Source organism: Lygodium microphyllum, chromosome 16, assembly GCF_053477565.2.
Source record: "Lygodium microphyllum isolate KBCC chromosome 16, Lygodium_microphyllum_v1.1.10, whole genome shotgun sequence".
NCBI lineage: Eukaryota > Viridiplantae > Streptophyta > Polypodiopsida > Schizaeales > Lygodiaceae > Lygodium > Lygodium microphyllum.
The window spans coordinates 7475081-7547169 of record NC_141150.1 but is presented as its reverse complement, the minus strand read 5'-3'; the positions used below and the strand labels follow the sequence as shown (position 1 = coordinate 7547169).

The 72089-nt window shown below is 40.5% G+C and overlaps 1 protein-coding gene across 1 annotated transcript; it reads left to right on the top strand.

Moving 5' to 3' along the window:
• The first annotated feature begins 20070 nt into the window (after positions 1 to 20070).
• Positions 20071 to 62552, top strand: LOC148022500 (uncharacterized). Its single transcript, XM_087695472.1, has 4 exons — positions 20071 to 20272; positions 60914 to 61014; positions 61837 to 61934; positions 62015 to 62552. Exons 1-4 carry the CDS (start codon positions 20111 to 20113, stop codon positions 62113 to 62115), a joined length of 462 nt encoding a protein of 153 aa, XP_087551598.1. The 5' UTR covers positions 20071 to 20110; the 3' UTR covers positions 62116 to 62552.
• The last annotated feature ends 9537 nt before the right edge of the window (positions 62553 to 72089 follow it).

Genomic DNA, 72089 nt, shown 5'->3' with positions numbered 1-72089 from the left:
CCCTTGGTTCACTTTTTGCAGGTTTCCCCACAGTAGCCATCATGGAGCACCCAAAGCAAATGGATTGCAAGGAAGCTATCTGCCCCTTCGGAGGGAGCATACGGCATAAGCTCCTCCACGAGAGCGCTATGTGCCTACCCTTAAGAGGTATGCACCGAAAAGAGGCCCTAAGCGACACCAGCCCAGACGCAGGCCAAAAACTTTCCAAGTCAGGAAAACGAAGGCTCAAGGGAATGCCCGGGGAGTGGCAACCCCAGCCGTGCAAGCCCTCACCAGATGCTCAGGCACTAGGTGCTTGAAAGAGGAGATGGCAGCTAGAAACAAGAGGGAATTTGATAAATTATTTAAAAGCATTCTTGAAACAACTATGGCTAGAGACTACACCATGTAGGTCCCGACCGATATCTTCCCTACCTGGCCTGATGAGAGCCCCTCACCGCACCTAGTCACCCCGACCATGTGAGCTCACCCCACCTCATACAAATAGAATAGCCCCTATGTTGTATAAGCTACTTAACAAAGGCCATCTTGCCATAACTTTTTGTCCTTAAGTGGTTCAATGGGCAAGCTCCCCCTAACTATACAAACCTCCCTTACTACTAATACATGGCATGTCTGTAACAAGCGCCGACGAGATGCATTGCAGTCAACACCATAGGATTTAGATGAAGTAATATATTTTTGCATTGCATCTATTCATCATAATTGACACATGTGATTTGCATAGATTCTCACGAAGCGGCAAGTGGATGCAGGATGACACAGGTCTTTGTATGAAAGTGTTTAGCGCCCCAGTCACTGCAAGACCACCAACCTCACAAAGATCCATAACGGAAGCCTCACTGCCGAAAGCAAAAATCACCCTTGCCAATCGCCACATCGCATTACCCAAAGCAGAATCAAGGGCCACTCTCTCTTTCTGGGTCAAACTCTACACCTCGCACTCACGACGACTGTTACCTCAATTATACCAACATCGCACGTTACAGATAGGTTTTGCAAAATCTCTAGTGTATCTCCCCATCTCAACAACTATTTCTCTAGCAACAAGACTAGGACACAATCATCACTGTAATATCCATTTCCACAGCCTTCGAGTCTCAACATTTCCCAATCTAATTGAAAGGCTGATAGCCTCAACGTATTTCAATGGTTGTACTGGTGTTATTCTCTATATTTTTCAAAAAAAGAAAAAAACAACACTCACAATCATAGCATGACACATAGGGCTCCTCAAATTAGGTATGCCCAGTGACCTTGGTTGGCTGGCTCTGTCCTTAGTCCCCTAGCCCTCTACACATCCCCCACAATTATTCAGGGCACATCAAGGGCAGGAGATACCTAGGGAGCTTGTCTCGCCTATGGTTAGACCTGTCACCTTGACCCATTTGCACGATTCCTTTTTGCACTCCGCCTTAGTACCATTGCAATCGATCGTTGTAAGTAACGCATGAATAGCCATGGAAAGACATCGTACTTATCACGCATGCCCAGTAGCTGCCAGCTCCCAAAATTCAGATGTCAATTTGTTCAATTATGCTACATTATGCTATCACAATGCAAAGGATGTCTCATACACCTTCGTGTGCAATTCTCCTCAACATTGACAACTTTGCTTCATCCACACATTGTTATGAGGAACCAGACTAGTAGTCTTCTAACTATGTAATATCTAAGTATGCATAATCACTCAGATAATATCTGCACCGCAATATATAAACAGTTTGGGTCCTCAAGTGCAAGACAATACTCAGCTTGCTTAGAGTTTGACCCATCTCCCAAACTAATCAAACTATGTCTTGTGCACGATAAGAAGACTAGCATAACCCCCAGGGAGAGACCACATATAAAGGTTTTCAATTGCACATATTGTGGACTCCAACGCAAGTATTGTCACCTCTTCATCAACACTTAACTCTGAATTCTTATCCTTCATCAATCTGCATGCCCACTAAAGAATCATCGCCTACCCCTGAATCCCCCAAACATCAACACCAATGCCAACCCCTGAGTGCAACTCCCAACACAAACCGGCCCTATCCCCAACTTCAACAACCTTAGCACCAACCAATCAAGCCAACAAGGTGCCACCACCAACCACCTTCATCCGCACCACCACTAAAACTCCTCCAAGGCCAACCACAGCAGTTCCTTCCACCCACGTCTTCGGTGCATGCCAAAGCCTACTATCTACGACGGTGAGTGCCATGGGACTGGCACTCGTCTAGAAGGGGGGTAATGTTAACCCTCAAACGAACAAGGTGAAAAAGCTGAAAAATCTAAAGCAGAAGACAAGGCCAAGGCAAAAAGTGAAACAAAAGAGGAAGGCGCGACAAGAAGAATCTGGAAACACAAGAAGTGCAAAAAAGTCCTAAATCAAGGAAAAAGACATACGAGAAAAAGCGTAAGTCTATACTTTTGTAAAACAAGCGCAAGGCGCACCATGATTTATTTTAAGAGTGCCAGGCTCTCACTCGTCCAATTTGTAAAGGTAGATGGATGGTAGGAAGGAAGCTAGAAAGATAGGAGAACAATGGGAAAAAGGACCTAGGCCATGGCTGACCATGTAAAAAAGGGAATGACCGCCCAGAAGGGATTTAGGGTTTTGTATATAAAGTTGAAAAGTGAATGAGAAGCTCATTCTTATGTGTGGCCAAAAGTAGCTCTCCTCTTCTTCTTCTTCTTCTTCTTCTTGCTTGCGTGAGCTTGTGTTTGAGAGAGGGAGTGTGAGAGTGTGAGGGAGTGAGTGTGTGAGGGTGAGAGACCGAGAAGGAGAAACTCTCCATCTTCTTCTCTTCTCTTGCTCACGAAAATGGAGCTTGGAGCACAAAGCTTGAGGATGGAGCTTGCTTGAAGCTTGCACTTGGATCATGGAGCTACTAGAGTGCTCGGGAGAGGAGGTAACTCGATCAGGCATGGAAGTAAGCTCACTACACCCATAGAGATGCATGGCGCATTGGCTATATGAGAGGTAGCCATTAGTGCTCAGCTTAGAACGCTTGAAGTAATAAGAGGTCCGTGGGTCTCGGCAGTTGATCGCCTCTATACAAGTTTCTTTTTGACATCACTGGAGGATCCACCTCTACAATATTACTATGTTTTCACTTAGCAACTCCATTTTACTATGGAGTATATCTACATGTATACTGCCTTTGTATACCATTTTTCTTCTAAAAATCAAAAAACTCATTGGAGAGATATTCTCCCCTCCATCCAACCTTAGGCATTTAATATGCAACCATGTCTCCTTCTCAATCGAAGCCCTAAAGCTTTTTAAGTGAGTGAATACCTCATTTTTCTCACACATAAAGTAAACCCATACTTTGCAAGTATGATCATTAATGAAGGAAGCATAATATGTGCAACTACTCAAGGGTATAGTCTTTATAGGATTCCACACATCAAAATGTATCAATTTAAGTAACTTTTTGCATGCATGCTTTTCATGTGGAAATGCATGTCTTGCTTGCTTTTCAAATTGACATGCTTCATATACTTAATGCATTCCATCAATCCTAAACTTGGGTAAGCCATCCATAATCTATTTTGACTGCATGTCTTTCAATTGTTGTTGCACATTCACATGACCAATTCTCTTATGCCAAATTTCAATATTAGCCACAATACTTAAACATTATGCAAAAATGGTAGCATCCATTTCAGGCAAACTTACATCAAGAGTAAACAATCTACCAACATGTTTCCCCTTTGTAATCAACTTGCAATCATTTTTGAGATCTTTTACATAATAACTATTAGATGTGAACTAAACCTGTAATCCCTATTCTACCATTTGACCAACAAAAACCAAGTTTTTTGTAATATTTGATACATGCAGCACATCAACCAAGTACTTAGTTTTGCCATCTTGCATATTCAAAGGAACATTTTCAACATGAGTAATGGGGTGATCTGTATCATTCCCTATCTCCACATAGCTTGGAGACTCTAGATTGCATGTCTCTCTAAACCACTTTCCATGAAAAGTCATGTGGTTAGAGATACTTAAATCTACATAGCATACATCATGCTTTGATGAACCACTAGCAGTCATAGTATTTATAAAGTGATGTGTAAGAAACAATTGTTCACTTCTATCATCGTTGTTTCTGCTAATCGATGCATAGTTATATTGTTGCTTTTTCTTATTTCTAATTTTAACTTTCTTTTTGAATAATTATATGGCCTTTTTTACCATAATTCTAGCATTATTTGCTATCACTAAAATTTTGTTGCCTATTAGAATCTACAACTTACCCATCTTAACTCCCCCTTCCTCGAGATTATCCTCCTCTATTTTGCTATGCACCATAACCTTGACCACAACCACCACCGTCGCATGTATCACCACTTCTACCTTGCTAGTAGAGTAAAATACTTATTCATACTTGTTTTTGGTTTGAGAAGAAAAGGAATCCAAGCCAAGGTTCTTCTTCTCAAGTATCAACATAGAAATCAAGTCTGCAAAATCAAGGATATAATCCCTTCTATTGATAGATGATTTGAAGCTCTTGTATTCATCTCCAAGTCCATCTAAGCATGCACACACATCATCATCATCATAAAATACCACACTAATAGATCCAAGAGCTTCTACAATACTCTTGATCTTCAAGGCATAATCATTAATGGATAGGTTTCTCTTTTTCCTTGGTTCATGAGCTATAGCTTTTTGGCCTTTGTATTTACTTTGAACAGCCTTGCCAAATTCTTCCATGCAATAGCGAGGGTTTTAGATTCTTGCAAATAGCTCATCATGCTATGTGACACTAACAAACAACCAATATATGAATTTGCTCTGTGTTTGCTCCCAATCTTTCTTACCCTTTACCTATTCTGTAGTAGCATTTCATGCAGGAACTTCAAGTGTTACTACCATGTCTCCTTCAATGTAATTTCAAACACCTTTGCCCTTCAATAAATTTGTCATCATGAACTTCTATACAATATAATTGTTCTTATCAATCTTCTCACTAACAATCTCGTTGAAGTTGTGAGACATTCTGACAAAATAGAAAACCTTGCAAAAAAATGCAATCTATAAGCAAGCTGATACCATGTACATCACAACTAAACAATTACCTTTTTCATTGATTGCCCACTAATAACTATAATCTACAATCTATATACAAATGCCTTTTGTGTCTAGAACCCAACAAATACATAAAACTTGACAAATTCAAAATCTGTAACTTATGCACTATGGACACAAGCAAAACGGCAATATACCCAAAAATTGCTGTCAGGTCCTCTCGCAGGTCCAGAATGGAGGCAAAATTACCTCAAATGCCAAAAATTAAGTTTCACTAAAATCGAAGACTATAGCCCTGTCAGTCTCACAAGCCTTCTACGACTATAACCTAAGGCAAATCAAGCATAGTGAAAGAACTTCTTACCCATTGCTTACTTGCTTGCCTTCATGCTCCAATGCCTTCATCTTAGTCTTTGATAGAGCTCCCTGTAGTAGTGGGATGGCTCTGATACCATGAAAACTAACAAGAGGGGAGAGAGGTGAAACACCTGAGAGCACACACACAAAAGTAATGGAGACTTGAGAACATAGAGAGATAGGGTTAAAATCTTCTTCTTCTTCCACACAAAAGAACTAAGTCTACGATATGATAAAAGACTAATATGAAAGTACCACAACATATGTATAAGTGATCACTAAGTGTGAACCCACTAGGAAAGAAGAGGTGCCACAATAATTGTGCCATAAGTAATGGACCACATGGGTGTAGTCCAATTGTAGAATCACTAACATATCCTCATGTCAATCACCTAACATGCTAGTGAATAATATTGTGCCACATCACCAAGGCACATTATGGATGCCACCCCATGTAGAGCTTGACATCTCAACAGTAATTGCCAAAAATATGATAACAAATCCCCTATGGAAGTGATGCAACAAACAAGAGCTAGCACTTATGTATAGGAAATTGCCAAGCTTGGTGGACCACGATCACGATCCACAAAGGAGAGTAAGACCAAAGCGAAAAGTTTTAAACTTCTCACAATGAAAAACCATGATCGCGATCCACAAAGGAGAGTAAGACCAAAGCGAAAAGTTTTGAACTTCTCATAATGAAAAACCATTGTGAAAAGTTCTAAAGGTTATCCTATGTTGGCACCTAGGCCAAGATGCTCTCCCATGTAGAGATTCTCTCATTGGCATAATGATAATGTACCTCAATGTGCTCAGTACAAGCATGGAACATTCAGTTCCAAGCAACTGCAAATGCATTTTAATTATCAATGAACATGGTGGTGGAAGGTGCCTATCCAACACCCCAACTTAACCAAAATAATTTTGAGCCAAACATATCAACCATAGATATGAAAGCTGCCCTGAGCTTCACAACTAGAAGTGACCATAGTGAGCTACTTCTTACGCAACCATGATATGCATGAGTTGCCAAGCATGAAGTGAAAATCACATGTAGATACACGAGTGCTGTAGCAAATTGACTAGTTTGGAATCTTAAAAAACATGTAAATCTAGTGGCAATGATCCCCCTATTGGGCGTAAAGCTGCCTCTGCCTAGCTGCCCGTGTATCACTACACTAACAGTACCCGCCACTGCACATTGTAGGTGGCGGGCATACGTCACTGTCACTTATTCTTTATTTTTATAGTGACAGTTTGAATAAAAGGAAGGCTCAGCCACATGTTGCGGTTGTTCGAGTTCCCACTTTGAGTTTCACTCTCTCTCTTACTCTTGCTCTCCATCCGCCACAACTCTCACCGCCAAGCTTCTTCCTCCTGATTTCCACTTCCTTTCAACTAGTATCAAAGCAAAGGCATTGGAGCTTGCCCAGCATTCTCTTCAGCCCAAATTTGAAGAGCTTCAACCCGAGCTTCAATGGCAGCCATGGCACCTTCATTTGTAGGTATGTTTTGATCTCCCACCTCCTCCCTGAGCTTCCAGACTTCCATTGGCACCTTCCAGGACTGCATCGAAGCCCCCTCAACATTGTCAAGTGCTCCAAAGCACTATTGAAGACCCCCTAGCCCCCACGAATAGCCAGCGCAAAATGTGGCACATTTTTAGGGGGCTAGGCTAACCTGCTCCTAGCATTTCTAGCTTCTTCCCCGGCTTCTCGACACTCTTGGCAACCTTCCTGATCATTGTTGGACTCCTCGGCATTAGTTCTTAGCTCGTAGTGATCAACTCAAGTGCTTCTCCCTTCAACCATTGTTGTATACACAGTCCCAAGATTGTCAAAACAGGGCAGCACTTGACATTTGATGTTTGATGCTTCTTGGCATTGCCTGTTTGATGTCTATTGATGTCCCATGATGCCCGGATATTATGGGATGCTATGTCTATGCTTTGGGATTGATTTAGAGCAGATTTGGACACCCATTAAGCTTCATTTAATAGTAAATATGCTACTGTAATACAGTGGGATGAAGCTCATTTACTTGGTGTATGCATTGGTTCTTGGATCCGGGGTGCTTACTGGAGGATTGAATGATCATACCGATGTATTTGGAGATTGTCAAATGCTTCTTTTTGGTTCCGGAATGCTTTTGAGCTTGGAATAGGCTTCGCCTTGGTCATCATTCACTGGCATTTGGCTTCAGTTGGCATGCTTTGGACCCGTTTATGCCTATTGTCACTGCTTGACATTTAGACTTCTTGCATTTATGCTTTGGTTAGATATGGATGTCACTTGGTCTGCCCATGCTTGACAATCACTTGGAGCTTCGCCTTCATATGTATTTGAGCATTTTTAACCTACTGGGCATTACATTTGGTTGTCAGTTACATGCTCTTTGAATGCTTTATGGGTCTGAGATAGCTTGGGATTTATGCTTTGGATGTATCCTACTAGGATTTGGCATGTTTGATGATATGCACTCCATGTATTAGAGCGTTGCTTGCTTATGCTTGGTCTCTTCTCTTACCTCGAGACCCATTACATGCATGACTTCTAGATGCGATGCCTCTTGCCTGACAGGTTATTGGTTTGATAGTTCTTGGTACCTTATTGCCCCTTGACACTCATTGTTGGATGTATCTTGCTACCTGGCAGTTCCAATGACATATGTGTTAGTGATTGCTTCATTTTGGGATAGTTTTACATATTGCTGTCATTTATTACAGTAAGCTGAAATCTGCAAATTTTGAGCACTTCTTTGAGGGTAATGCTTACCATTTGATGTTATCTTGGTCATATTTGGTGGACAAGTGCTTCTCTTGGTGATATCCACTCTTTCAGCTAGTTTTAGCAGTGGTTTTAGTGCATTTTCTGCTAATTACAACAACCTGCAATTTTGCCTTTTTGCTTTAATTTGGGGCAGTTTGGTTGGTCATCTGAAAGACACACATCTCTTTAACATTGCCAAGTTGGATGGTACTAACTATGGGTATTGGAAGTCCTAGGTATGGCAGGTTTTGGTGCAGAAATTGCAGATTAAACCCTTGCGTTTCAAGGGTATTAAACCCGAGAATATGGATGATGATGTTTGGATGAAAGTTGATGAGCTATGCCAGTCTACCATTATCTTGTCACTCTCAGAAGAGATCCATCATAATGTTGTTGAAGATGAAAATCAGAGTGCATGGGATTTATGGGAGAAGATTTAGGAGCTTTATGTGCAGTAGAGTCCTGCATCACAGATGTATTGACTGAAGCAATTAATGGACCTTCGCATGAAGGAGGGGACATCCCTATCATCTCATTTTAGTCAGTTTCATGCTATCATGAAGAATTTGTTGTCAGGGTATTGAGTTCAAAGACAACTCGAACCCGTTGTTTCTGCTTGGCACCTTGCCTAAATCATGGGATATCTTCTGTACTGCCATATGCACGAACAAGCTGATGGGCTGAAAATCAAAGATGTTGAGAGTGCTTATTGACTGAGGAAATCAACATGAGAAACAATGATGCTTCCCATTCTTCACATGCATTGACCGTTAGAGGTGGTAGACATGGCAGGCATGATAACGATCATAAGGGCACAGACTCTCAGAAGTCCAGGTCCAAATCATGTGGTCGTAGTAAGTCCCGTGGATGAAAGTTTGATCTTACCTGTCATTATTATGGGAAAGCGGGACATATTAGGCCACAATACCATAAGATGCATGATGATAAGCGCAAGGAAAAGGGAAAAGAGAAAGTGCAGGAAAAGTCTTCTGAGCGTAGTATTGTACCTGCAAAGTCTAGTGTGAAGATAAAACAGGTTAATGTCATGCATGCCACTGATTCAGATGACGATTACATACTTGTAGCTTCTTCATGCGATGCCTTTCAAGCTTCTAAGATACATTCTATGTATGCGCAGTGCTGGCTTTTGGATTCGTGTGCGTCATTTCATGTGACACCTTGTAGAGATTGGTTTCATACCTATCATACCATCTCTGGTTCTATGCATCTTGGTGATGATAGGTTTCTTGACATTGTGGGCATTGGAGATGTTAGGCTACAGTTTCCTTCTGGAAATTCTTTTGTTTTGCATGATGTACGCCATGTACCTACGTTGACTCGCTGCCTTATGTCAGCTAGACATCTTGATGATGTAGGGTATTTTGTGTCTTTTGGGGAGACTCTGCATGGAAGATTACTCGTGGCAGGCTTGTTCTTTCAAGAGGTGCCAAGTCTGGCAGCCTCTATCCCGTACTTGTATATGGAGCTATCTTGGATCATGTTTTGTTTGTGGGTTCTATCCCCCATGTATCCCTTTGGCATGCTCATTTAGGACACATGTCCCTTAAAGGAATGAAAATGCTCTGTGCTTTGCAGTATCTTCCACCTTTTGACTCTTCGCATTTTGATTCTTGTGATCATTGTTTGTATGGCAGGCAGACTAGAAATACGCATGAGAAGTCTGGTAAGAAACGCATGGGTGAACCCTTGGCTCTTGTGCACTCAAATGTATGTGGACCCATGTCTTGTCACAGTCACTTGTTGGGGCAAAATACTTTGTTACTTTCATAGATGATTACTCACATAAGGTTTGGGCTTATCCCATATCCGATGTCTTAGACACATTTCAACGTTGGCTTGCATTAGCAGAGAACCAGTCTGGAAAAAGGCTAAAATGCCTACGGTCAAATGATGGGGGTGAGTATGTATCATGTGATTTTGAGTAGTTTTGTGATGAGCGGGGTATTAAGCATCAGCTGACCGCCCCTTACACCCCACTCTAGAATGGTATGGCTGAATGCATAAATAGGACCATTCAAGAAAGGGTCTATAGCATGCTTAGCCAAGCTAGCTTACCGCAACACTTTTGGGCTGAGGCAGTTACTACTGCATTGCATCTCATTAACATATCGCCTAACAGTATTTTCAGGTTGCAAAGGAGGTATGGGCAGGCAAGCCTCCCTCTTATGATCATTTGTGTGTCTTTCGATGTGAGGCCTTCTGCCATGTGCCCAAGGACAAACGCAATAAGCTAGATCCTAAAAGTGTCAAATGCATTTTCATTGGCAATGGAGATGCAGGAGAGATGGGTTACCGTCTATGGGATCCGTATAGGCGCGAAAAGTGATCCACAGCCATGATGTCATCTTTCATGAGGACAAAATGCATATGCAGCCTGAGAAAGTGGTTGAGGTACGCAGAGTTATATTTAAGAGGAGCCACCTGGTCCCATTCAGCCGCTTCGGCCAGCTAGACTGTGTGCAACATCACCTGATGCGCATGGCCCAGATGTTAGACATGCTGATATTAGACATGATGTCTGTCAAGCAGCAAAGCCTGGATTGAGGTGTTCTACTAGAGATAGATGACCTCCTGACTGTTTTGCACCCTCTATGGATTATGTACTGGTTACATATGCAGGAGAGCCTCTCACTTATGATGAGGCTATGCACAGGGATGATTGTCACTCTTAGGAGAGGGCTACGCAGTTTGAGCTTGACTCATTGCATAAGAATCAGACTTGTGATTTGGTTTCCTTGCCTCAAGGTAAGAAGGCTTTGCCATGCAAGTGGGTGTACAAGCTGAAAAGTAGCCCTGGACACCCCAAGCCAACATATAAGGCTCGATTGGTTGCTAAGGGTTTTAAGCAAGAGCATGGTGTTGACTTTGATGAAGTCTTTTCTCCTGTGGTCAAGATGACCACCCCACGCACAGCTTGACCTAGACTTGTACCAGATGGATGTCAAGACGACTTCTTTACATGGGGACGTGCATGATGAGATTTACATGGAGTAGCCTAAGGGCTTTGTAGACCCTGGCAGGGAACACCTAGTGTGCAAACTAAAGAAGAGTCTATATGGCTTGAAGCAGGCACCTAGGGAATGGTACCATAAGTTTGATGCATTCATGCAGTCACAGGGCTATAGCCACAGTGCTATGGATCCGTGCTTGTACAGGAAGAAAGCCCGTGACGGTTCTTACTAATTTTGGTACTCTATGTGGATGACATACTTTTAGCAGGGACAGCTCATGAGGAGCTAGATGCTCTTAAGGCTCAGCTCAAGAAGATCTTTGAGATGAAAGATCTAGGACATGCCTCTCATATACTTGGTATGCACATTACGCACGATAGATCTTAGGGACTACTCTATCTATCCACAGAGGGAGTACATTCATAAAGTCCTTGAGTGCTTCCATATGCAGGATGTTAAGCCTATTAGCTGTCCATTACCTTCTCATGTGAAGGTTTCATAGGCTGATTGTCCACAGATAGATGAGCAGGGGACCGAGATGGCCAAGATTCCCTATGCATTAGCTATGGGCAGTCTTATATATGCCATGATAGCCACCCGTCTAGATATTGCTTTTGCAGTTGGGGTTGTGGCACATTATATGGCTACACCTAGCAAGAAACATTGGGATGCCATGAAAGGTATTATGAGGTACTTGAAGGGCACAACAGATATGTGTCTTTGCTATGGCAGCTAAGATACAAGAGTCGTGGGGTACATTGACTCTGATTATGCAGGACACGTAGATAGTAGGAAGTCCACTTCTGGCTATGTGTTCACTTATGCTGGAGGGGCTATCTCTTGGATGTCCAAGGTGTAGAAGTGTACGACCCTTTCTACTACAAAGGCCAAGTATATTGCAGCCACAGAGGCTTGCAAGGAGGCTATCTAGTTAGGCCGTTTGATTACAGACCTTGGTATGACAGATGATATGCCTACACTGCATTCGGATTCTATGAGTGCCATTCAATTGGCCAAGAATCCGGTCTTCCATGCAAAGACAAAACATCTTGAGGTGAGGTATCACTTCATTTGCGAGGTCATTGAGGACAGGTCTATTGACCTTATCAAGATTCCGACTGAGCAGAATCCTGTAGATGACGTCTTTTTCCTCATCCTCTTGTACATGTGTACATGTTGTACTATCTTTTCTTTTTCTCTCTCATTGGGGTAGATTCACCTTTAAGTGGGAGGTTGTTGGGGATAAAGGCACCTCCACCTAGCCGCCTGTGTATTACTACACTGATAGTACCTGCCATTGCACACTACAGGTGGCGAGCGCCCGTCAGAGTCACTTATTCTTTATTCTTTTAGTGACAGTTTGAATAAAAGGAAGGCCCATCCACACATTGTGGTTGTTGGAGTTCCCACTTTGAGTTTCACTCTCTCTCTCTTGCTCTTGCTCTCCATCTGCCATAGCTCTCACTGCCAAGCTTCTTCCTCCTGGGTTCCACTTCCTTTTCACCCCCTTGGACTAAAATAGTCCAAGGTGCTAAGTACCACTCAAGTAAGGAAAGATACACTTCACTGGTTGATATAAATGCTTGGTGCATGGGCCATGCACAAATCTACTTATCTATGAGATTACATACTAAATATCAAGCCTCGTAATGCAAACATTAATTGAGTATTAATGATAAAGAAAGGTATCAAAGTAGTCTCTAACATCATGAATGCTCAACTTCAAGCATGTCTCCACAGGAGTAGCACTAGGCATGTAGCCCTTAGACCAAATATTTGCATGAATATCTCAACATGTTTTGTTTGGCATAAGTAAGACCTCCATTGCATTACTTGAATTGAATTTCCAAATAATGATGCAATAGGCCCAAATCAAATATGTGAAGAGATAAATTCAATTTAACAATATGTATCTCATTAGGACAAATAATCAATATACCATTGACATAGACCACAATGATTAGAGGTACATCACCCCCATAAAGTGCTTTTAGTTGGAATATTCAAAAATTGCATGTTAACAAGTATACATGTATCCTCTCACACCATTCCCAAGGTGCTTGGTTCAAAGCATGTAATGCCTTTTTTTAATAAGACATTTCTTTTTCTTACCCCTTCTACATAAGACCATGACTCTAAAAAATGTATACGTCCTCATGTAAATCACCATTCAAAAATGCAATTTTGATATTCAACAATTGATGTATATTCCAATCATTATATGCAATTGTTAGAAATTGTTATCATAGTGCAAGTAGAAGTGAAGGTCTTACCAAAGTCAATACCCTTCTACTAGAGCATATCCCTTTGCCACAAGTTGAGCCTAATAACAATCAACACTTCCATCTCACTTACACTCTAACTAACAATCAACATTGTCATCTCACTTACACTCTAACTTGTAAACTCACTTTTTGTACTAATGGCCATTTTGCAAAGAGCTAAGTCGCATAAGAACAAAGTCACATTTTTAACAATAGCAACATATTCAAATTGCATAGTAGCCATCCATTTTCTAAATTTGATGCCTCTTCAAAAGAAACAAGCTCATCATCATCACACAAACTAGAAACGACTAATGCATACCAATTTGATGGATAAGTGGCACTATGAGAGGCAAAACAAGTATGACTAGGCAAAGGTGCATCCAATTTAATATCACACTATGTTTGCACCAACCATTTTGGCATATTCTTGGACTGCTCAATCTCTACTCTCTCATCCAAAAGTGCATCATTCAAATTTGGATAAAAAACCTACACAGACTAAAGACTTGCCTCATTTGGTACTACATGTGAGTATGTTGAAAATAAGCAAAAAAGTATCATGGATATCTTATGAGTGTACATCAACCTCTCTTGTGCATGAACGTAAAGGCTATATAATATCTTTCGAAAAGACAATATCACAACTGACCAATATATGCTTAGTTTGTAAATAATATATGTTGTAACATATGCTTTAGTACTATAACTAGCTTTTGGCATTGTTGCACTGGTAATAATGCATAAGCCAAGCAATCAAAAACATGAAAATGAGAAGTAAACATCATTTTTCTATGTCGAGCCTCATATGGAGTAACAAACTACAATGCCTTAGCAAGAAACATGTTAAGTACATAAGGTACACATAAACTAGCCTCAAGCCAAAAATTGTGTGGCAAAGCTTGCTTTTTTAATCATGCATCATGCCATCTTCCTGAGAAATTTATTCTTCCTCTCAGTTGTACCATTTTGTTGTGGTGTATACAACACTATGTATTGGTGTCTTATCCTATGTTCAATAGGACGTGCATTAAATTCCTTATACATATACTCTCCCCAATCAAAACAAAGAGTGCCCACTTTACATGTTGACAAATTTTCAGCCATGTTACCAAACTACTTGAATCACAAATGCCAAAAACACTTCAAACTTAGCTTTCAAACCATATGCCCATGCTCACTTGGAGTAATCATCAATGGATCATGAAGTATAGGTAGTCACCAAAATATGATATTTGCACTCGTCCACAAACATCATTGTGTACAAGCTACAGTTTACAACTAAGCAGTCTTTTGGAAACAAAGCATGTTGCATATTACCTAATATTCATCCCTTACATGTGTGTTTTGTAGGTGACTCAAGAATAGGCAATGAAGACACCATATCAAATTTTTGTAGCTGTAGCAAAGTGGCAAAATTTAGATGACTAAAATGTGTGCACCAAAGCTAAAATAGCCAGCGAATCTACAATTGCATATGCCATGTCTTCCATATATTTCCCATAGTTATTATTAAGCGTATATAGCCCATGATATAATGAGCCAAATGTTGTACTTGTATAATCACAAAAGAGATCTTGAACTCTATATCAATCATCAACAAACTTCATAATCAAGCCAATCTTGGAAAGCGTAAAAATTGACAGCAAATTCTTCTTGATCTCTAGTAGATAGAATGCATTTGTAAGAGCGAAAGCGTTATCATTAGCAACAATCAATGCAAGTTTGCTAACTGCTTTCACAAGATAACATGATTTATTGGCACATATAATAATATTGCATTTAGGAGCAGGCTCAAGAGAAGTGAATAGATTGCATTAAGAAGTAATATGCTTAGTGGCAACACTATCAATGTACCATACATTTGAATCCACAATAAACATGCAAGAATCGTGTAAAAAAGGGTCATAATTGCATTGCACAGTAAATGCCCACTCTATATCTTGCATAACATTTGCAAATTATGATTTAGAAGAAAATACATTTGCAATAGCCATGCTAGTGTATTTCTTTTAGTATATTTCAAAACCAATTTCAAATTGTACTTTTGCATATTTCTCCTTAATAGCTAGAAAAGCATTTCTTCCTTTACTTTTCTAACTAGCCACAAAGCTAGATTTACAACATGCATTAATAAACTTGTTTTGCAGATATTGTTCCTTTTTGCTAGCCTTCATCATACCATAGACAAAAATCGAGAGAAAATATGAAGATAACGATTTGCAAGAGGAGAAAATCCACAAAGCTTGCATGACACAAGATTGGGTACAATCTTCCCTTAGGAAAATTTATCAAATTATATTTATCAATGTATTTTATCAAAACTCACTATGAAAAATAAGTTAATTTATTTTATTGTGGATTTTGTTTATTTATCACATGATCCGTGACTTATTGCACAAGGTGCACGAACGATATTGGTTGCATTATGCATGGCACATAGATGAACGGATATTAATGTGCCTTATGATGTGGTGAGTACATTATTATATAAATAATATTTAGGTGAATCTACATAGTAAGCACATTGTATAATAATATGTATTTACAAGATATTGTGTTTTATTTAAATTATTAGTTTATTTGTGAATTATAAGTTTATGATTATTTAATGATAATTTTAACTTGATTATTAATCTTTAATATAGTTAAATTATTTAATTTAATATTTTAAATATAAATAATACTAAAATACTAGATTTAAGATATGCTTTTATCAAAATAAGCTTTCTTTATGGAATTATTCTCTATTTTCTTTATGTGATTCATTTTTCGAAAGCTTTCCCAGTTATCTTTACTAAAGCAATGGGAGCGTGTGCAAAAAAGAACAGGGCAAACACTTAGTTTTATTGTTTCTTTGTTATCCTGAGTCAAAATTTAGAGTTTTCAAAATTGTTAAAGGGAATATCAGCACGTTTGGACTCGATAGTGGCATCAAAACATCATGATTCAACACATAGAAATTTCTACATCAACTATAACAAGCTGTAGGAAATCTCTTAATATATAAGACTTGTAGTTTGATTGATATTTGTATTTTGTTTGTAATTAAATATATTATATGAATGTAAATAGCTATGTAGTAAACATTTCATAATAGAAGAAAGCAAACCATGGCTTTTGTCATAGGGGAGGTTAGGCCCTATCATGTATTTTTCTCTTGTTCTTTGTAAATTTACTAACTTATTCAAATTATTTTATATTTAATTAAATTGTTTATTTCTAAGATTTAAGATGCTAGATTCACCACATGATCCACTTTGCAACATTCTTCTTGCAACAAAACAAAAACCAACTAATCAAAAGACAAATCATTTGAATTGCCTTTCATAATCAAACAAAAAGTAGATGCAAAACTCTACTAAGAATTAGGAAGACCATTGATAAAAATGTGCACAAGTAAATCATCTGGCAAAGTCTCATTTGGAGTAATCAATTGCTCCTTGAGTTTTAATCATTGTCAAAGAATGGTCCATGGAGTCACCTTCATCCATATGCTCTCTCTTTAACTGCTTATGCAAATAAGCAACATGAGCATTATTGCTTCCTGACACAAACATGAAAGCATATCTTGAGCACCTTTAGATATCTTACATGAACAAATGTGTGAGACCATGGTATATTTAAAAGACAATACAATCAAGGCATGAGCTCCTACATCTCTAACATCCCAATGAATCTACTTAAGAGTAGGTGGCGGTGGTGCATTAGCATTAATTGATGTAAAACTAGAACATGCAACATCCTCAATAGCACCTATTTCTATTGTTTTTGTTGCACTTGTAGCTTCTAAAACACCGCCATGATATTTTTCAACTCCATGAATAATTTTCCAAAGCCCCTTTGCAACCAATATATGACGCGTCATATAAGCTCACAATGGATAGTTGATTCCATCCAACTTGTCCTCAACAACCACCAACACATGGGATACATCATTGTTGCCAACCATGGCCATTGTTTGTACTTGTTGCAAATGTTACATGTATAGAGGAAAATATGCAAAAAACCAGCGTGTGTTGTGTAGCATAGCATAAAGGAGACTATAAAGGCTTTTACAATCTCCTTTATTTAGAAGTAGTACTAGCATCAATGCGAATGGAGGTCAAAATGAACCTAAATCAAAACCCCCTCCATGGTTCATCTCAAGCTATCTAGCCATACTTGGACACCATTGGGTGTTGAAACTAGGAACATTAGCAATTACTTGTGTAGTTACATGAGGGGTGAAGCATTGATCTCAACATGATTTGAGGCTTCTGTATTTATCTCTTGGTATTTCGATCATTCAACATGACCATCTCATCTTTCCTTCACAACAAGAAGTATTGTTAAGTGGTTAACCTAGCAATGGTATGGATAATTGCAGTCCATTACCCACAACTATGGATTCTAATATTAAGGGGTGTGTAGATAGATGATGGCTAAGAATTAGTAAATGCTAACATATATTGATAACTTGTTGGCTCTCTCTATATTGGTCAACATGTGTCCTAGTTCAACATATGTAGTGAATGCTTAATCAAATTTGTTTTGCATCTCATGAGAAGGTGAACATGAGAATACTTCGATAGTTCTAGAATACTTATTAGTTGGAAATTCATTAATCCTAAAAGAGTTATACTTTAGAGTTTTAGTCATTTAGATAGGGCAGAGACATTGACATAAGGAGATCTTATGGTGAAAATTACTTTCCCCTTGTTTTTTGGCTCAATTTGTTGGTCTAGTTGGAAGCATCCTATTGTTACAAGATCATCTATAAAGGTGGAACGTAAGGCATTCTAGCTTAGAGATTATGCATTTAAGTAATTATCATATGAAATGAGTACTTCATAGGAGTAGTCAATGATCCTCTATACTAAGAATCAAAGTGCCATGGGCTTGACATGGAGCCTGGCTTTTCAGATGAGGACCAAGCATACATGGATTAATTACCATTTGGTTCATGACCATATTGAGCAATGAATGTTTTTTTCAAAGTATGTCCTTGCTTGGGACAATGTAGCTAACGTTTCATTAAGGCTTTACCACAAAGCATCCTTTATTAGTTGCTCACATGTGTTTGGGTTGGATGCCCACCTTTAGTCGTTTGAGAGGGGTTGCTTCTTGCCCCATTAGCTTTGGTCTCTTCTTAGCTTTGTATGGTGTTCATCTCCATTGTCCTCCTAACAAGTTGTTGCAATGTTTCCAATTCCATTTTCAACATGCCCACTTTAGTTCTTCAATGCCCCTATTTTAGTCTCTATTATTGTGTGCATTTGATACATTTTATATAGCACCCATATTTGGGTCTATTCTTGGGACCTCGTTATACATTCATGTTGTTGTCACATTTATGCATCATTAGTGGTGGTTTATTTTGCTCATTAAGTGAGAGGGAGAGAGTGTTATTTTTTTGTTTTTTGTCACAAGCTAGACCTCCTAGTTCCACATATCCTTTGGCTAAATAACTAGCCTTAAACAAGAAACTACATGACTAAGTAAAACTCCCAAATGCATATAAGATGTGGGGTATTCTAGAACTAGACAAATGTATTTAAAATGCTGTGTTGAGTGACACACTAATTGAGTAGAGGTACGGATCATGACCTTGGTCTTCCCATGGGTCATCATGAGGTCCTAATAATGCACATTCTACATTCCCTCAAGGAATCTCCTATATCATTTGCACATATAAAAAATCATAGTGAAATATGCAATAAGTGGACCCCCTCCCTCATCTCCCCTATCAACATATCAATACGAAAAATAACTTATGATGATGAAATTTAGAGGTGTTTAGAAACAAGTGCAATGAGTATCCAATAAGATAATTCCTACACGAGTGCTTGATCACATTGAGGATAAATCATTATGTTATTGCTTTGTGACTTTAGCCAAGGAAATGGAGAGGGCTCATCTATATCAGAGGTGCTTATGAGTTGGTCACAAAAAACTTTGCAAATGTGTTAAAATCTGTTGTATAGTATACACATCATCCAAGGTAGAAAATGCAACTTGCATCTTGAATTCAAATGAGCTCTAGCTGAGTTGGTTGGGTATGGGAGCGAATTTCAAGTGGTTCACAATTTAAATTCCTCAATAGCTAGGTTTTGTGGTGTGCTACCCTTCGGGATGATAATCGTGGAGTTGATCTTTGGGTTGGGGCTAGGGAAGAGGAGCTAGTAAAATGACAAGTACTAGTAGTGTGACACTTTTTTGGAACTAAGTGGAGTCAGTAACGTGATGAAGGCTATTGACTAAATGGTCACTATAGAAAATAAGGTTTTTCATTGGGCTACCAAAGATTCAAAACCTGTAGTTGGTTTAGCATAAATATGAAAATCTTTAAAAGGGTGCAATTGCCATGTATTAAAGGACATTTGTTTTGTAATGCAAATTCTAATTTGTGGTAGGACTTTCAACTTCGTGCCTCAAGACCTTTTTTTTTCCCATCAACATGGGGAAGGATCAACGAGAGGGATGTGATCACGATGAATTGAGCTGTAGCAATGCGTCTTTCACAAGCTGTTGTTTTATTGGCTTCTCTACACTACACTAATCATGGGTTGGAACTTGGGATGAAGGCCAATCAAAATGTTCAAACAAGTTCTTCTCCCAAACCCTACTCAAAATTAATGTACCTATGCACATTTTAGGCCTCTAGAGAGGGGTATATATATAGGCAGGTCTTAAACGTGCATCCGAAGTTACTTACGACAAGGAGCAAGAGCAGACATGGCCTTGAGATTGAGAGGCAAGGACGAAGAGCTGCAGCAGCACGGTGATTCGTCCCTGCCATTCAACCCCACTCATCCTCACGACGTCCTCCGCGATGGTCTCGCGGCTTACAAGCAAGATGCTCTACCTTTGCATCCAATGGAGATCGCGCAAGCTAACGTGAGTCTTTTGTCCCGTTCTTCAGTTTTATATGGATCAGTAGCATGTTCGGGGCTCTGTTACAAGGCTGAGTTGATGCCAAGGGTAAAGCATCACCATGGGAGATGGAAGTTTTAGGCTGATTTGTGTTTTGGCTGCCTGACTGCACACATTTCCTGTAGGACGGATCGGCAGTTCTTGGTCAGTAGGATAACGACTGTGCCATTAATCCAGCTGTTCTTGCAACGGGTCTGCTTGGAATCGGGCAGGAGGATGCTGTATTATAGGGAAAAGAACTAGGAGTAGGAATTCCTTTTAGCACGAGTGCACAATACATACATTACAGCAGCAGGAATCGTGATTTGGTACATGGTGCACCACAGATACACTAGAGGATGTAGAACATATGCATTTAATACATGTGTGCATAGTGGTATTGCTGTGTTTGTAGGCTAATAATCGATTGAACATACCTCAAAATTGTGCCTAGCTATGTAGTGTTGAATAAACCACCTTGTGATATTGGATGCATGATTAGGAAAGCCATTGTGATCATGTGCACGGTTTTTAGTGGTCCTAAGGGCAAGGTATGGTCTAAGATACCTGCAACATACTTTCTTCAAAGTTTGTTTTTAATAATCCATATCTTGAAACAATCTTATTCAAAATGATGCCAACAAGTCTTCTTTATCAATACTAAGTAAATTGAGCTAGAAATGAGATAGAGAGTGCATTTGGATTGCAAGGTGCAGCCATGTTGTAGACTTGTAGGATGTATCCACAATAGGGACTGTTTTGACAATTTGGACAATGATCATTTATACTCTCCACAAGAAATGGAAGAGGATGCAACAATTTCCAAGGGCTACAGTACTACTTCTATGATGTTATGATAATCTTTTAAATATTGAGGAAGATCTATTGTCTCATATATTTCTTTGGTTTTGCTTTGGATTGAGCATCACATTGTCACTTGTGACTAAATAGTCACATGGATTGGGATGTGGGATGGAAAGAAGCTACCATCCCCACAATCCTCAAGCCCAAAAATGATTGTTGCTTGTGACTTTGTTTACAAAACTAACAACTCTTCTTGTATGTGATTGTCAACAAATTCATAGGTCAATAAATATACAAAATCTACATAAAAGCCTCTAGGACAACGTCGTGGGCCAAAAGCATGGACATGTCCCAAAAATAGGGACAATAGACAAAATACAAAAAATGACCAAAATGACTAGACCTATACAAAACTCCTAACGTCTCTTAGTGGCTTTGAGTAGGGCTCACAACTAAGAGATGACCATGATTGCTCACAATTCCTTTGGTTTGGTTGTCCTTGTTCCTATTTCTATGATCGTTCCTTATTTTTGTACCACCTCCTATGTTTTAGTGGTAAAATGGCCCAAAAACGGGCAAGGAGATGCTTTTAAGTCCAACGATCAATATTATTTAAACAATACATAGTACACGGATCTTGCATAGATCATATAAGTGTGATTGTAATGGATGGATCATACCATATGGATTCATATGCAGTTACAGTGGAACCATGTGTCCAAGGATCTTTTAGTGACACTTGTTTAAGTTGGAAGAGGAGAATGTTAGTTCTTTGCAAAAGATAGAGAGATGTGACTTCTTCCCATCTAGAAGATGATGTTTTCTTTGAGGCCCTTGTGTTTGAATGCTTAGTCCATGTTCTACACTTCTAGTGTTTTCTCAAGTTCCGATTAGTGTTCCCTATATGTAGGCACCAAAGTATGATCTCTCCTTATTTCACTAACTTGAAACTCCTCATTGCTCATTTACTTTTTTGAGCATAAGCATGTTTTGCAAGTGTTTCCTGTATTGTTGTTATTGGTGACAAATACATGTGTCATGTATGGTAGTCTCTTGTGTGTGAGCCTCAATTTGATTTAGATGAGGATATTTGGAGCTCTCGTATTGTGTGTGTCATTTTATGACATGTTAGGTGGAGGGTGCACCAGTGCATTTCATTTTGGCACGATGACATATTCAGGCAGGCTTACCTAGGCGCCCATGTTTTGAGCTTGGCAGTTTGTATACCAATTGTGGCTTTAGTTTTCTTGTTTATAGGCAGCTTGCTCCTCACTCCACTCATCCATCAATCCATTTTGCTAGCCCTCCATCAACATCTTCTCATCCCCTTGCCTTTGTTTGGCATTCGTATTGAAGCTTTGAGTTGTGTGTTGGGGCTGACTGGTGCAGGCTTCTATCATTCAATCTTTTGCTAGGCTTTTTAACCCTATACTGTTGCATTTTCTATTGGCGACCCGATCAACAGCTGCTTTTTCCCTTAGGTGGCTGTTTTCTCAACTATTGGGGGATGTCAAGTCTGACTGATACAGCTGTGTCTAGGGTCTTCAAATATGTGTTTCTTGCTGGGACAGCCTTTTGAGTTGTGTTTTCATCTGAAGCAGCTTCTATACCCTGCCTTTTGCAGGCAGCCACTCTCTAACTGCTGTTTTTTTATCACTCTGCCCCTTTCCTGTCTGAGTTTCCTTGCTAACATCATCATTACAGACAGTACATCAGCCAGGCAGGCCCCTATTCCATGCTGACATCATCAGCAGCAGGTTGTTCTCACCAGCAACAGCCTTGTTTTGACACTTTGGCCTCATATACTTGTTGTTCTCTGCTGCCGCGCACTAGATCTTACTGAATAGTAGATTGACGAGCCCTGAACAGATAGAGGTCATCATCCTTGAGGTTATTTTCATCAACAGCAGCAATATTTCTCGGTTTTTGTAGGTTTTCTTAAAGGATATAAATGGCAAATCAGTACAATTCGGGGCATTGTATGGATCGAGGCTGCAAGGACCTTCGAAGCGATGATTGAGATTAAGAAGATTGGTGCTCACAAAGCTGTTGATTGTGACAATTGTTGTTTAGACGTTGAGGTCAATCGACATAGTGCTCATGACATAGGTTGCAAGATGGACTGTGATTGGTTCCTTTCCAGCCGCCATCACAACATTATATCCCCACTCCATCTTTCATGGCCACTAGTCCACAATTGGCTATTATGCACCCCCTGTGTAGTGTTTTACCCCTTTTCTTGCCTCTCATTAAGGGATGAACTACTCTCCATGGTTGTGCAAAGTTGAGCGCATCCTTGACACCTTTGACCTATGGGATTTCATGGCAGTCCCTAATTTTTCGAAAATATTTCTTGACCATGACCAGTTTGAAAATTTCCAAATATTATTTGAGCTTAATATAGGAAAGAAGAACTTGGATGCGTACTCACAAGAGTTTAAAGATTTGTTGCATAAAACACAGGCCTTGGACAATCCTCAAGCGCTACTCTACATGCAATATCTTTGTGGATTGCCACCGAACTACCAGAATGAGGTGCTCCGCAATCCTCTTCATTCACTCAAGGACGTCTACAAGTATACCAAAAAATTTTATAACACTTTGGCTACAAGTAGGGGCAGCCAATCGACTGGGGATTCCCATCGAGTTGCCTTAGTTTTAAGTCAAAGAAATCAACCACCTCGACAACAACTTGTCAACTATCTTTGCAATTACATAAGAAAAAGGATAACAAGCGTAAGGTCACTTGCATCGAGAATTGCTCAAAGGGCCATTGCTTCACTTTCCATCAAACGAGTCACTTTCGCAATGATCGCAAATGCCCCCATAATAAAAAGGCGATGTCTATGTCCAAGCCTTCGATAAATACTCTTAAAGCTCTAGATATATCTTCTGAAATCTATTATAAGTGATCTAGCACAGTCTCTATTTATAGATGAGGAACCAACCAAAAAGTGGAAAGTTTGCTTATGGAACGCTGAAACATATTGAGCGAATTTGAGTTTTGGGGGTATTTAGCAAGCTAATGAATGTCTAATGTATCAAGAACATTTTTCAGCTTAACAAATGCCACAAGATACGGCTCTATGCTTTGGCTCTACGAGAATTTGTCACCTTGTGACGCGCACCTTGTCAGAAGTGGAGCAGCAGTGGAAGCATAAACATGTGCTGAAATAAACTGCTGAAACACAAGACAAAAAGAGAAAGAAAGAACACGATACAGATGAGAACTCAGATGTATGCACGGGAAATGGAATCCATATGTCTGAACACGAGACAGTCGCATACAACAGTGAGTCATTGGCTGCGTGGGCACTGGCACTGGCACTGGCTCTGGCTCCTCTCTCCACAGAGTCTGCAGATGGTGAAGATGATGATGATGACTGAGGAGGAGCACTGAGTATAAATAGGCTGAAAAAGTGGGGAGCAATAATGCTGGTCGGACAGCATTAATGCTGGCCGATTGGTGCATAAAATGCCCCAATGGCATAAAATGCCACGCCAGAAAAAACCTAAAATACCTAATAAAAATGCCCAACCCAGATCAAGCTCAGACTCACACATGGGCTGACAAATACTCTGCTAACACACCTTGCCCTGACACCATTTGGACTAGCTCCTCCCAAGAGTCGGTGCCAATGCCCATGTAACCAATGAGTCACTATTGTACACGACTATCTCATGTTTGATATATGGATTTGATTTCCCAAGCACATCACTGAATTCTCTTCTTTTGCAGTATCCTTCTGTTTTCTCTCTTTTTTGTTTTGTGTTTAGCAGTATTTTATGCTTCCATTGCTGCACTACTTCTAACATGGCATTAGTTGCATGATCTATGCTCTTGTTGTGTGCTTCTTTGCTAGTTACATGTCGTCTACACCCCTTCTGACTTTGCAACTACTCCCTACTACCAATCGACTCGCTACTCCCTATGTTTTCCCATTTAATACTTGTATGGCAACCAACGTCAACTTTTAATGTCTATCCAACCTACGTTTTCAGTTTTTCAATATTTTATCGCTGTATTTTCAGCATTTACTGCCCTCTAAGGCTAAGCAACAGCATATGTTGACACTTGACTCTGCCTATAGGCTGTTTTCAATTTTTTGCAAACCATTTTTTTTATCAGCCTATGAATTCTACATGTGAACTCTATTTTTGTGCGGTCTATGCTATTTGGTTAGCTATCTTCTCTCTCTATATACCTTCTCCCTTGTATCTTCTTTTCTTATTCTCTCCAAATGACTCCTCCCTGCACTTCTACAGATAATAAGTTATATGGAACTAACTGTCAGAAGTGGTGCAGCAATGGAAGCGTAAAGAATATGCTGAAATAAATGCTGAAACACAAGACAGAAGAAAGAATGAACACAGTAGACAGATGAGAACTCAGATGTATGCTCGGGAAATGGAATCCATATCGAACACGAGACAGCAGCATACAACGGTGAGTCACTGGCTGCGTGGGCTCCTCAGCACCGGCTCCTCTCTCCCAGAAGGATCTCCACTGATGGCTGAAGTACCAAAGATTGTGGAGGAGGAGCCCTATAAATAGCCACAAAAGTGGGGAGCATAAAATGCAGGTCGGCCAGCATTTAATGCTGGTCGGCCAGCAGAGTGGTGCAGCAATGGAAGCGTAAAGAATATGCTGAAATAAATGCTGAAACACAAGACAGAAGAAAGAATGAACACAGTAGACAGATGAGAACTCAGATGTATGCTCGGGAAATGGAATCCATATCGAACACGAGACAGCAGCATACAACGGTGAGTCACTGGCTGCGTGGGCTCCTCAGCACCGGCTCCTCTCTCCCAGAAGAATCTCCACTGATGGCTGAAGTACCAAAGACTGTGGAGGAGGAGCCCTATAAATAGCCACAAAAGTGGGGAGCATAAAATGCAGGTCGGCCAGCATTTAATGCTGGTCGGCCAGCAATAAATGCTAAAAGTACATCATAAATGGCCACAAAAATGTGCCATAAAATACTGCATAAAATGCTACATAAAATGCCCAGCCTCTGCACACAAACTCACACCATGAGCTGACTAATATCTGCTAACACCCTCTCTCAGATCATGTGTGATCTGATACAATAAAATAATGATGGAGAATCATAAACTACACAACAAAGAAACACCAGAAGGACCATGGATGTCCAAGCGGTGAGTGGCCAGCCCACCACCAAGATGCCTCGGAGAGTATCTGATGTCGATGTCGATCATACCAACAACACCTGAAAATAGAGAAGACTCATAGCAGCTCTCTGTGTAATGTCACCTATGTCACTCAGAACATACAAAGCCAATCTGCCAAACATATCTCTGAACATGTGACCATGGATTCCCTGCCTTTGGCCAAACCACCAAAGTGTCTCCTCATGTGAGCTCCAGACGAAAGCCTCTCGCTCTCTGTCAAGAATAACAGCTCATCATGAACCCAGAAATCAACTCCAGTCTCTAGGATTTCATTGCCAGATACCGTTGATGTGTCAGGGACATCCCTCTCTGGATCCTGTGCATCTATATCAAAATATAGATGGGGCACTGCAGCCCCACCAACACACCCTCTCACAGTCCCTCTCTGGCACCGAGGAGTCGTGAGGGATGACATCATGCCATCATTAGAAAGCAACTGTGGAAGGGGCCATCAATCCCTTCCCACGATCTGTCGAAGACGAGCCCTTCCGCGTCTTGGCCGTGGCCGAGCCTGGAGGATCGGAGTCAGAATCAGAGGCAGATGATGACTCATCGGAGGAGTCCGCATCCCGCTTCGACTTCTTCACCTTCTTCTTGGACGCCGCTAACTTTATACAATCCTTCCGTAGATGACCTTTCTTCCCACAATGGTAACACTGTGGCTGCGACTTCTTCTTCTTCGAACCCCTCTTTGAAGCTCCAAGAGCCTCACCCGACCCTCCATACTGTGACGGAAGCCGTCCCTGTAGCTTATCTTCACTTGAGGTGCACAGAGGGGCCATCTGGAGGAGGTAGAAAAGAGAAGTAGAAGAAAAGAAGGTCGTTTGGAGAGTGAGCACAGCCAAAACGCAACCAAAAACACCAAAAATAGTGAATTCACATGCAATATAACCCAAAGGCTGACCAAAATAAGCCAAAAGCTGCTGCACTAAGTGAAAAAAAATCAGTCAAAAACTGCCAAAAACAGCAAAAAACGGCCTGAATAATCAGAAAAACAGGCAAAAATAATGCTGTAAACAGCAAAACGCAGGCTGCAAACTGAATAAACAGGGGCTAAAGACTGTTGCCAGCAGTTTGATGAAGGAAACACGGGCAGCAAAGAGTGGAACAGCAGTAAATGCAAATCTGTCCAGAAAAACGCAAAACGCAAATGCTGAAACACTGTCGCCAGCAGCAAATCAGCAGTCGCCAGCAGGAAGGACAGCTGGCTGATCAGCAAGAAAGGTGTAAATCCTGAAATCAGCAAGAAAACACAGCACAAATAGGTTGCAGCCTGAAATCTGATACCATGTCAGAAGTGGTGCAGCAATGGAAGCGTAAAGAATATGCTGAAATAAATGCTGAAACACAAGACAGAAGAAAGAATGAACACAGTAGACAGATGAGAACTCAGATGTATGCTCGGGAAATGGAATCCATATCGAACACGAGACAGCAGCATACAACGTTGAGTCACTGGCTGCGTGGGCTCCTCAGCACCGGCTCCTCTCTCCCAGAAGGATCTCCACTGATGGCTGAAGTACCAAAGATTGTGGAGGAGGAGCCCTATAAATAGCCACAAAAGTGGGGAGCATAAAATGCAGGTCGGCCAGCATTTAATGCTGGTCGGCCAGCAATAAATGCTAAAAGTACATCATAAATGGCCACAAAAATGTGCCATAAAATACTGCATAAAATGCTACATAAAATGCCTAGCCTCTGCACACAAACTCACACCATGAGCTGACTAATATCTGCTAACACTAACTATCTTATGTGGGGTGCTGTGATGAAAGCCTGGTTTGTGTAGAAGCAAATTTGGTACAATGTATATGGAGCTATTCCTCGGCCTCGAGGTCCTTTTCCTATTCCCGAGGATTTTGAATAGAATAACCATGAGAAAGTTGTGCTTACATGGGATTCGGATGATGCACGTGCCTATTCTACTCTTCTTCAATGTATTTCTAAAGAAGTCCCACCAATGATTACCTCCTGCATGACATCCCCCAAAGTATGGCCGAAGTTTCACATGTTATACGAGGCACCTTCAACCATGCGTGCAACAACCCTTTATGGTCAGCTTCAACGGAATGAAGTTTGAGTCTAAGAACAATATTTAGTTAGTTTTGCTCCCTGTTACACCGGTACACAACCAACTTTGATGCATGCAATTTGCCCTTTCAAAGGCACACCTCATGGGAACTATAATCTACAAGCTCCCCTCGAATTTTGATGAAACGGCAAATACTTGGCAAGCATAGACATCCTCTACACATCTAAGCTTCACGCATATGTCGTCCATGTTGCTTGTGCACGAGGCATCTTTGCGTTTAAAGGGGAGGCTTCCGTCTCATTATGGAGGTTCTAGTGAGGCTCATGCAGCTTGAGAGAGGGGTGACAAGAAAAAGTCGAAGGCCCAGTGTTATCATTGTGGTGGCAAGAAGGGACACTTGTTGCAGAAGTACTACAAGGACTTAGCAGCCTCATGAAAGAAGAAGCGGGATTCGGATCCTCCGACGAGTCATCCTCTTCCTCAAACTCCAACTCCAATCCTCCAACCAAGGGATTGTCAACTCAAGTGTGAGTTTGTACATGCCTAATGAGATAGACACGCTTGTCATTATTTTAGGCATTTTATTGTGGTTATTTGTGTGGCGTCTTATGCTAGATTGGCATTTTTCATGCCAATCGACCAACATTAATACTGCCAATCAACTACTATTTATGCCCATTTTATCTATTTACTGTGAGGCTCCTCTCTTCACTTATCACACATTACACACTTTCATGTGTGAATGGGCCTTAAGGCACTTACACAGCCCTGAAGTCTAAGGATTGTACTTTTGTACTTTGTCTCACACATTTAGTATCTAATCAAGTGTTGAGCTGTCTACACTCACTCCCTCCACTGTCTACACTCTGTGTGCTGAGCTGTTAGCTGCCACCTCTGATTTAACATTTGGTATCAGAGCTCGAGGTTCAGCTCGAGATAGCTTCCACGCCAAGCTTCTCTATGCCAGGTTCGCCAACCCAGCTGGGTGGTCTCCCCACCAGTCGCAGCTGTCGCACCGATCTGTCTAGCAGTGTTGCTGCCGCCCCCAACCAGAGGCTGCACAGGCAGCGTCGCTTGACTGTTCTGTAGTGTTGATTGATGGTTCCAGCTCTTGTGCTGCTCTGTTCAGCCACCTGTGCTGCCTGTCTGCCCACCTCTAGCTCCACTAGCTTCACCAGGCTTGTTGCTTGGTTCTGTTCTGCTCCGCTAGGCTGGCCAATGTAGTGAAAGCTCTGCCACCAGCCCGGGCAGTCCCACATGCACTTTCGGTAACCACAACTTGAGCTCGGATCGCCCGTCTTCTGTTGTCACAGGTATAGCTTATCATTTTATTCAAAATATCCGAGCTACAGCAAGGGGCTTCTAAATAGAAAGGTCTATATTTGCTACAGCAGGTGCTTTTGTGCAAAAAAATTACAGAAATTTGTTGGAATTTGGGTCAGAAAATTTGAGGCTTTTGCATGTTTGGTAGACATTGGCATATGTATTGAAGTTTTAGACTGAAATTTATTAGAATTGTGCATATTAGAAGGCCAAAATTTGGGGCTTTTTTTAGTGATGAGCATTGTTTTTGTATTGGACAGCGTGTTACTCACTGAAATCTGTAAAAATTTTAGAACATTGAGATAGTAGTGGTCAAGTGTGACACAATTTAGTTTAATTACAGCTTGGTATTTGCTATAATTTCTGGAAATTTGTAGATTCCCAGTTTAAGACAACTTTGGTTATTGCTCTTGCGCATTTTGGAAGAGTGACATTTATCATGGCCAATCAAGGACAGAGTGATGTCTTCACTTATGTATCTAAAGAAGATAGATTGGATGGCGGATACTATTCTCTATGGTCCTTCATGAAGAAGAATATACTTGTTGCAAAAAATCTTTGGGATTATGTCAGTGGGGAAGAAGTTCACTATCTTGGAGATATGGCTCCTACTACTCCTCCACAAGGAGGTCATGGTCAAAGGCAAGCTTTGGTTCAGCCACCATCCCAAAGAATAGCTGCATAGAAGGCTTGGGACACCAGGGATGCCCAAGCATTGTCACTTATTCTTTGGCAGTTCAACGGTCTATAATCTTGCATATTTAGTCTACAACTACTTCACGAGTAGCATGGCTTACACTTAAGCATATGTTTGCTAGGAAAAATGATACTCACACTTCTTTCTTAAAGAAGGAGCTTGAAAATGTGAAGATGGAAGAAGGTGATGCTATGTAGGATCATCTTAATAAAATTTAAGACTTGCACGAGTAGTTGATGAGTGTAGATGAGTATTATTCTAATGCTCAGATGATCTCTACTACTTTGAATTCTTTGCCACCTTTTTATTTGGCCTTTCACAAGGCATTGAATCTTACAATGCAAATTTTTCCACAGCCACTTACCTTTCTTTAGTTGGTTAGTTTATTGTTGGAAGAAGAGCAAACAAGAAAGAATAGTGGGGTGGATGTTGTAGCCTTTGAATAGGCTTTTATGGCAAGACAGAAGGGCAAAGGCAGTCAGTCCAAGAATGCTCCGCAGAGTTCTAGAAGTTCAGGAACTTCATAGAACAACAAGAAGTTGGGGGGTACACAAGCCAAGAAGAGCAAGTGCCATTATTGTAAAAAACTAGGTCATTACATCACATAATGCAAGAAATGCATTGCCAAGGAGAAAAGGGAGTTTGGATGTCCGTTTTAGATACACCTTCTATTGCTACTGCTAAAGAGTCTGTGTCATTCGTTGTTGCCCATGAGTACCGTTTTACACTTGCAGTTATGATTCTTCTTGGGCAGATAGAGCATTTAGCTCTATAGAGGATGCTAGCACTTGGTTTTTTGGCAGTGGTGCTTCAACGCACATCACATCCCATAGGGATTTATTTACCTCTGTTGTTGTAGCTCCTGCTGGTAAATTAGTGCAACGTGTAAAAAATGCATCTTATCTTGTTAGAGGTGTTGGAGAGATTGTCTTGAAAGCTATTGATGGTTCTACTCTTTGTTTGCAAGATGCATTGTATGTGCTAGGGATAAAGAAGAATTTGCTGTCTATTTTTTCTTTAGCAAAGTGAGGAATGCAATCACATTTTATGATGACAAATGCATGGTTAGGGACAATGAATTCTTGAGTATATTTTTATTGAGTATATTTTATGATGATAAATGCATGGTTAGGGACAAGGAATTCTTGACTTTGATACTTGGGCATATTATGTCATGGACTTTATGAGTTAGATGCTCACTTGATTGACCAACTAGTTTACTTGGCATCTACTATTACTACTGCTATGTCACAGGTATAGTTGTGGCATGCTCATACGGGGCATGTGAACTATGGTAGTTTGATGCCTATGTAGTGTACTCCGAGGTTGCAAGGCTTATCTCTCTTGGAGAGATCTCTTGAGTATATTTGTGAGGGATGCATTTTGGGAAAAATACATCGATTTTCTTTTTCTCATGATGTTACTTTTAGAGCTACAACCAGGTTGCAGATTGTGTATTCGAATGTGCGTGGATCCATGCAGACAAAGTCATTGGGTGGATGTTATTATTTTGTCACCTTCATTGATGACTTTGCTCGTTTTTGTTGGGTCTATTCATTGGTGAAAAAGTTAGAAGTGTAGGATGCATTTTTGGGTTTTACTGTACTTGTTGAAATCAATCTGGCTATCAAATAAAGACTCTTTGTAGTTCGGACCAAGGGGGGGAATACATGTCTTTCTTGTTAAATAAAATTTTGAAGCAAAAAGGCATTGCATATCAATATACTATTGTAAATACTCCACAACAGAATGGGGTTGCAGAAAGGAAGAATCGGTCAATCATGGAGATGGCCATATGTATGTTGAAGGCTAAAAAATTGCCACATGGATTTTGGATGGAAGCAAATATGTGTGCTTGTCATGTTTTGAATAGGTGTTCAACTAAGGCATTGAAAAATATAACTCCTTTTGAGGCTTGGAGTAGCTGTAAACCTTCAGTTGGTCACTTCCGCACTTTTGGGTGTCTTGCATATGCTCATATTTCCAAAGTATTGAGAAAAAAGTTGGATAATAAGGCTGTCAAGTGGATATTTGTGGGGTACAGTAGTGAAAGCAAAAGATATAGATTGTGTTGGGAATAAAGGCTCACCGTGTCTTTTACCATGTTCGGGTTTGAACACACCCTTTCACTTTTGTACTTTATATATATTCAAAACCTAAAATGTGGTACGCAAGTCTTCGTACCAAAAACATCAAGTGTCGTGCTCACTCTCTCACTCTACTGCTCTCAACTCTTTGCATCTTTACTCTCAACTCAGCTCTCGAACAAACTTGTCCAAGTACGACACCAGTTAAGAGTGATAGGTGTATAGGAGCTTCAGGCACCAATTGTCAGTGTTCGGGAGGTGTAGGAGAAGCAGTTGATAGGTGATAGGCTAATGCAGGTCTAATGGGACCTGCACGCGACCAACCAGTGCACACATGACCAAGCTCAGTGTCTGTGATGCGACTAGGCCCAGGCAATAAGGCAGAAGTTTCAGCGCAGATGAACAGCGATGATGAGACATGCTACAGGCACATGGCGGACGGGACGGGCTGCGACTAGAGGAGACAGGCTGTGATTGGACGAGATGGGCTGCGACTGGACAAGACGGGCTTCAGCCAACGACTAGGACTAGTCACCACAAACATGGCACGCAAGCAGGCAGAGGTCAATGTTTAGTCAATGTTTAAAAAAAAAGAGGGAAATATCCTTCTTTTTTCTTTTCTTCTTCATCATCGAGCGTTCACATGCCAAGGCATAAAGCCAAATTCTCGCTAGGAAAATTGGGGCTTTTCTCGGATTTGGGGACTTTAATGCAGAAGTGGACAATTTGACTCAGAAATCGCAAAATCAGTGCACAATTGCCCGTGAAATTTTGGGGCTTTTCACATTTCAGTGAAATTTTTTCAATTTCGGTGAAATTTGTGTACATCGGACCCGAAAAATTTGGGGCTTTTGCAGGATTTCATCAATTTGTGCAAGAATTGCTTGGTATGTGCACTTGGGTACTTGAATTGATGATTATCTTCTAAAAATTTGGGGCTTTTGACCCAAATTGTCAAATTTGTGCTCGGGAATGCCTTTGGAGCAGAAATTGCAGTGCAATTTTGGGGATTTCACATGTAACTGTTGGCTTGGTCTCTAGTTGTGTCAGAAATTGCTTGAGGAGTGCTGCAAATGACATTTTTTAATTCTGAAAATTCATTTGCAGATCTGAAATTTCTGCAATCTTGGGATTTTCATTATTGGTTGGTACTCTTGTGCGCTGTGGTCATTTGTCTCATATTTGGGCTTGCCTTTGGTGACTGGTTAGTCAATTTGGGACTGCAAATTATGGCTGGAAATAGTGACAGTAGTAATCTTTTGCACATTAAGAAGCTTGAGGGTGCCCATAATTTTGCAATTTGGACGAAACAATGCTACAATGTCTTGATGTAGAAGAAACATGTAAAGCCCATAAAAAAAAAGGGAATCAAACTAGCAGACATGGAACAAGACGAGTGGGATGACTTACCATTGAGCTCTCAGTGTCAGACAACTTGCTCTTCAACATTGAGAAGCTGAATTCAGCATATGCAATGTGGCAAAGGCTTGAAGAATTGTATGCTCAGAAAAGTGCAGCCACCAAGGTTTATTGGCTGAAAAGATTGATGGACTTTCTCATGAAAGAGGATACAACCATGTCTATACTTTTAAACAAGTTTAACTCAATTTTCAGTCAGCTGATTGCTTTGGATTTTCATATTGATGAAGAGTTCAAGGCTACCTTCTTGCTATGCACTCTACCTAAAAGTTGGGATACTTTCAAGACAGCTTTGAGTAATTCGAATGCTCAGCTATTATGCTGATGGAAGAACTCAATAGGCAGAAAACAAGTCTTCAAATGCATTACACACTAGAGGCAGAGTTTAACATAAGAGCAGTTTTGAAAACAGAGCACACAGCAAATCTGGTGGAAAGAACGTGAAGTGCCATCATTGTGGCAAAAGGGGCACTACAAAAGGGATTGCTTTCAATTGAAGAAAGAGAAGGGCAAAACAAAAACAATGAAGTCAACAAGGCTGAAAACAAGGACAGCCAGTTTGTCAAAAAGAGCAATGTGAAAGTAGAAGAGGTTAATGTAGTCACTCATGATAATGACAGCGATGGTGATGTACTTCTAGCTTCTTCTTTGGATGCACATGCATTGATTATAGATTTTGAAGATGATATTCACACTTGGATACTTGATTTAGGTGCGTCCTTTCATGTCACACTACATCAATAGTGATTCTCTGACTACAATGGTGCTGTACGTGGTGTTGTCCACTTGGGGGATAACTATGTGTGTAAAATTGCAGGCATTGACATTGTGAAACTGGAATTTCAATATGGCTCCATGTTTGTTTTGCATAATGTGAGACATGTACCTTAGCTCAAGAAGAGCTTGATAAGCACAGGGCAACTAGATGATGAAGGTTGTCACACCACCTTTGGGGATAGCAAATGGAAAATATGTAAGGGCTCCCGCATTGTTTCCAAGGGGTCCAAAAGTGATACTCTATATCTTTTGCATGTATCTAGTGTGCATGACCATGCTGTCGCCATAACTAAGCAACCAAGTGTTTCTTTGTGGTATAGCCGGTAGGGCACACTGGAGTCAATTGGAAATGAAAGTGCTTTCTCGTTTGGGTTATTTATCATCTTTGAGGTATGTTGATTTTGAATAGTGCGATCATTGCATTTATGGTAAACATACTCAAACAGCACACAAAAAATCTCTTTCTCTAAAGTCTTCACCCTTAGAATTAGTACATTTAGATGCATGTCAAATGCCAAGGTTATCTTTAGGGGGGGAGAAGTATTTTATTACCTTTGTTGATGATGCCACACGCAAAGTTTGGGTTTATCCAATTCGTCGCAAAGACAAGGCCTTAGATAAATTAAAAAAATTCCTAACACTTGTTGAAAATTAGACCAGCAAGATGTTAAAATGGCTTTGCTCTGACAATGGTGGGGAATATGTGTCCAAAGCCTTTCAAGACTTTGTGACAACAAAGGGATTAAAAGGGAGCTTATTGCTCCTCATAATCCTCCCCAAAATGGTGTTGCAAAGCATATGAATAGGAACCTTTCAAGACAAGGTCCTTATAATGCTGTCACATGCTGCTTTACCCCATGGTTTTTGGGCAGAGGTTGTTATGATAGTTGTACACTTGATTAATCGATCACCAAACATGTCTTTTGGGGGGGGGGGGGAGTCCTTCAAGAAGCGTGTTCGGGCAAGCCACTTTCGTATACTCACTTGAGAGTCTTTGGTTGCGAGGCATTTGTGTACATTCACAAGGAAGAACGCAACAAACTTGAGCCAAAGTCCTGTAAATGTATTTTCCTAGGATATGATGATGAAGGTGAGATGGGGTATCGATTACAGGATCTCCAGAAAAGAAAAGTAGTGTGTAGCAATGATGTTATCTTCTGGGAAGATTGCATGCACAAACAGCCCGAAAGAATAGAGGAGGACCGAAGGGTTGTATTCCAGGAAGATGTACCAATAGGACAGCAAAGAATGCCCGTTAGACAACATCAAATACCTGCTGAAAATGTCCGTGAAATTGTAGGAAATGATATTGTAAACGATTAGCAGAATCTTGCCCATGATGTCCCACAAATTCAGCAAGAACATGTGCACTTGGAACAACCTGAACTAGTTATATAGCAAGTTGTACCTGTAGAACAACAAGATGTTAATGCAGATTTATAGGTTGAACAGCTAGCAAATATTGACCACTAGGTCCGTAGGTCGACCAGAGTGTAAAAACAACCAAATAGATTTGTTTTTGGAATAAACTATGTGGCTGATTATGTCATGTTAATAGATTGTGGTGAACCATTATGCTTCTAGGAAGCAATGGACAAACATGATAGTAAGAAATGGCAAAAAGCAATGCTATCAGAGATGGAATCTCTCATGAAGAATGACACTTGGAATTTGGTACATTTGCTAAAAGGACAAAAAGTGCGACCTTGCAAATGGGCTTATAGAATGAATTAGGAAGGAATGGACAAACATGGTAGTAAGAAATGGCAAAAAGCAATGCTATCAGAGATGGAATCTCTCATGAAGAATGACACTTGGAATTTGGTACATTTGCTAAAAGGACAAAAAGTGCAACCTGGCAAATGGGCGAATGTCACTTCTGGTTCTTTGCCCAAGTACAAGGCATGCTTGGTTGCTAGAGGCTACAAGCAAGAACATGGAATTGATTTTGATGAAATCTTTTCTCGTGTAGTCAAAATGACTACTTTGCTAACCATCTTGGGCTTGGTTGCATTTGAGGACATGGAATTCATACAGATGGATGGAAAAACTGTGTTCTCACATGGTGATTTGCATAAGGAGATCTATATGTAACAACTCGATGGTTTTGTGGAAAATAGCACACGGTATGTAAACTCAACAAAAGTCTGTATGGGCTAAAGGAGGCACCACCTGAATGGTATCACAAATTTGATACATTGATGCAATCTCATGGATTTCAATGTTCTCAAGTTGATTAGTGCCCATACACCAAGAAGGCAGCAGATGGCAACCTCGTTCTCTTGGTTTTGTATGTGGATGACATGCTAATTGCAGGCAAGGATGCTCATGCCTTGGGACTCCTTGAAGTAGAGTCTACACAATAGCTTTGATATGAAAGATCTTGGTGAGGCAAATCACATTCTTGGCATGCGTATACTCAGAGATAGATCGAAGGGTTTTCTTTATCTGTTGTCACAGTAGGAGTATATTTTGAAAGTTCTACAACGTTTCAATATGGAGGGGGGGAAAGCTATTAGTGTATCATTGCCTCCGTATGTGAAACTTAGTGCAGATGACAGCCCTACATCAGATGATGGTAAGGTTGAAATGACCAAGATACCTTATGCTTCAGCTGTTGGTAGCTTGATGTATGCTATGGTTGCTAGACGTCTTGACATTGCATTTGCGGTGGGAGTGGTTAGCAGATACATGGCATACTTGGCAAAAAGTGTTGGGAAGCACTGAAGGGTATCGTGAGATACCTCAAGGGCACAAAGGATTTGTGTATTTGCTTTGGTAAGTAGAAGTCATCTGTTGTTGGTTTCATGGATGCAAACTATGCTGGCCATCATGATTGCAGGAAGTCTACTTCAGGATATGTGTTTATGTTCACAGGAGAAGCAGTCTCTTGGATATCTAGGTTGCAAAAGTGTGTTGCACTGTCGACTACAGAGGTAGAATATGTGGCTGCCATAGAGGCATGCAAAGAAGCTTTATGGCTTTCACATCTGGTGACAGAGCTTGGCATTACAGAGGTTTCTATCCTCCACTGTGACAATGAGAGTGTTATCATGCTAGCACGGAATCTTGTCTTTCACGCAAAGACATAGCACATACAAGTGAGTATCACTTTATCAGGGATGTACTTGACATCAAAGGCATTGAGCTTGTTAATACAAATGATAATCTTGCAGATCTTCTTATGAAGGGTCTTTCAGCCGAGCGGTTTGCTCATTGCCACTAGATGATGGGGGTTGGATAGTATATGTCTTTCAGTTTTGTACATACACACACTTAGCTGATTCTTTCCTCTACCTTCAGGCACGTTGCCTTTAGGTAGGAGGTTGTTGGGAATAAAGGCTTACCATGCCTTTTACCGTGTTTGGGTGCAAATGCAACCTTTCACTTTTGTACTTTATATATATTCAAAACCTAAAATGTGGTACCTAAGTCTTTGTACCAAAAACATCAAGTGTCGTGCTCACTCTCTCACTCTACTACTCTCAACTCTCTGCACCTTCACTCTCAGCCCAGCTCACGAATAGACCTGGACAACAGATTGTACGATCTTGTTTCCAAGAAAGTTTTTGTTAGTGGAGATGGGATTTTTGATGAAAATCAGAGTTATCTCTTGCTGGTTATGACACATATCAGGCTGCAAATGATGTGTTTGAAGGGCTGCTGCCTGTTTCTTTTGGTGATACAGTTGGAGCTTCATTAAACGAACAAAATATTCAGCTAGCTAGTCCATTGCATAATGCAAAAATTCAGCCGATGTTGATCTGGATATTCAGCAAGATGCTGAATTTGAGGTTCATCAAGAGCATTTGCATAATCGGGAGGCTAGACAAATACCTAGATGATACTTGCAGACTCTACCAAGACAATCATTTGGATGCTCCTCTTGCTGATCGTATGCGAAGGCAAGCATGTCTGCATGATTATGCTAATACTATGGAGTTTGTTATGGTAGCAAACACACTTGATGATTGTGATTCTTTTGAGAATACACAACAAAGTGTGCATTGGATTGCAGTAATGCAAGCTGAATTTGATTCTATCATGAAGAATCAAACATGGAATTTAGTTACATTGTCTATTGGAAAGAAAGCCATTGATACTAAATGGGTCTATAAGCTGAAACAAAAAGCGGTAGGATCCATTGATAAGTACAAGGCCAGGTTAGTTGCAAAAGGCTATGCACAAAAGAAATGCATTGATTATGAGGAGACATTTGCTCCTACATCATGTATGACTACTATCAGATGTATGGTTGCTTGATTATGAGGAGACATTTGCTCCTACATGCTGTATGACTACTATCAGGTGTATGGTTGCTTTGGCTGCCCATTATGGTTGGCACTAGCTTGACAATAAAACTGCATTCTTACATGGGGAACTTGAGGAAGAAGTGTATGTTCAGCAGCCCATGGGTTTTGTAGTTCAAGAATCCCAACACTTAGGATGCAAGCTGAAAAAGGCTTTATATGGTTTGAAGTAAGTTCCACGAGCTTGGTATGCCAAAATTGATGCTTTTTTACTAAGCCAAGGGTTCATTAACAACCCATTAGAGTCTACTCTTTATGTATGCAAAGAGGGGGGATCTTTGCTGGTCATTTATCTTTATGTGGATGATCTTCTACTCAGAGGGACACATGCTGATCAGATTTCAGCATTTAAGAAAAATTTGCAGCAAACTTTTGAAATGTTAGACTTGGGGCCTTTGCATTACTATTTGGGCATTCAATTTATTCATGATATTAGAGGCATTGGATTGTCATAGTCTAGATATATTGGTAAACTCCGTGAGAGATTTGGCTTCCAAGATTGTAAGCTGGTAAGTACACCAATGGAGACTGGACTTAAAGTTGTCTTTGCATGATGACAGTGACATATTTGACATTCATACATATGCTCCAGTAGTTGGATGTCTCATTTATTAATGTAACACAAGGCCAGATATTCAGTTTGCAGTTTCAGCCGTGAGCAGATATATACATAGCCCACGCATATCACATTGACAAGCTGTGAAGTGCGTTTTCCGTTACTTGTAGGGCACTAGGATTCTTGGATTGCTTTATGCCAAGGGAGAGCCGTTGCAACTACATGCTTACAGTGATTTCGATTGGGCTAGAGATTTTGATTCCTGTCACTCTACAAGTGGAAATTGTTTCTTTCTTGGCTCTTACATTTCTTGGCTTAGCAAGAGACAATCCACAGTTGCCACATCGTCTTGTGAAGCTGAATATAAGGTAGCTTTCACTACTATAGTTGAATGTGTATGGCTGAATTGTTTGTTGGTTGATCTTGATGTATTTGTCATGGAGGCTACTACTTTGTTTACTGACAGTCAGAGTGCCATTGCAGTGGCACGGAACCGAGTGTTTCATGCACGGACGAAACACATAGAGATACATTATCACTCTCTGAGAGAGAGCTTACATGTAGGGGATATCAGCCTTGTCTACTGTCCTACCAACAACAATGTGGCAGATATCCTTAACAAAGCTCTTCCTTGTGACAAATTTGAAGCATTTTGCAATGCTTTAAATTTGATCTCCTTTGGTGGATGATCCTTGTATGTTGATTACTTTACACTCTAGGGGGATTTGTTGTGTTTTACTCATGCCTAGGCTCACATAGGAGTGTTGGTGATCTGCAGTAGGACTGTGGGACACTTTTTACTCTTCGTAAGAGAGGTTTTTCCCCCTAGTCATATTACTCCTTGATTATGTATTTATGTTACACAGTTTGGTCACTTATCACACATTATACACTTCATGTGTGAATGGACCTTATTACACAACCCTAAAGTTTAAGGGTTGTACTTTTGTATGTTTTACACACGGTTTCTAATCCAGTGTTGAGTTGTGTCTATACTCTCCCTCCCTCTACTGTCTACACTCTACGTGTTGAGCTATTAGCTGCCATCTCTGATTTAACATAATCGATGTTTGTCTCATTACATTCCTTCTTTTCCCTTTTAAAGGGATCGGGTTGTGTCAGAATGCAGCTATGCGGAAGCGTAAGACTGAAAGAGAGAGAACGTAGAGAGAGGAGAGAGAAAGAGACAGTGGAAGACGAAGATCTGCTGTATACAAAGATATGCAGATATATACACAGGCGCAGTGCGCTGGACTGCATGTCTCCACCTTGATGATGCAACCTACTGTTCACCTCGAAGTCCGTTATAGTTTGCACGATCTCCTGTCTGAAATCTGCGAACAAAGACGGAGTCTGCACGTATCTCCAGCCTGGAACCTGCGTACAGAAGTGTGTAGGTAGACTGCTGAAAAGTCGGCTATAAATAGCTAGAATCTGGGCGCCAAATAACAGCAGGTCGGCTGCATTAAATGCAGCCGACTGTACTGAAGTAGGTCGGACTGCCACGTGGCAGTCCGACTGTACAGTCCGATTAGCTCTAATCGCTAACACCCCTGCTTAGAGCCTGGGTGGGGCAGAAGCCTGAGGGATCTGGAATGTCTCCGAAGTAGAGCCTGGGGAAGTGCCTTCGTAAACAGATCCGCAAGATTGTCCTCCGTCTTGCAGTACTCCACAGTGATGGTTTCATCTAGAAGCTTCTCTTTGATAAAATGGTATTGGATCTCTATGTGCTTCGTCTGGGTATGGAAAACAGGATTCCATGCCAAGGCAATGCAACTCTCATTGTCACATTGCAGCGCAACTCTCATTGTCACATTGCAGCAAAGTGGGACGAGTCTGGGGGCAGCTAAGCTCCTCCAACAATCTCCGAAGCCACACAGCCTCACATGTGGTGGAAGACGCGGCTCGATACTCCGCCTCAGTAGACGAAAGGGCTACCGTGGGCTGCTTCTTGCTACTCCATGAGATAACACCTGCACCCAAGGTAAAACAGTAACCTGTAGTAGACCGCGTGTGGTCCACATCATCAGCCCAATCCGAGTTGCTCCAACCTGCAAGTATAAGACCTGAACCACCGGTGCTTGCTGGATAATGAATCCCTAAATCAGATGTCCCCCTCAAATACCGAAGTATCCTCTGGGCATCCTGCCAATGCACCGTCTGAGGTTCACTCATGAACCCCGCCAAGAGCCCAACAGCAAAACAAAGATCAACTCAATGATCCAATCAACTGACGATAGCGGGAAGCATCCGCCATGGGATTAGTTGAATGGGAAGTGGCCTTCGAGTTCGGATCCATAGGAGTAGAAAGGGTCCGACAATCCTCCATCGCAAAAGAAACCAAGAGCTCCTGTACATATCTCTGCTGAGAGATGAAGATCCCCCTCTGAGACTGATAAATCTCATGGCCCAAGAAGAAATGGAGTAGACCCAAGTCCGTCATCTCGAACGTCCGATGTAAAGTTGCCTTCGTCTCTTTGACCTTCTGTGCATGATCACCTGTGACAATCAAATCATCAATATACAACACAAAAAGCACACAACCAGCCTTGGAAGTGTGTACATAAAGTTGCGGATCGGTCTTGGAACGCTGATATCCGAATTGTGACTGAAGGAACGAATCAATCTTCTCGTTTCATGCACGCGGAGCCTGCTTGAGGCCATACAAGGCCTTCTTCAACCTGTAGACTTGCCCATCTGAAGATCCAAAGCCAGGAGGCTGCTCTACATTGATCTCCTCCTTCAAATCACCATTGAGGAAGACCGACTTCACATCCAACTGGTAGACAGGCCATCTCCTATGGCTAGCCAAAGCAAGAACAGCTCGAATAGTCGCCATACGAGCAGTGGGGGCAAAAGTATCATGACAATCAATCCCTGGGCATTGTGCAAAACCTTTAGCAACAAGGCGAGCCTTGTGCTTGTCCAAAGAACCATCGCTAAGGTACTTGGTCTTGAAGACCCATTTGACGCCAATCACCTTCTTATTCGGGGGGCGAGGCACGAGTGACCAAGTGTCATTCCTCTCAATAGCCTTCAACTCGGCTTCCATAGCTTTCTTCCATGGTGCGGACTGTAAAGCCTCCTTCACGGAGGTGGGCTCTCGATCCTGCATAACACGGGTCATCAAACAATAGTTAGAGCAAACAAGGTCTGTAGAATGTGCCTGGTGCCTTCGTGATCGCCACGGACCATCCTGCGGTCCCCACTCCTGAGGGACCCCCTCGATCCCTGAATCACGGAGTGTGTCACGGGCCCAACGAGGAGGAGGCCGGACCTCTCCTCGTCTCTCTCCATCAGCTGAAGACTCTGGGATATCCACCGGTGTTAACTCCCCGGGGGTGACCGGTGGAACAATAGACTTTGTATCAGAAACAGAATCAGAATCAAAAGGCGCGGGCTCCAAAGGAACTGTCTCGGGAGCCCAACTCTCCCCTGGATCTCCAAGAATGGGATGCTCCTCACCCGCTTCTATGGCCGGAACCTCCACGAACCCCACATCTCGATTGGTGTACACATCCCGCTTGACGGGATCATACAAACGATAGCCTTAGGACTGAGAGTTGTAGCCAACAAACACCTGTCTTCGGGAAGCTGCTTCAAATTTATCACGATGAGTCTTGGGAATGTGAACATAGGCATCACACCCAAAAACCCTAAAATAAGAAACATCGGGCTTAGTCCCAAAGTACGCCTCAAAAGGTGTCATCCCATCAACGGCCGAAGTGGGGGATTGATTAAGGATATGGATTGCAGTAGCCACAGCCTCGGCCCACAGAAACTGAGGTGTTTGTCGGTGCTCCATCATGGTGCGCACCATCTCGATCACACTTCGGTTCTTCCATTCAAGAATGCCATTTTCTTGAGGAGTGTTGGTGTTAGCAAACTCTTGGTGAATACCTTTATCTGCACAAAAACGAGCAAACTCATTAGAAACAAATTCACCACGCTTGTCAGAGCACAAGGTCTTCAATCTCCGGCCCGATCGGTTTTCCTCAAAGAGAAGCCAATCCTTGAAGTGGAAGAAAGCTTCTAACTTCAACGCCAAGAAATAGGCCCATGTCAACCTGCTGTAGTCATCTACGATCAACATGAAGTACGAGCTTCCTCTCAAGGACTCGTTCCTCATAGGGCCACAAAGATCTGTAGATACAAGCTCCATCGGTGAAGTAGACCGTCGCGAAGCTTTGTTGGGAATCGCATCCCTATGCTGTTTCCCATGAATGCAGGAGACGCATGGCTGCTGGCTCACCACTATGTCCGGCAACCCTCGAACAAGTTGTCCACGTGACGCCCTCCGAAGATAATCATAGTTGAGGTGACCAAACCGAGCATGCCATAGCGCTGACTGTGTCTGAGAGGTAAGAAGAAGAGTAGAGAGGGCGGTAGAAGACTTCAATTTGTAGATGCCGTTCTCCTCATATCCTAATGAGAGAACCTTCCTTGACCCACGATTAAGGACTCGCACCAAATCACTGTCAAACTCCACCAAAAGTCCAAGGGAACAAATCTTATGAATTGACAGTAGATGATACCCTAAACCTGGTACATGCAAGACCTCTGAGGTATGGGTACCACCACGTCCATTTGGAATAAGCTGCATCTCACCCCGTATTGCAATAGACACCGAAGAGCTATCTCCAATGAGAATCTGCCCACGCGAAGGTCGCAACTGGGCAACACCATCTGATGAAGGAGTGATATGCCGAGAGGCACCACTTTCTACGATCCACTCTCGAGCCTGGGGAGCTGTCATCATAGCATCAGAAGCATTCGGTGTAGAGTCCTCAATGACAGCTAGATGAAGAAATGCAGCTGATGAGGGTGCAGCCACCGCTCCAGAATCCTTTGTGTCCTTCTTATCTTTGTCAGGGAATCCTTCTTCCAATGGCCGGTCTTTCCACAAATATGGCATGTGGATTCTTTGTCCTTGTCCTTGTCCTTGTCCTTGTTTGACTTGTTATCCCCCTTCTTCTTCTTTTGGTCCTTCCCCTTCTTCTGAGAGGCTTGACCTGTCAGTGCCTCCGACTTGGAAGCATTTTGTCGCTTCAGTTGTTCCTCTTGGTCCAAGACCATAGGAACCAACTCTTCCCACCGAAGAGTGGACTCTCGCCCCGAAGCAATAAGTGCGGAGTAGAAAGCACCGAATCGTGGCGGCAACTGGGACAAGAGTGTGATCGCCATGTCTTCGGAGGAAATCGGCTTCCCCGCATTCTGAACTGGCATCTGAAGCTGTCTAAGCTTGTTGATGTGCTCCCACAACGAAGAAGACTTGTTCACGGACAAGGTCCGCATCTGCACCTCCAAAGAAACCCGCTTCGTAAGGGTCATCCGGTTATACATCTGATCAAGCTCCAGCCATATCTCCACCATCAAGTGCTTGATGTGAGCTATCACGGCTATAGTACAAGACAGAAAAAGAAAGGAACGAATCCGGGCATTCAGTTTGTCCCAGTGAGACTGTGCCTTGGCCAACTCCGCACGAGCATCGGAAGAGAGTTTGGACTCATTTCTCACCGAGGGTCGGTCGATCTCCTGTACAAGCTCCGCCAAATCGTAGGACTCAAGGATGGCCAACATCATCTCGCGCCAAATGCGGTAATTGTCGCCATCGAGCTTCTGATCTGCGGGAAGAGCCGGTAAGACAGGCACCTTCCGGTCCATGATCGTTTGGAACTCCAAGTCAATCTCTGTAGACATCTGCACCTGTAATGCTTTCACAAACGTAAAAGCAGCCCCCTCTGACTTTGAAAACGCAGCCTGCTAGGGCTCTTCCGTGTCTCGAAACTTCTTCACCCGCCGGAGGCGATGAAAAAGCAAAACCTGCACTTGAAAGCTGAAGACTCAAACTTCCTCCTCGTCAAACAGCAGTAAACAGCAGCAAAACCACCACCTGGACTCCTTTCCCGCGCACCCATGCTCACTTCAGCCTTGTTCCGAGGCGCAGCCCTCTTGCTTGCCCTCAAATGCTGAAAACGCAGCCTTGTGTCGTGATGGAAACTCCTCTTCAGGTTGGTTCTTCACTCAGTCAGCCCTTCTACACTGCTCTGATACCATGTCAGAATGCAGCCGTGCGGAAGCATAAGACTGAAAGAGAGAGAACGCAGAGAGAGGAGAGAGAAAGAGACAGTGGAAGACGAAGATCTGCTGTATAAAGTGTGCTGTATACAAAGATATGCAGATATACACAGGCGTAGTGCGCTGGACTGTGTGTCTCCACCTCGATGATGCAACTTGCTGTTCACCTCGAAGTCCGCTGCAGTCTGCACGATCTCCTGTCTGAAATCTGCGAATAGAGACGGAGTCTGCACGTATCTCCAGCCTGGAACCTGCGACAGAAGTGTGTAGGCAGACTGCTGAAAACTTGGCTATAAATAGCCAGAATCTGGGTGCCAAATAACTCCAGGTCGGCTGCATTAAATGCAGATGACTGTACTGAAGCAGGTTGGACTGCCACGTGGCAGTCCGACTGTACAGTCCGACTGGCTGCAGTCCGATTGGCTCTGATCGCTAACAGGTTGGAATTGAAGAGGCAACATCCTCATGGCTGCGGGCACAAATGGAAAATGGGGAATGTGTAGCTCAGCTAACTACCATTGCATTTCTTTTACTTGAGCTTGAAGAGTCGCTACAATGTGGACAAATCTTTGTCGGATCTGAAAGAAGAAAAGGCTTTGGGCTGTTGCTTGTGCGTATATTCGGGTTTGAGAGAAGCCGGAGTGTATCCTCCATTTGTTAAGGTTCAGTGGGAATGAGTGCATCAAAGGGTGATCCTTTGTGAGAAGATATGATATCATTGAGAGGAGAGGTTTTGAAGAGATAGAAAGAAATGATAATTTAGAGCTCAAGGAGTTTAGTAAGTTGGTGTGCCTTTGACACATAGCCCTCTAACATGGCATAATTGCCATTGCACGAACCGTCCTTTCCTCCACGTGGAGGGCAGAAAAACATTGAGCGTGGCTAGTTTGTTTTGAGATGATTGACTAAGTCAATCCTAGACTTGACGACGATTGATTGCCGAATTGACTCGACAAGTTTGACTATCCTTGCTTGCGATGTTTCATGTTAGTCGGACTGCTCTCTCTTTGCTTCTTCATCCATCACCATCCGACTGGTGTTGGACAATTAGAATACTTCGGCATTGTCGACAGCTAGCCCCATTTCGTAACCACACATGAAGTGCGTCCTATCACATCAAATAACCACATCCCTATGCTTCGATAATTATTTAGATTTGATTTCTCTCTCCTCGACAGTTTATGTGCCTCTCTCTCTCTCTCCTCGATTAACTAGGAGTCGATCTCTTTTCTTTCTGTGTCAACAAAAGCTCTCTCCCCTTGATGCTTAGCATTCACATCCATGTTTATACTACCATTTAATCCTAATGTTAAGATTAAAATGGATGCTAACATTAAATGTTAAAGAAACAATAACATTTGATGTTACATCAACATTAAATGTTTCAATAGAAATTAGTGTCAATCAAGACTCTGATGCTTATCTAGGCTACAAGATTTTGGCCTTTGACAACGGTCTACCATAGCCTTGGAGTGGCAGCTCCTCGGACTTTGATCATCAGAACCGTTGATAATACTTGTACATAAGTATCGCCTCAACACAAAAACTTGAGTATGAGTATGACACTTGGAAGCTAGCAGAATCCTCAAGCTTGAGAGCTAGCAACACTTTGGGTCACGATCATATTTCATGGGTTGGTGTCTCATACGACAAACAAACACCATGCCAGTATATGGATGCGTCAACCAATGGGCCAAGAGTCCAAGAGTGGTAATTGCTCAATGAATGTGCACAATAGGGCTTTGAGTTTGGTAAATTGGACTCAGTTGCCCTAACTGTGAAGTCGCACTAAGTCACTTTGTAACCACTATGACAAATGCTAATAGCGCCCATCCAGATGCCCAAGGACATAACACCTAAAGAGGAGAATCAACATGTTTGTGAGCAACTTCTCAAGCTGGAAAGAGCTGAGAAGCCTAAAGAATTCAAGAAAAGAAGTCCTTTTATTTCAAGGAGACAAACTATAGCAATGAAAGGAGTCGATTAAGAAGTCCAACTACTTCCAAGAGGCATAGTGAAACAAGTGAAAGGTCTCGTTCTACTTAAAGACAAAGAAAGAGATTACATCAAAGTCCATTCTTTTCTTCAAAGTCATTTGGTGCCTCCACTTGATGGACCCTCATCAAGTGGCAAAGAGTCACACTCTTCTTATGGACGATTGCATCATCGACAGAGGTGTCCACATTCTTTACCCTTGTCTTCATCTTCATCCCGATCAACCACTTCATTATCTTCAATCTGATCTAGTTGTTGTGGACAAAGGTATAAGAAGAAGTAAACTAAGTCATTATCTTAACTTGAAAAGAAAATCAAATCCAGTATATATTATTATTTTTTAAATCCAGATCTTTCTCTTAAGTTTATTGGTCAATTTCAAATCTTATATATTCATAACAAGTATAAAGAAAAAGAAAAGATTAAGTTTCTAGCTCTACGTTTGACCGATCTAGCTCACACTTGGTGGACGGGTTTGGAATATGATTATGTTGCTCCAAAGTCTTGGTGATCCTTTGTTCGCATGATACAAGGCTTGTAAATAACCTTCCTTCTTAAATAAATCCGATTGAGCACTAATTACATCAAACATAAAATTTACATAAACTAAAAATGCAAATGTTACCGCTTAATCTTTGACATTAGACATTGGGTTGGTCCCAAAACTAGCGCCCCTTGCAGTATTTCTTTAACTTGTATTACTAAAGGTTGAAGTACACTGAGATTTAGCCAAGTGCTAGCTAGTGGAGCTCTTCTATCTCCTTCCTGTGAAATGTAGTCAGCAATCCTATCAATGTACATGCCAAATAATGTCGGAGAGAGGGGGCATCCCTGCTTCACCCCAATGGTGGAGTAAATAGGTGCTAAAAGACCCTCAGGTGTCCGGACTCTGCCCACAACTCTCTCATACAGTGCCAAAATACCCCAACTGAGCTCTTTCAGTACTCCCATGGTATGCAATCTATTTATCAGCCTGTCCCTCAGTACTGTCATTAGGAGAGAGAGAGAGAGAGAGAGAGAGAGAGAGAGAGAGAGGGGAGTCGACACCACATTGAGAGGGGAACCGGCCCCTCCTTTTTAGGAATTTATTGAAACAAAACTATAGGCACCAAATGCTTGAACCATATTTAAAAGGGCTGATTTGTTGCAATTCTGAAAACTAGGGTTTCGACTAATTTTTGTAAACTTTGAGCAACAAGTTGATTCTCTTCCTTAGTAAGCAGCTTGAATTAGATGAAGCTAAGTAGAAGGCGTTTCTTGGATGAGAGATAGATAGGAGAGTACAAAGCACGCGGCTGAAATTTCAGCACGAGAGCTTGTTTCAAATGAAGAGAGAGATCTCTAATATATAGGTGTGTGCCTTGGGTGCTTAAAAGTGGAAAGTAGAGGCTACAAATGAAACTTGAAATTGACAAGTGTAGAGATAAGTTGTAGGGACACTTGTCTCTTCAAAATGACACATGTTCTCTTGTAGATACCATATGTTACTTTTCTAGAGAGAAACTTTCAAACCTTCTACTCTAAAAATCTCTCAAATGGTTAATAAATTGAGATAGTTGTTGAAGACAAAATTGTTTTTTGCGAAATTTTGGAATCTTTTGATATAAACAGAATTTTCATTTGAGCAACTACCTAAAATAGTAACCTCCTAAATTTTAGGAGTTGCGAAATTTAACTTTTGGAGAGCTTCATTATATAGGTTCACTGGTTCATGGTTTGTTTTTTTGATCATGAGCATTTGGTTTTACTTTCTGAAACCGCTCATTATATAGGCTTCTAGTCAATGTGACTATTTGAGTGTAAAAGTCTTAGTTATCCAAGTTTTTTGGTCAATGTGACCGCCCGACTAAAACTTTTAACTTCTCTTGAGTATCTCATGAATGACGATCCAAGTGTAATTATAAGGTGTTTTGGCCATTGGCCACCATTAACTAGAAAGATGAACACTTAATTATATCTTGAAATACTTAAATAGTACAAATCGCCTTTCAAAGTACATAAGTATCAAATTGATTTGGAATCATTGAGCCAATATGTCTTGGTAATAATTGATATACAAAAGGTTTGTTACAAATTCCACCCCAAACTTAATGTTGGCTGGCTAGCCCCTTGAAACTCTTTAAAATTTCCATATTTCAGCTGTTGAATTTCAAGTTCTACACCCCAATTTTTGAGCATCCTTTCCAAGTTGACTTATTAGCATAAATTCTTCAATTGCACCCTGTTGGGATTGAATTTGACTGAGACCCCTTGAGAGAAGCTGAAATTGGTTGGGAGAATGGAAAGAAAGCTGGAGAGAGAAATTTTAGAGGTTGATCCAAAATTGATTGAAATTTAAAGCTACCTTGCTGATTAATTGCAGCCCACCACTAACAAGGGTCCCACATGCAATCACCTGCCCTTATGGGCCCCAAACTTGCTATTATTTACTTGTAGATAGCCTTTAGGGGCTGTGACCTGCCTCAAATGACATCTTGACCAGCTAGGGGCAGCTCTTTTGACAGCCTTCAATGGCTGGGCTGATCACCAATGGTTGGAAGAGTGTAGTAACAACTCTCTCTCTCTCTCTCTCTCTCTCTCTCTCTCTCCCCCCCCCTCAACCTCTCGGCCTTTACATGCCATTTCAACTTCTCCCATGGGTCCTATCTCATCTTGTCTGATGCCTAGATGGGTTTCCATGTCAACAGAGATGAAGTTAGCTCATGTATCATTATCAAAGAAAATCAATGCATGTTGATATCTAATTTTGCTCCATGCTCAGCACAACTCAATAGCATAATCATTAGGTTGATCATTAACAATATCTGGCACCAATTCCATTGATGTTTTGGGCTTGTTTTCTTTAGAATCTCCTTGATTTTTTGATTTTCCAACTTGCTACCTATTGGGAGAGTTCCTTGCAATGTGACCCTCTTGTTCACAAATAAAACATTTATTTGTAGCTGTCAATTCCCTATGTTGTGCCGATGTTTTTGAGCACTTTCTTTGCTATTATGGCCTCTTTTCAGGTTGATTTTCAGATCAGTTTCTTTTCTTAACCTTAAACCACTTTTTATTTGGTTTCTCCCCACTCTCTAGGCAGCCCCAATCCTTCCCATGCAGCAAAGCATCGGCTTTAGCAGCAGTCTCTATGAGTTGAGACATGCTAGACTTGATGGATTTAATGCAAAAATCCCCGATTTCTTTTGGCAGCCCACAAACATATTTTTTCACTTGTTCATGAAGGGGTACGGGGTGATGAGAAGTAATAGGCAACAATGCATCCCAAAACTTCGTATTATATTACTCTAAATTCTTACATTCCTTAGCATCCAGCTTATTTCAAGTTGTCGTGATGTTGACCTCAAAGGTACTTGTTAACCAATTCGATGCAAACATTTGCTTGAATTGTACACATGTTGGCCGTGCTCTACCTTGCATCAAAAGAGTGGACCACCATTGTAATGCATTCCCTTTCAGGAAAGTGGTTGCCTTTCGAATTTTCGAGGACTCGGTATTGCCTTTCGAATTTTCGAGGACTTGGTGAAGTCCTCCCTCAGATAGGCTGTATCAAATTGTTGAATGAAAGTCAAAGCTTTTAGTCTATCTCATGCACCACTGAAGGACTCAAACTTATTGGTTTTTCACCCTCATCATAGTCTTTTGTTGCCCTTTGGGTGTCAAGTTGTCATACATTGATTATTGCAAAAAGGGTGCATTTGTTGAATTTACATTGGTTGGGAGAATGGAAAGAAAGCTGGAGAGAGAAATTTTAGAGGTTGATCCAAAATTGATTGAAATTTAAAGCTGCCTTGCTGATTAATTGCAGCCCACCACTAACAAGGGTCCCACATGCAATCACCTACCCTTATGGGCCCCAAACTTGCTATTATTTACTTGTAGATAGCCTTTAGGGGCTGTGACCTGCCTCAAATGACATCTTGACCAGCTAGGGGCAGCTCTTTTGACAGCCTTCAATGGTTGGGCTGATCACCAATGGTTGGAAGAGTGTAGTAACAACTCTCTCTCTCTCTCTCTCTCCCCCCCCCCCGGGCCCCCTCCCTCAACCTCTCGACCTTTACGGTCCCATCTCATCCTGTCTGATGCCTAGATGGGTTTCCATGTCAATAGAGATGAAGTTAGCTCATGTATCATTATCAAAGAAAATCAATGCATGTTGATATCTAATTTTGCTCCATGCTCAGCACAACTCAATAGCATAATCATTAGGTTGATCATTAACAATATCTGGCACCAATTCCATTGATGTTTTGGGCTTGTTTTCTTTAGAATCTCCTTGATTTTTTGATTTTCCAACTTGCTACCTATTGGGAGAGTTCCTTGCAATGTGACCCTCTTGTTCACAAATAAAACATTTATTTGTAGCTGTCAATTCCCTATGTTGTGCCGATGTTTTTGAGCACTTTCTTTGCTGTTTTGGCCTCTTTTCAGATTGATTTTCAGATCAGTTTCTTTTCTTAACCTTAAACCACTTTTTATTTGGTTTCTCCCCACTCTCTAGGCAGCCCCAATCCTTCCCATGCAGCAAAGCATCGGCTTTAGCAGCAGTCTCTATGAGTTGAGACATGCTAGACTTGATGGATTTAATGCAAAAATCCCCGATTTCTTTTGGCAGCCCACAAACATATTTTTTCACTTGTTCATGAAGGGGTACGGGGTGATGAGAAGTAATAGGCAACAATGCATCCCAAAACTTCGTATTATATTACTCTAAATTCTTACATTCCTTAGCATCCAGCTTATTTCAAGTTGTCGTGATGTTGACCTCAAAGGTACTTGTTAACCAATTCGATGCAAACATTTGCTTGAATTGTACACATGTTGGCCGTGCTCTACCTTGCATCAAAAGAGTGGACCACCATTGTAACGCATTCCCTTTCAGGAAAGTGGTTGCCTTTCGAATTTTCGAGGACTCGGTATTGCCTTTCGAATTTTCGAGGACTTGGTGAAGTTCTCCCTCAGATAGGCTGTATCAAATTGTTGAATGAAAGTCAAAGCTTTTAGTCTATCTCATGCACCACTGAAGGACTCAAACTTATTGGTTTTTCACCCTCATCATAGTCTTTTGTTGCCCTTTGGGTGTCAAGTTGTCATACATTGATTATTGGAAAAAGGGTGCATTTGTTGAATTTACATTAAAACCAACACCAAACAGGTCATTTGCATGACCAACATTCATTCCTTGAGCCCTGTAAGCATTTGGGGGTATAGCTGCAAATATCAAACATGCTACTTTGTGCCCCAAGCATCAAGCCAATGCTGCCATACATAGGGTTTTGTATATTTTCACCCATATTCGAATACATTGGGCCTTGCACACCATGCATTGGTTGTTGCATACCATAGGGATTTGTGACATACATTCTCGTATGCGGTCCTTGTCCAACCATAGCATGAAAAATTGTGCTTCCACCAAAATATCCTGGCTACCCTATCATAGCATGCATGCTCGGTTATCCAAAGTCCATTGGATTGGCACTTCTATAATGGCCTTGCATTTGCATTTCTTGCTCCGTAGGTACCAACTGTTTTGTTTCATTACCATCTTTGGGAGCTTCAAATGAAGGGTTTCTTCTTCTTCTTACTTTTATTGTCCTTCGAAGCATTTAAAAATCGGATAAATTGAGGTTTCTTTGCCAATTCAGCAAAGAAATTTGATGTTGTCCTCATCCGATTCTTGAATTGGTTATCAAATTTCTCTTTACTTTACTTGTCATCAGCCTCCTTATGTCCTAAAGGCCGTGTATCTTACCTAACAACAACATTTTCAGCTTCTTGTTCATGGTTTGAGCCTTGTCCAAGGTTAGGCATTGTAATTTCTTCATTTCCATGTGAATGTTCAAATTTGAGAGGCATCATTATTGCTTGAGTCCATCTCACTGTATGAAGATATATTGCTGTAATTTCTCAGCTGAGAGTAAAAGTCAGCACTAGCACAAAACTTTGGCTTGCAATGAAGTGCCTTGGGCCAACCAAATCAAGGGATTGAGTTGTATCCTTCCAATGGAACCATGAAACCAGCCTTTCTTCCATGGATGGTTGGTAATTCCTTGATTATAACTTAGTTATAACAGTAACATTTATTACAAAACTGAGAAATGCAAAACAACTTACAATCTTGGACAATGGACATCTCGTTGGGCCTAAAATTGACGGCCCTTTCAATATTTCTTTAACTTAATTGAAGATGAATAATGTACAATGGGATTCTTCCAATCCTTTTTAGTATTCCAACTCCTCTTGCTATCCAAAATGACTAGTAAGTCTTCATTTTGATTTGTCTCTTGATTCGAGCAGTCTATTGCTCTTCACCCACTTTGATGGAGATGGAAAATGTCCCAAATTCATTGATTTATTGGTCTCTCCACGTGAATTTGTGTGAAAACAACTTCAATCCAATTGAATCCAAGACTTGGAGCTTCCAATTTTTGGCATGCTTCCCAAGGTTGGTGCTAAACTCGAATTTTTGGTGTGGATTAGTGTTTTATAGCAGAGAAATCTGAAATTTTACAGTCTTTGGTGATCTCAATATTGTAATCTTCGGAGCAAGGTTGAAAGATGAGAGAGAATACTGAGGAGAGAGAAAATTCATACTTTCTTCACGAAGAATTGAAGAAAATCAGTCATTTACTGCTATTGCCTTGTCTCAATAGCTCGTAGATTCAAAGAACTAAAGAAAATCAGTCATTTACTATTGCTGCCTTGTCTCAATAGCTTGTAGATGTTGTCGCTTGTTCTCGATTGGTCTTCTCCTTTCCCTAGCTGCCTCAAAAGATCCTTCAATGGCTGCAAATTTGACCAACAACATCCCCTTTCTCTCTCTTGTAGGCTAAATATACTAAGATTTCTCTCTCTAGCCTCTAAAGACGTTTTTCAGTCTTGCGTGGGTATTTTTGCTAAGTGGCATCCTTCCTAAATGGTTTTTCTAGTACTATCCATAATTAAAGATTGATTTTCAGTCTTTAAAGATTGAAAATTAATCTAATAATTATATTGGTGCCCATAAAAATAATATGACTAGGCAATGATTAAATTGGCTAGGCAACTTTCATTCTCGAATGTCTTTATGCCATCTTCGACTATCAGATTGGCGTTAGGTATATCATTAAACGCCACTTCTTTAGTGTCACCAATACAACTTACACTTATGGCCAAATGAATGACCTAGGCTAACAATTGGCACCAGATACCGCAAAGTACTTGTGCAATATAACTTATAGCAACTTTTGCCTTTGACATCTTGTGATTTCCTTGGGTCTCGGACTCGTAAATTTACTTTAACTCTAGTTACACCTCACATGTGCAACATTTACTTAACCATGTGATTAAAAATTAATCCACATGCTAAGTGAGGTTTCCAAAATACATGTTCTTATAACAGATGCCCTTATCTTTATGTGTTTCGATTAGAGTTGATTTTGGATTAGGCTTTTTTAGGCTTAGTAGGGCATAGAAGGTCCAGAGCATTGCTTAATGCTCAGTGGAAATGTTGCATCTCCACTCCCTTGGTGAGTGATTGATAGCTTGACTATGTTGTAGATCTCGAATGTACTTGGTTTGCATCTAAGGTAGTGTATGCTAACAATATTTCTGTCATTGGGATCACTATTCAGTGTACTAGTTACTTGACTTTGTATGTAAATGTGTATGGTTTGTACCTAGGCTTTAAAACTATACATTTGTAAGGTTACTAGCATGTATGGAATACATAGAATGTACATTTTGATTTGATGTATATTTGCAAGGGATGTATTGAATATATAGATAAAATGCAATGTACATTTGTAGGTTATGCAAGAGAAGTACAATTGTATAAGTTACATGTGGTTTGTGGTTGATGTATGTCTTACATGAGTATCATGTAGTACATCATTGCGATGACGCACTGGTTATGCTTAGCATAATGTCTTGGTGGTTAGAATGGTGTTGGCTTTTGGTATGTGGATGTATCCCTTATGGTTTTGACGGTGGTTATGGTTCATGCACGTGGATCGTAACTGGTTTAAGTGATTGAAATTTCAAACATGCAGAGAGCATGGGTATGGTTAAGCAATAGGTATACATGTTTGACTATGAGAACATTGCATTGCAATCGAGGACGATTGCAAGGATGTTGAGAGGGTGGTTTGTCATGAGGACGTGAAATTTTATTGCTTTGCTTAGTATTTGATTAAAATTCAAATCAAATGTGCCAATGTGACTTGCATATGTAAGGTGCAACTTAATTATTGTATAGTGTGGGATCTAGGATCTTGAGATATCAATTAATATCAAAGGCAAAAGTTGTAATAAGTTATGCTTAATAGGTACTAAGTGGTACTTGATGTTAAATTTGGACCTAGACTAATTTATCAGACACTAATATCAATGATGTTATTAGAGACTAGGCATTAATTAATTGATTAATGCTAGTCTAAGGGTCGATAACTACTTAGGGATACTTGGAAAACAAATTGGCTTAGCCAAAAACTTATTTGCTAGTGAAATTATTTTTTAAGCTATTGGAATAATTGTTAAATTAATTTTCTAAATTAATAAGTTGGATAATGTTGAAAAATGGGATTAAAAGGCTTGCACTTGGCAAAACTTGTCTATGTAAGTGGGAGAAATGCTTTTGGAGGTTAGTGAAAATCTATTCTAGCCATTGTGAGAGAGAAGGAGGTCATTAGGGAGTAAGGAGATGTTGTCGATGTGATTTGTAGTCATCGGGGACCATTCCTATAGCAAGTGATAGTTGTTTGGAGCTCTCTAGGAGCATACGATAGCAACCCAAGGTCCCTTTGATATATGTGATAGCATATACAAGAGGGGGGCAATAGTCTTTATAGTGGTTCTAAGTTGTAGGTGACAGTTTCTATGGATGTTTGAGCAGGGCATCAACAGTTTTTCAGCAATTCTCACAATGAAATTCTAAACTTTCTCTCTCATTCCCTAGCTATCTCAACAAAATCTAGCCATTTGAGTCATCCTGAATTTGTCTTTTAAGGATTAAGGTGAAGACCAATGCTCGAGTAAACCAAGGGGCAAATGGTTTGAAGGCTTATTGGTTTTATGACAGCAAGAGATACTTGGATAAGTGGACAAGGTTTTATTGAATCTCAGTTGTACTCCATTCATTTGTAACAAAAGTTAAAGAAATATTGCAAGGGACGTTAAATTTGAGGCCAAGTTGATATCCATTGTCCAAGATTAAAGTGGTAAAGTCTGCATTTTCAGTTTGTGTGGATTGACTACTTGTTGTAATTAGTGTTTAATCAGGTTATTTACAATCCTATCCAAGGAGAAAGACTGGTGTCATGGTGCTTGTGACCAGATTTTAAGTATATTAGGGTTGGTTTTACAGACATAAAGGATTAATATCTTAAAATGTGGGTTAGATTTGCCAAAACAAACAGTTACAATTAGTAAGATGTCATGACCATGAAATGTTTGTATAATGTGCATGTGTAGGCTGAAAGCTTAAAATGCATATATCTTTGAATAGAAAGATTTCAAAACTTGCTAGACTTTAGTCAATGTGAAAGGAAAGTCTCTCTCTGGATCCTTTGCATCTGTATATCTATATAGATGAGGCTCACCTTCTCCACCTCACCACCCTCTTACAGTTGCTATTTGGCTCTTGACGGTTAGAAAGATGACCGTATCACTTGCACTAGAAAGCAATAGAAGGAGGGGGCAAGCGAAGTCATTTGCTCAGTCTAAAGAATAAGATTTATTTCGAGTGTTGGCCTTGACCTTGGCGGAAGGATTTGAGTTGGTGGTGTTGGAGGGTGACTTCTCGGAAGAGTTCGTATCCTGCTTTTTCTTCTTTCTCGAAGCTCGTAACTCCTTGCAATCCTTGCACAAATGTCCCTTCTTACCATAGTGATACCACTAGGACTTCGATGACTTTTTCTTGTCACCCCTCAAGCTACAATGATGCCTCATGCTCAAGGAACATCGAGGACATATGTGTAAAGCTCATTGGTGTCTATGATGTCTAGGCCTGCAAAGCATTGGGCACTCCATCAAACTTCGAAGGGAGCTTGTAAAGCATAGTCTCAATGAGACAAGCCTTCAAAAGTGTGAACTGCATGTGCCGAAGCTGATCTTGTACCTATGTAGCACGAAGTAAGAATGATTGGATAGTATCCTTAGGCTCGAACTTCATTTGTTGGAGTTGTCCATAGAGGGTAACAGCAGCGCATGGTTGAGAGAGGCTCGTATAACATCTGAAGCTTCTCCCATACTACTAAAGCTGCCTTGCAAGATGTGATTGCTGGTAGAACCTCTTTAGAGATACATTGGAGAAAAGCAGAATATGCACGGGCATTATTGGAATCCCATGTAAGCATAGCTTCCTCATGGTTTCTTTGTCCCAATCATTTGGAAGAGGAATAGGAGGTTGGAGACGCTCAATGGCTCTAGAAACCATGTATTGCAATTGCATCTGCACAAACCATACTTTCATGATAGTACTTGTAAGATAGTCAAGACTATGAAGTTTATCATCAGTAGAGTAGCATGGAGGGGCCATTTGGAGAGGAAAGGATGAGAAGATACAGAATAGAGAGAGAGTAAGCCAATCACAACATGGATTGCATGGAGGATGAGTTCACATGCAGTGCCGAGGAGCTGGTCAGAAAATGACTGCAAAATATGAGAAAATCAGGGTGAAAACAGTCAGCAAACTCTGTTAGAAGGCTGCAAACACGACTACCCAGCCTGCACAAGCATGAAATGCTGAAAACCCAGCAACTGCAGGTTCAAACACAGACAGACAAAGCATTATATGCAGTCTTTCAGCATTAAAATAATGCAGAAATAAAAAATGCAGGCAGCTGAAAATAAACGCAGGCTACAGGGGCTGAAAATCTGGCGCAAATCAGGGACAGGCTGCCTAGGATGCAGCAAACAGTAGGATGCTGATCAGCAGCAAGTACATGTGAGGGCAGATTGTTCACAGCAGAAAACAGCACCTAGAGCCCGAACACAGACGTTTGATGCCATGTTAGAAGTGGGCGCAGTGATGGGAGCGTAGAAGATTGCTGTTATAGACTGCCAGGGTTGTCTCTGTACATAGTATGGATTGATCTGTACGGTACTGTACCATATGTATTTGTATGATTTAGTACGTAAAAAAACTGGCACTTTTTGGCTACTCTCCCCCAAGGCTACAACTTCCTTTCTTTCTTTATCCTTTATTTCTCTTCTTTCTTTGTTCCTTTTGTCTCCCCCAAGCCTCTCTCTCTCTCAAGCCTTTGCCTCTCTCTCTGGTCTCTCTCTCTCAACCTTCTTTCTCAAGCCTACTCTTATTTGTATGATCCGAAATGTATAATGTATCCACTCCCATCTATGTACCATACTGTAGGTATTCATACAATTTAGTATGAAAGAATTGGCCCTTTTTGGCCACTCTCCCCCAAGTCTATAACTTTCACACCCTCTTTTCCTCTCAAGTGTCTCTAGCTCTCTCAAGCCTCTCTCTCTCTCTCTCTCTCTCTCTCTCTCTCTAGTCTCTCTTTCCTAACCTTCTCTCTCACAAACCTACTCTTGTTTGTATGATCCTTCATGTATGATGTATCCACTTCCATTTATGTACCATATCGTACGTATTCATATGATTTAGTACGAAAGAGTTGGCCCTTTTTAACCACTCTTCCCAAAGTCTACAACTTTTTTTCCTTCTCTCTCCTTTCTTCTTTCTCTCTCTCAAGCTTCTCACACTCTTTTTCTCTCAAGCCTTATTCACTCACACTCGCTCACTCACACACACACACACACACACACACACACACACACACTCTCTCTCTCTCTCTCTCTCTCTCTAGCCTCTTTCTCAACCTTCTCTGTCAAGCCTACTCTTATTTGTACGATCCTTCATGTATAATATATCCACTCCCATCTATGCACTTGTAACTTGTAGTAGGTAACAATAGCGCATGTTGCAAAAGCGGCAGAAGGTTTTGGTGTGTTACCCTTAAGTATTCATCCTATTTACTCTAATAGCATTGCTTATTTAGACTTTAAACATTTATTCTATTATCTGTAGTCCAAAATAATCTAGTTAAATTTTCTTCGTACGAATATCGTACCGCACCTTATAAAATCTTAAGGTACCATTTAGTACTGTATTTTATTTTACCATACCATATCGTACCTTTTGCACTTGACAACTTAGATTGCACAACACAAGAAAAGAGAAAACATAAGAAAAACACAAGAACACTGTAAAGGGAGAACTGAGAGATATGCTTGAGAAATGGAATCCATATATCAAACACAAGACAGTCGCGTACAATAGTGAGTCACTGGTCGTGTGGGCACTGACACAAGCTCCCTCTCTCCAATAGGACCTATATTGAGAATCTGCAAGTGAATGATGATGGAGATTGAGGAGGAGGGAGCAAAATATATAGGCATAAAATAATGCCAACGAAATAATAGGTCAACTAGGATGTAGTCGACCAAGATGCAGTGGGCTAACAATAAATGGTCTAAATCAGGAGGGAGCAAAATATATAGGCATAAAATAATACTAACAAAATAACATGCTAGCAATGATGCAATCCGCCAGCAATAAATGGTCTAAATCATCATAATGATGACAAATAAAAATACCTAAAATAGTATACAGTGTCCAGTCCACAAACACGCATGCCTATACTCATGAGTTGACTAAACTGCTAACATCCTTTGTCTTCCGGTGCTGCTTTCCGTCATTAGCTTGATCTAGTGCCCTCAGTGATGCTTTGGGCTGCGTGCAGGGACTGATCAGTCCTCTTTGTACTCGGCTTTTGTTTGGAGTTCAGTGCAGATTTTCTTCTTCCATTGTCTTCTTTCACTATTGTCTTCCTCTTCCCTTCTCTCTCCATGTTTGTGTTTGTGCACACTCTCATAGTTTGTTTACGCAATTCGTTAGTCAATGATAGAAGTGGGAAATGGTGTTGTAGGCCAGCGGGAATTGCTCTATCCTCCTCTCTTTGGACATATTTCCCCCTTCCCCTCTTTTTTCCCATGCCTTAATGACTTGGCGTTTCTGTTTTCCTCTTCTAAAACATTGATGTTTATGTTTCTGTATGTGTCCCTTTTTGTGTTTGTGAGTTTCCCTCAATTATAGAGTCAATTCTTACAACTTTCTAATGCACGTCTTCATTTGGATCATTCCATCCTGATTCTTTGAACATTGTGGATGATGATATGGGAGTCATGTAGATCAGTTTAGACTACTCAGTAAGTGTTGGTATATAGAATTGACATCTTTGGCTATTAAAGCAAGACAGCTGACGTATGTTTGTCTCTCTGGTGGTTTAGGGGTTTAGTGTGTCAATTGCGGTATTTTCATGCTTATGATCTATTCTTTCATGATGAAGTTTGAGAAACAGCAACTGGAAACCAAGCGGTCCCTGCTGGCAAAGGCTTATGGTTCAGCTCTCCCATTGAGAATGGACATAGAACGACAGATTCTTGCAAGGTATTACAGTGCATGCTTGGTGGGTAATTGTAGACATAATACTGGTTTTCTTAAGAGCAGGTTCAAGTAAGATGGTCTCTGTTGGATGATTTTGTTGTAGTTCTATTTGCATGTTCAGGAAACAGAGTTTGTTGCTATGAGTAGTTTGGGTCAATTTTGTAAGCTGTACCCTTAACATTTGTTCTGTTATGGCGTCCAAATATGTATGGTAAACATGGAATGATCTACTGCGGCATCAACACTTGAAAGTTCTTACCTGGCAAGCTTACAAAAATTGCTAGATTGCTATTTGTTGGTGGGTGAAATGCCAGTTTCTGGGTAGGAAATCATAGGCAAGCTGTTAGAAATGCTGGTCATGGTTTGCAGCTTTTGATGTTGACCAAGTGCAGACCCTGTTTTGGACAGTTATATGCATGTTGGTTTGCCTGTTTTATGTTGTATGTCTTGCATGCAGCCTGGTTGTTTCTTTTTACTGGGAAGTTTACGGTAGTAGAGAAAGTAAGTTTTGTCCCCCTTCTATGCTGGTTTCTGTTTCTTCTGGCTTGCTGTACTTTCAGATGATTGCAACAGTAAGGTGTTTCACTGGTATGGGGAACCATATCTGGCTAAACGATCAAAAATTTTGGATCATTCTAAAGTCAACTTGCTAGACCAACTGCTTTATTTTTAATGGGAGAATAATTGCGTTGTCTTCAGACCATGACTGACATATCTTGTTTGCTTTTATTGGTTTGATTTTTGGCCACCATGTGGGAAGGGGGGGAGGACAAGTATTGCATGCTGTTTCTCTTAGCAGAACTAATCTCAAGTTTGTGTTGGCAGGGTGCAACGTCCTCCGGGCCTTGTGCCATCTTCAATGTTGGGCTTGGAATCTTTGACTGGAGAATTAGAAGAGTTTGGTTTCAGTGATTATCTTAATGGTACAGCTGATTTCTTTCATTTGTAGTTATTATGCAGCTGTAGACAGTGTATAACTGTTGTATATTTTATGATGTTTTAGATCCCCGAGAATCAGAGTCTGTTGTTCCTGTGGATACGCATGTTGGTATGGAAGCACGCCTTGGTCTATCTCGTGCGCCAGCCGCCCAGACATTTCTTTAAAATGTCATACATGGCAAGTTTCTACTGACCGTGTACACAAAACTGTGGTTTGATATATGGAATGGGTCACAAATACAATGGCTATCTCATTTTGAGCTTAATCATACCTCTTGAGACAATCGGTATCTTGTACTGGCCAGAGAGAAGCTCATTGGTAGCAGTTGTTGACAATGCTTTTGATTGGATTACATCAAGCACTTGATTCAGAAAAATTGTACCTTTTATAAAAATTTCCATTTCAGACCAGATATTTTCTCAATTTTTGAACAGCACCTGTAGCAGTTGTTGATAATGCTTTGGTTTCATCACATCATGTGTTTTGTTCGGGGAGTTCATACTCTCACCAGAATATTCAAGACATCACATCAGTTATGTTTTCGGTGGTGCTTCTGGCACTTCTCTATTTTACCATTTCTCTACAAAGAGCTCTTTGCAAATTACTGATATAAGTGAAGCATTTAGATGTGCTTCCAAATGCGTGTTTTGATTGATTGCACCAAATGCATGTTTTGATTGATTGCACCAAAGTGGATCTAATGGTTTTCTATCATCTTAGTAAAACCAAGGATATTGAGAGCTGAAAAGCAAATTGGCATCCTGTCATTCTCCAGCTATATTAAGTAAGATGATTTGCAATTATCCTAAAGCTAAGAGATAGCTAGTCGTGTATGACATACACATTTCTTTAACAATTATATTACAAAATTGAGACTATGACAAGCTGCTCAAAGCACCTCCAAACATGAATCAATGCTTTTGTAGACCAAAATCTCCGTAGGCTATCCATACCAAAGTTGCCCAAAATGCGTCGAAAGTTGAAGCACTATAATAATGTCACAAATATAGTGTTTGTGCTATCTTTAAAAAATGAGTTTTTTTTTTGCGCACAGAGATCAAATAGTAGATTACCGAATTTTATAGTTTTATTCAATTGTGAGAGGCATGTGCAAGTGCATAGCAGAAAAAAAGTGGGCATGGAGAGGAGATTGAATCAAATGTAGGAGAAAAGGAATTTATATTTCTAATTACTCATTGCATGATAAAGACATTGCATGTGCAAGTGTAGCATCGGGCGCATTTTGCTAGGTGGATGGTAGGGAATTTTATATGTTGTCTTTGTTGAGTAAATTGTTAGATTGGAGAAAATTATGATCTTTTTTATTCCACCAAGGAAGTGGTACATGCAGGGTGAATAATTCTTTTGACATTTTGAGATGTATTATTTGTGCCCTTAATGCACAATTCACCTTATATTTTGTATACTTCGCTAAGGTTAGGCATATTTATTTTATTAACCCTAAAGGTAAGATTTTGAAGAAATTAAATGATAAATTGATAAACTCAATAACACTAGCAAAAATTTAATTGGACACAAGAAATGAAGAAGCAAAATGCAAAAGAAAGCAAGACACCAATTGGATACAATATTTCTCTATGCCTCGAGTGAGCTTTTCTTAATGTATATATTTATTGATTTCATTGCATGTACCTAAGGATATAATATTATATCCACACTTCTAGCTTCTTTTCATCAACGGTTCAACCTTTTCTAATATTTAAATGAAATCTAAGGTCTAAACAATATCTTTAGGATTAATAAAATAAATATACTCATGTTTGCATGTGCAACAAGTCACTATTGTGCAATAAATAATTAGAAATTGAAATCCACATAAGTATAATAACATAATCACTTGTTTAAATCAATTAAATCAATAATCATAACATGGGAGAGAGGGTAGGAACACTTGCACAATGGGTGCTATCATTGCTAATTGAGGATTAATAGCCCTAGAAGATTGTGAAAGGAGAGTGATACGATGGTGGTAGGGAAGAAACTTGGTCATGGTCCTCGTCCTATGATCCTTATGGTCATGACTTTGCGAATGCCCGTCTTCATGGTCTTGGTTGTAGGTTTGATAGTCCTTGCAGTCTTGCTCCACATGATCCCACTTGTCATACTAGTCGGCCATAGGCGTCCTTCAAGAATACTTACAAAAAATACAAGAAAAGGTGTTGCAACTAGGATGAAGACGACTAGAAAGAGATGTCTACCTATTCTGGGTCCATCAATTTGTTGGTCAGCACAAAATGATGTTGATTGGAAAGAGAGATTCTTGACTTGCTCATGGTCTGTTGATTTGTTGGTCGGTAGAAATTGATGTATAACAGTATAGATGGAGAGTATTTAGGGTCAGTAGGATGATGTTGAGTAAAATGGTTGGACTACAAAATGAAGATGTCCACGTGTAGAAGATAGTAAAGACAGCTTGTGTGAGGCTAAATAATTGATTAGGAAGCTCACAAAGAGGATGCTATACATAAAATGCAGTGTTTTATCTTATTAAGGATGAAATCAACACCTCCCATCAAGTATCAATGGTTGCTTAATTGAAAAAAAAACATCAGCCAACAAAAAAGAAATGTCGACGTAAAACGCATCACAATGGATGTTTGTTTGCTTATCAAAGAGGGTGCCTAACTTGAGGAAACAATCACCTAGAGGAAAAGTGATTGTTCATGCATAATATGTAAGCGGGGGGAAGAAAATCTACGCAAACCATAGCATGGAGAGTAGTCGTTCATCACATACATAGCATGCAAAGTAGTTATTCAACACTTACATAGCCTGCAAATATTAAAATTAGGTCACCTTTCATAGCAATACTTGAAATGCAAGGTCAAGAGCACTTCAAAGATGGTGCGGATTGGCTACAGAGTGGACAGATGCTTCTGTTTGAAGACTTTAGCTCTTAACTTTGCAAATGATATGATGTGAGTCTGCAACACAAAGGAAAGTGAACATGGAGAGAAGAAGCAAATTGAATCAAACATAAAAGTGAGAAGGAACAAACTGATTGGTGGTTGAAAGATACAAGGCTGTAATGGTCGATCCCAATACATAGCACTGAGGGTCAATGTGGGTGCTAGCCAATAGTAAGGGAAGGAGAGAAGAATCAGGAGGTTAGTTGGATGATTCACAATGGATGAATAAATGAGGGAGGTAGGTTGGCTATAAATAGGAAAAATGGGGCCACATCTGGTATACAAGTGGCTAGACCCAAAATGTGGATACCTAGGTCAGCTTGCTCAAGTAGCGAAAATGGCCATAGTGCCAAAAAGGAATTGCACTAATGTATCATTCATTTAAAGTGCCTAAAACACACAAAATGATAGACAATGACAATGTTAGAGCTCTTAATGTTTGGCATCAACCATGTGACACCTCCTTCGTAAAATAAATCAACAACATGCATAGAAAATGAAAACATACTTGCATAACTAGTAGGAAAGAGCTCCAAGCTTGCAACTTGACATTCACTTGCAATGAAAATTATAATTCAAAGCTAGTATATGAAACAAGATCTTGTTGTCTTAAAAATTATGTTGAAGCAAGATGGGAATATAATAAGAGTAGATAACAATCAACTTAGAGACCTTAAAAAGAAAAAATAATGTTGCAAACTTTTGCAAGCAAGGTGAGGTGCACCATAGATATTTATTTAACCATGTGAGGCATCAACCATGTGATGCCACTTTTTTAAAATAGATCAACAACATGTGTATATAATGAAAAGTCACTCGCATAACTAGTAGAAAAGAGCTCCATGCTTGCAACTTGATACTCGCAAATAGGCATTAAAATGCAAAACTAGTACATGAAACAAGATCTTATCTTCTTAAAAATTATGTTGAAGAGAAAGATGGGAATATAATAAGAGGAGATAGCAATCATCTAAGAGGCCTTAAATTTATTTATTTTTTTGCAAAATTATACAAGTAACATTAAGGAGCAATATGGATGTGCCTTGATAATTTGCAAGTTTTCTATGCTCATCAATTGACCTTGTGAAATCCATTTCTTGTACATTGCCTCCATCAATAGAAATCACTGTGAAAGCCTTCATATGAGTTATATCTAATTGGTTTCTGTTACACATCCTTATTACATTTCGGCATAGAGAATCCCTATTCACAAATAGCAATGCTAGAGCATTAAAGGAATGCAATTTAACTTAGACTCCACAAGTTGTGATCCTTCTCACATAAATTGGATTGACATTTATTTAAGTGTTGCAAAGAGCCAAAATCTTCAAATCAAAGGAACCTTGGAATAATAAAGATATTCTCAAACCCATGGCCCTACCACACCTTCATTGCCCATGATGATCTAGAGTTCTCGAATTTTCTTGTAACTCAATCAAATGAATCTAGCTCTTCTAATCAACACACCTTGAAGGATGGCCCAATAGGAAAGGGACATGGCACAAAATTTGCAAGATATTCAAAAGAGATTTGTAGTCAAATTGTGCTCTCAAAGCACCTAACAACATAGACTAATACTCTTTTTGAAAAACACCCATCAATATGCAAATCTATCCTTGTGGCACATATTTGGGGATTTTTCTTGTATGAAAATAGTTAGCCTAAATGGAGGAAGATCTTAAATATGCTAGATAACCTACTTTAGGGCCATGCTCTAGGATTATAGAGGATGCCCCTTAAAATCATGATGCCATGAATTTACATCAACAAGCAAATCAACCATGATTTCCAACTCAATGGCACCTATACAATACCTTGCATACTTTTCATATTGGCAAAATTGGTTTGAAGTGCGTAATGCAAGTGTGAAATATATTCTAATAAGTTAACAAGAAAATGCACACCATATGTAAACTCAAAGCATGAAATGTTTTCAGATAGGTACTGATTTTCTATATGTAAAAACTCCATGAGTGGCTCTAAAAGCCTCACAAGGAGCAATGTACTTTTTGTTGATTCAACTACCTCACTTTGTGAGTGCCCTTCACATGAGGGTTGATCAATCATAGTCTTCATCTAATTTCTCTAACATTGGAATGCATGTTGACCATTTGAAAAAATGTATCAATCCCATTTAGAAGCACAACGATATTGGGAGCATACGAATTCCTTTCAATGCATCCCTAGCACACAAATGGATTCCATGACCAAATCAATATATAGTAGCGAGAAGAGGGTCTTTGATTTTTAGTATGACAACAAGATTGTTCCCTTACCCTACCATTATGGAAGCACCATCTTGTTTAGACTCACCATGTTTGATCATGCTTGCTAAAAAATTCTAGAAGGCATAGAAAACTTTTTGTACTTTGTCCTAGATCTCTAACAATCTAGCAAAAGGCACATGTGGCTTATGCTTCCATGTGTAGCCAATCTATACAATTGAGTAGTGATAAAAATATCCAGACATCCATCAACGTATGCTCGAAAAACTATGATTATTGCACCTTATCAATGATCTTATTTCAAATAATAGCTATAAAACACACAAAAGTAAGTCCTTTATCAATGTTATACACATATTCAAGGATACTTTTAGTTCCACAAGAATGTAAGAGATCCAATTATTAGGGGGTGAATTTCAGGAAGGTAGTTTGGTGCTTTGCCACAAAATATGGAACATGATAAAAAGGATAAACACTTGCATTGATGTTTTTGAGCTACTTTTGTAACCCTAGCTCTAATGATTTCTAAGCTTTCCCTTGAAGATATGTTGCAAGCTTTGTTGAGAGATAGGCATGTGAACCCTATGTATGCAAGGGTGGATAAGGGTAGCTGGGTGTGAATGAATTCGAGGGTAGGGGGAAACCATAACCCTAGCTATCTAGAGGCTATTTAAATAGCCTAGAGGTCACTCTCAATGTAGAGGATAGTGTACCAGTTGTACTTGTGAATAAGTTATTAAGCAAGATCTTCTTCTTGTACTTGAGCTCTCTGTCCCTCTTGTGCACAATTTCTCTTGCTCTCATTCTAATATTTCAACATGGTATTAGAGCCATCTCTGATCCAAAAAGCTTTCTTCAACTCCATTTCCACTAAGTGCACTTGAGCACACCATTTTCTCAGTATACCTCTTCACCTCCATAGCTGCTTGCCATACCCACCTCTGTTGGAGGACGTGAGGAGAACAAAAGAGAAAATATTTTTCAGTGCTTTCTTTTGGAGAGATGCTCCCCAACTTGGGGTACTTCAACATGCCACAACAAACTCCAACATTGGGCAACAAGGAAGGCGGCATTACTGAAGACACAGATTTGGCACAATCTTTTGTAGCCCCCCAAATGGGCTATTATACCCTAAAATGGTTTGGCATAATTCATTCCTTGCTACTCACACAGAGCAAAACCCTAGATGTGGGTTGTCTAGCAGCCATGGCTAGAAAGCTTAAGCTTTCTTCTCTCAACATTAATCACCTTGGTTGACACTAATAGTGATTCTAATCACTGATTTAAGTCCTCTATAATCTCTTACAGATCTCAAAGCTCCATCTTAGGTTCAATGACACTTTCTGAACATCATTAAGCTCGTAAGAAAGACAGCGTATAAACATATACTATGAGTGAGTGCTTGTAAGCACTAATGCTATACTCATAGTCATGGTCATGTTTCTAATCAGCATCATCTGGAAGATGTTTTACCCTAAATCTCAATCTTGAGGACATTAGTTTCTATCTTAAAAGCATATTCATTAAGTGCCTAACTCTCATTGTAAGGCTATGTGTAGGTTATAAACACATAGACCATTGTCCTCATTCCTCATCTCATTTTGTAACACATCACATATGAACATGTTATGTATTAATCATCTCTTTTGCTTCCACACTTATTGGCCATTGCGTGAAGGACTAGACGCTTCCATTGCTGCATAGAGCAATTGGTAAGACCTTCCTATCATGGCCATGGCTTATGTCAATGTTAGACCTCAAATCCGTAAGTTTGATGGAAAAGACTTTAATCCATGACCGGTACTAGTGAAGTATAGAATGATGGAACGGGGCTATTGACCTTTATCAAAGGGACCAAGATTATTGATCCATCAAACCCACTTGATGTAGAAGATGATTAAAGAGCCCAAGAGATAATCATGCTTCATTTAGATGAATTCTTAATTCATGACATTGATCAACTCTCCATTGCCAAGGAAAAATGGGATGAGCTTGGAAAGCTTTATGGGGCTAAAGGAAAGAACTCTAAAAATTTCCTTAAGTTTAAATTTTTTAGCTTGAAGTATAATCAAGGAAAAGACCTAGGTGAGTTCATTTCTTACATGAAAGGGCTCATGGCATAGCTATCGTCACTTCAAGCACCAATTCATGATGAAGATGCCATCACGATGTTGTAAAGAAGGTATTCCTAACCCTTGTAACTATTTTTACAAATATCCCAAATCCAACCTTAGAAAGCACCATCCAATCTTGTTTAGATGAGAAGAAAAGAAATTAGAAAGAAGGCATGACCAGTCAGGGATCTACAACTCGTGAGCAACTCTTGGTTCATATTGTCTCCACCAAATGCTCCTTTTGCAATAAGATGGGACATCTTGTCCGTAACTGTCGGCAAAAATATCCTAACAAAATGATGTGCAACAAATGTAAGAAGAGATGGCATATTACTAGTAAATGTCCTACCATCCTTGAAGTAACAAAATAATCGGAGGCCAACTTTGTCTCCAAACCACTTGATGATGATTGACATTTCTAAATCGATAAATCCTCTACTTATAAATAAGCACTATTGTAGCTTGATTTATAAAGGTATCCTTTAGAGGTGGTGAGCTCAAGCTCAACCACCAAGACCTACGGACCGCTTATTGTTCAAGCATTCCAAGCCGAGCACTAATGGCCAACTCTCACATAGCCGACGCACTATCTATCTCTACAAGTGTAGTGAGCTTACCTCCATGCCCGATTGAGCTGCCCTCTCTCCCGGGCACTCCGATAGCTCTAGATCCAAGTGCAAGCTTCAAGCAAGCTCCATCCTCAAGCTCCACACTCCAAGCTCCATTGCCGCGAGCAAGAGAAGGGAAGAGAAGAAGAGAGGAGAAGATAGAGAGCTTCTCCACCACGGTCTTTCACCATCACACACTCACTCCCTCACACTCTGACACTCCCTCTCTCAAGCAAGCAAGCAAGCAAGCAAGGAAGAAGAAGAAGAAGAGCGCTACTTTTTGCCACACACAAGAATGAACTTCTCATTCACTTTTCAACTTTATATACAAAACCCTAAATCCCTTTTGGACAGTCATCCCCTTATTCCCTTTTTTACATGGCCGACTAGGCCCTTTTTCCATTGTCCTCCTAGCTTCCTTCTTACTGTCCATCTACCTTTACAATTTGCATTGGTGAGAGCCCACCGGCACTCAAAATAAATCATGACACGCCTTGCACTCTTTTACAAAAGTATCGACTTGTGTTTTTCCTTGTGCATCTTTCTCCTTGATTTAGAACTTTTTTGCACTTCTTGTATTTCCATATTTTTCTTGGCACGCCTTCATCTTCCTTTTCACTTTTGCCTTGGTCTTGTCTTTTACTTTAGATTTTTCAGATTTTCTACCTTGTTCGTTTGAGGGTTAAAATTACCCCCTCCTAGACCAGCGCCAGTCCCATGGCACTTACCGTCATAGGTAGCATGCTTTGGTATGCACCGAAGATGTGGGTGGAAGGGAATGCTGTGTTTCAACTTTGGAGTTTTGGTGGTGGTGCGGATGAAGGTGGTTGGTAGCACTTTGTTGGCATGATTGGTTAGTGATAGGGTTGTTGAAGTTGGTGATAGGGCTGGTTTTTGTTGGGAGTTGCACTCATGGGTTGGCACAGGTGTTGATGTTATGGGGATTCTGCACAGGCGATGATTCTTTGGTGGGCTTGCATGATGACAAAGGATAAGAATTCAGAGTTGAGTGTTGATGAAGAGCTGATGGTACTTTCGTTGGAGTCTGCAATACCTACAATTGAAAACCTCTCATATGTGGTCTCTCTCTAGGGGTAGTGCTAGTCTTCTTATCGTACGCAGGACGTAGTTTGATTGGTTTGGGAGACATGTCAAACTCTAAGCAAGCTGAGAGTATTGTCCTGCACTTGAGGACCCAAACTATGTATATATTGTGGTGCAGATATTATGTGAGTGCACGTGCATACTTAGATATTACGTAGTTAGAAGACTATTGGTTTGGTTTCTCATAGCAATGGGTGGATAAAGCAAGGGTTTGATGGGGTGCGAAAAATTGTTGATGTTAAGGAGAAGTACACTTGAAGGCTTCTTGAGACATCATTTGTGATTTTGACAACACGATATAGCATAATTGAGCTCATTGATGCCTTAGCTTTGGTAGCTGGTGGCTATGTGTAGTGGTTGAAGAGTACAATGTACTTTCCATGGTTCTCCATACCTTTCTTACCACTGTTAATTGCAATGGCACTGAGATAGAGTGCGAAAAATAATTGTGCAAATGGTTCAGAGTGACAGGTCTAACCATAGGTGAGATGATCTCCCTAGGTATGTTCTATCCTTGATGTGCCCTAAACAATTGTGGGGGATGTGTAAAAGGGCTAGGGGATTAGGGATGGAGCCAGCCGCGACCAAGGTCACTCGATGTACCTAATTTGAGAACCCCTAGGTGCTGTGCTGTGATCGTGAGTGCTTTTTTCTTTTCTTTTTGTTTTCTCTCTTTTTTTTTTCTCGGTCTTTTTTTTTGGGATAAAATGAATACAACCAATGCAATACATTGAGGCCATCAGCCTTTCATTTGGACTGAGAAATGTCGAGATCCAAAGGTTGTGAAAAATAGATATTACAAGGATGATTGTATTACTAGCCTCACTGCTAGAGGAACAATCATTGAGATGGAGAGATACACTTGAGATTTTGCAAACCTCTTTGTAACATGTGAGACATCGGTACAATTGAGGTGGCAATAGCATTGAGCCAGATGTAGAGTTTGGCTAAGAAAGAGAGAGTAGCCGATGACTATGCTTTGGGCCATGCTCAAATGCAGTGTGTGCCTTATTTGCAGGGGTGATTTTCTCTTTCAGCAAACAAGGCTTCTGTCATGGCTCTTTGTTCTTGGCATTTTTGTTGCTTTTTCTATAATGGCTCTTTGTGGGGTTGGTGGTCTTGTGGTGACTTGGAGATTGAATGCTTTCGTACAAAGA

Bases quoted from the DNA above. Each gene is read 5' to 3' on its own strand.
- LOC148022500 (XM_087695472.1), top strand. From the start codon at position 20,111: ATGGCCTTGAGATTGAGAGGCAAGGACGAAGAGCTGCAGCAGCACGGT. The intron at 61,015-61,836 runs GTATTACAGTGC...TTGTGTTGGCAG, and splicing joins GAACGACAGATTCTTGCAAG to GGTGCAACGTCCTCCGGGCC. The intron at 61,935-62,014 runs GTACAGCTGATT...ATGATGTTTTAG, and splicing joins TTTCAGTGATTATCTTAATG to ATCCCCGAGAATCAGAGTCT.